Source organism: Cimex lectularius, unplaced genomic scaffold (assembly GCF_000648675.2).
Source record: "Cimex lectularius strain Harlan isolate CLEC.00 unplaced genomic scaffold, Clec_2.1 scaffold291, whole genome shotgun sequence".
NCBI lineage: Eukaryota > Metazoa > Arthropoda > Insecta > Hemiptera > Cimicidae > Cimex > Cimex lectularius.
Genome location: NW_019392878.1, coordinates 18,026 through 90,114, shown reverse-complemented (window position 1 = coordinate 90,114; position 72,089 = coordinate 18,026). Strand labels below are relative to the sequence as shown.

General features: G+C 33.4%; 3 protein-coding genes and 2 long non-coding RNA genes across 5 annotated transcripts in view; 1 reads left to right on the top strand and 4 right to left on the bottom strand.

The window, feature by feature from the left end:
• Positions 1–22,184: 22,184 nt before the first annotated feature.
• On the bottom strand, positions 22,185–26,676 carry LOC112127684. The gene is made up of 2 exons (XR_002910682.1): positions 26,123–26,676; positions 22,185–22,311 (listed from the first exon to the last, which is right to left on the bottom strand). It is a non-coding gene; the product is annotated as an uncharacterized LOC112127684 (long non-coding RNA).
• Positions 24,091–32,078, top strand: LOC106670094 (lipase 3-like). The gene is made up of 9 exons (XM_024229000.1): positions 24,091–24,410; positions 28,944–29,136; positions 29,199–29,313; positions 29,381–29,531; positions 29,617–29,721; positions 30,290–30,448; positions 30,506–30,590; positions 30,991–31,130; positions 31,189–32,078. Exons 1-9 carry the CDS (start codon positions 24,222–24,224, stop codon positions 31,339–31,341), a joined length of 1,290 nt encoding a protein of 429 aa, XP_024084768.1. The 5' UTR covers positions 24,091–24,221; the 3' UTR covers positions 31,342–32,078.
• Positions 32,079–34,566: 2,488 nt separating this feature from the next.
• Positions 34,567–38,448, bottom strand: LOC112127683. The gene is made up of 2 exons (XR_002910681.1): positions 38,247–38,448; positions 34,567–36,624 (listed from the first exon to the last, which is right to left on the bottom strand). It is a non-coding gene; the product is annotated as an uncharacterized LOC112127683 (long non-coding RNA).
• Positions 38,449–44,073: 5,625 nt separating this feature from the next.
• Positions 44,074–47,042, bottom strand: LOC106673594. The gene is made up of 3 exons (XM_024229001.1): positions 46,945–47,042; positions 46,418–46,536; positions 44,074–44,707 (listed from the first exon to the last, which is right to left on the bottom strand). Coding segments are annotated over exons 2-3 (636 nt in total). The 5' UTR covers positions 46,420–46,536; positions 46,945–47,042.
• An 11,487-nt stretch (positions 47,043–58,529) lies between these two features.
• The window catches only part of LOC106672614 (general transcription factor 3C polypeptide 2-like), an 18,857-nt gene continuing 5,297 nt past the window's right edge, over positions 58,530–72,089 (bottom strand). The window contains exons 7-19 of the mRNA XM_024228995.1: positions 66,857–66,989; positions 66,699–66,801; positions 66,397–66,581; positions 66,148–66,331; positions 65,884–66,078; positions 65,717–65,821; positions 65,528–65,658; positions 62,000–62,183; positions 61,849–61,939; positions 61,666–61,788; positions 61,456–61,605; positions 61,312–61,395; positions 58,530–58,757 (exon numbers count right to left, since the gene is read on the bottom strand). Of these exons, the coding sequence (XP_024084763.1) occupies positions 58,626–58,757; positions 61,312–61,395; positions 61,456–61,605; positions 61,666–61,788; positions 61,849–61,939; positions 62,000–62,183; positions 65,528–65,658; positions 65,717–65,821; positions 65,884–66,078; positions 66,148–66,331; positions 66,397–66,581; positions 66,699–66,801; positions 66,857–66,989 (1,800 nt within the window). The 3' untranslated portion in view covers positions 58,530–58,625. The remainder of the gene's footprint in view (positions 58,758–61,311; positions 61,396–61,455; positions 61,606–61,665; positions 61,789–61,848; positions 61,940–61,999; positions 62,184–65,527; positions 65,659–65,716; positions 65,822–65,883; positions 66,079–66,147; positions 66,332–66,396; positions 66,582–66,698; positions 66,802–66,856; positions 66,990–72,089) is intronic.

Here is a 72,089-nt window from a genome sequence, read left to right as displayed (position 1 = left end):
AATAAATGAATAGTATTATTACAAATTATGAAACCTTCTCTATCTATCTACGTGTCCTTTTCTATGTGTGTAAATGTTTTCTATGCAATACCCATGTATTATTTTGGCATTATTCTGCAGTACATTTGCTTATGTAAGTAATACATGCAATTTTTTGTTTATGATATACCTACAACGTGTATTCTCTAATACGATTGGTTAAATCCAAATAAATGAGAGAAGATTTAAAAAATTAAATTACATCCCTAAATTTATACTAATAAATAATTTAATTTCATCAAGCTTCTTAAAATTAACGGATCGTGAACATGCTAATAATATTTTCCTTGATTAAAGCGTCATCGAAGTAGGAAATATAATTCCTTAACACTTTAAATGATTTGTAAATGTAAAATTTGGAAAATATTGATGCAATAAGCTCTCGTTAAAGTCCCGAGAGGCTAAGTTAATAAGTTGAAATGAGAAGGCCAAAAGGAAGAGGAAATTCAATTATCATTGAACAAACGCTCGGTACCCTCGAGCCTCCGACTGACATTCTTGACAAGAATCGGATTACCTGATATGTCAACAAGATAAACAATCTGGTTTGGATCGTTTTAACCCGGGTCCGGATGAAGTATTAGCAATCCAATCGTATTAATTTGTAACAAAAACACTCTCCTCTCCCAAGACTTGCCTCTCTGGTAATTTCAATTATATTCAGGATAGATCCATTGAAAAACAAAAATAAAAAAAATTAATCTCGTTTTATCGTTCACTGTAATAATTAGCTCTTTAGAATATTTGCAGAAAAAAATCCAAACTGTTATTAATTTAAAAAATTATTATTAAGCAATCAATTATTTTTTATCAATAGTGTTTGATAGAAAATACAAGCGATTCTGCAACAAACATTTAATTATATTATATATTATTTTTCTTTCTTTTATAACAGGAATGCTACACAACTTTTAAAAAAGCCAAAATATAAATATTTATTACATTCACTAGTTTTCGTGACCAATTAATAACTTTCAATTAAGTAAGGTTTTTAGTTGAGATAAAAAAGTCACCGTCACGAGCGGGATCCGAACCCACGATCTTCGGCTAGATACGCCGCTGCTCTACCACTTGAGCTATCGTGACCACGATCCACTCGGACACCAACTTCCCATCTCAACCCCACCTTTTGATTTTCCCTCCTTTTGGCCATTTTTCAAATGTCGTGTAATCTATTTGATTTTTGGCGACAAATGAAATGGGCACGGAGAGCTTTAGTGAAGATATACTTCATTTAAACTTATTAAATTCACTAGTTTCGTGGTTCGCTTGACCAATTAATATCTTTCAATTAATTATGGTTTTTAGTTGAGATAAAAAAGCCAGTGTCACGAGCGGGAATATTTATTACACTAACAATGTAATTAGATATTTACTATATTAACAATCATTCACCTGGGTGAAAGCTCACACTTTTTTAACAAATTTGTTTCACAGTTGGCATAGGATTAGAGTAAATTTATAGCTCGCATACAATTAAAATAAGTACATTTATACATTTATCAGATATATAGAAGAAAGAAGCAAAAAATTATAGAAAGTGATGTGGTCATCTACGGATAAACTAACAAACTGTCTGCAATGAGAAGGTTATCTATAAATCAATGTATAAATAATTATAAATTAACAGATTATTCAGAACATGGTTAAACGATCGCTTACCTCCTTAGGTTCACTAATTTCCTTAGTATTTCTGTTACTGCCACCCCTCAATACCGTAAAACGTTTAGCATCGAATCTCTGATTGCAGTAATCTTCTACAAACCAGTTCAATCTAATTTTTAAAATAAAACCAATTATGAAAATTAAGAAGAAAATCTGGAGGTCTTTCATGGTATACAAATGGCCCCAAAAGGGAAATGGTAGTCTAAGTACTAAATAATAAGCATCACCTGGCCCTCAGCCACACCAGAAGCTTTTTTAAAGCCAAACTAGAATACGGGCACATGAAGTAAAAAGCAAACATTTAAATGATGCAACAATCAAAATAATTTCAAATAGACAGGCCGCTCTAAAGGCTCACTACGATATCAACTCAACACATCTCCAGAACTGCTTAAATACCCTAAAGACAGAGATCTACAAATGACTTAAAATGACGCAGAAAGAGGAAATCGTACTTGTAATAAAAAGAAAACATTTTTATATTGGTGTGAACTGTATGAACTAGGAACCACACAGTCTTACGACAAAGGGTTAGTCTTAGGTCATTACAAAAAGGTTTGTCAACATCTAGACTATCCTTACTTGATACCAGCAAATAAAGAACACCATGGCAATGAAGAGGCGGATAGCCTGGCCAAAGAAGGCTTTAATACTGCGTTTGTTGGGCTACAACCGGTATTACCTCACTCTATGAGCAATGCGAAAGAGAGATAAAAAACTGGGGTATGAAACAATTCCTTAAGGAGTGGAATCCATACCCCGGACACAGATAATCGAAAGAGTTTGTTAAGGAGATCAAACCAGCAGAATCTAAATGGCTATTTTCTAACTCAAGGAAGGGAATTAGGAGGCTGATGGTATCCTGACGGGCCGCTGTCCACTGAGAAGATACCTCTCCGTAATGGGTATTTTACCAGATCCCGTTTGCCGTTTTTGCGAAATAAAAGAAGAAACGGCAAGGCGCCGCCTCGCAGAGTGTGATAAGTATGCTAGGTCTTGATTTGAAACTTTTGAAGGAGAGGACATCACCAAATCACTCCCCGAGATTAAATGGTCCAAAATCTTGGGGTTTGTGAACAAGTCCAAGAGGTTTATGCAGGACACGTGAGCCGAACAAGTCCCGGACCTTTTAGGAATGGAGTACGAGTCTACGCAGGCATTTAACCCCTTGGGTCTTGGTCGCCCACCCTGCATAATATATATACGACAAATGGGTTCCACCTGTGGCTCCAAAAAGGTGGAAAAACGGGAAAAACTTTGAAAGAAAAATTGATGAAAGGTTAGGACAAAGAAGAGGGTTATAGCAGAGGTTATCGTGAGCAGTGATTTTACCCAGGTCTTAATAGTAGCATAGTAAGAACGAAACTGTTGGAACAGGATGTTTGAAGAGTTTGAGGTTAGGTCTAAAGCTACCAAAGAACAGATAAGAATGTAATATAGGTCAGGTTCTAAAACTAAGACTAAAATATTGGATCGGATGACCAATGTCGAATATATTTACAAGGGACGGAGAAAACAGAACATATCTTACGAAAAGGCTATAGTACCTGGAAAAATAGTCATGAGCTTTTACAAAATTCACCCCAGATCAACAAAAAAGAAGACACTTTTTGTACTAAAGCGGAGAAATCCCAAGACGGAGGAAAATCGACTTAATTAAATACTTCATCACCTTTTCTATAGAACAGTTAATCCAGTCGATTTCCTGTGTAGTCTCAAAATGCTAAATTATCAATTACCTTATATTTTAGATAAATTACCAGCTAGAGCTTCAGAAGCTTTAAAATAAATTTTAGAAATGTTGTAATAGAAATTTTTTTGTACATTATTGTTTTTTGATTTCCCTATTCTTTGTACGTTTGACATAGTATTGTGTGTTATTCGCCATATTTAGAGTCCTTCATCTCATTAAGAAGCAACATAGATAGCATAGTATCGTTTGCGTTTAGCACGGTTGCTTCGCAGTATTTTTCCATAATATGAAACTTCTTTGTGTCCAATGAGTTTACAAACTTGAGCTCCAAAAAAGAAGGTAAACTTGACGGGAATCTGTCTACCCTGTTAAATTTATATATTACCTTCATTTATACATGCGAGACCAAGAGGATCGAAACTTTAGTCGTAAATTTGATGGACATAGCAACTACTCCAATCTCACCAAGTTTCATTATAATGCATTTCCTTGGGCTTTGTGCACTGCTAAATTTAAGCGTGAGCACTTTTCAAATGAAATGACGTATTACTATTTTTTTTTACTCTTTTGTCAACTTGAATTAAATTAAGTAGTGATCAATTTGTAATTTTAATTTTTTAAATTCATTTAAAATGTTTAGTAAACTTGCGTGTAAATATATTCATAATATCTTTCAATTAGGTAAGGTTTTTAGGTGAGATAAAAAATTCAGCGTCACGAGCGGGATTCGAACCCACGACCTTCGGCTAGATACGCCGCTGCTCTACCACTTGAGCTATCGTGACCTAGATCCATTCGGACACTTTGGCAAAAAGGAGGGAAAATTCAAAAGGTGGAGTTGAGAAGGGATGTTAGTGTCCGAGTAGATCGAAGTCACGATAGCTCAAGTGGTAGAGCAGCGGCGTATCTAGCCGAAGATCGTGGGTTCGAATCCCGCTCGTGACGCTGACTTTTTATCTCAATTAAAAACTTTACTTAATTGAAAGATATTAATTGGTCAAGCGGACCACGAAAACTAGTGAATATATTCATAATTTTTATATGTTTAGTATGTATAACAGGGGTCTAAAGGTTCTAGCAAAAATGTCAATTTGGGAGGCTGAAGAAGACTTTCTTCCATACATCCTATGGACCGATGAATCTAAGTTCACCTCTAATGGCATACTAAACCGTTAGAATTTTCGAACGTGGGCAGAGAGAAATCCGAGAATTTCGTAGTTTTGTCATCATACGTTTGGTATGGACTTCGCGTAAATAAATTAATTGAGCCTTATTTCTACAAAAATAATTTAAATGGTGCTCAATTTTTTGAACGAGGTTTTACCAATACTATTAGATCATGTTCCTCCGCAACCATGACAAGGAATGATTATCCAGCTTGACGGATGCCCAACCCACTATTATTTGCGGTGAGACATTATTTGAATCGTCCAATCGGGAATGGTGGATAAGACCTCATGGCCCGATCTGTTGGCCTTCTCGGTCACCGATTCACTCTGCTTGACTATTTTTCTATGGGGCTATTTACAACAGTGTCTGCGGCAACTATAACCCAGCAACCTCAGTTTAAGAACTGCGCAAAGAATAGAAAATGCTTATTGACTCTATCGCTCTGAAGACCGGTGATGAGTGATTAAAAAGAGAAAATCTTTGCAGCTTTACTTTAAGACAAGCATTAATAAATTGAAAACATGGCCCTCAAAGAATCTGAGCAGGAGACGAGGGATCATCCTTACCCGACTGAGGATTGGCCACACGCGGTTGGCACATGGGCACTGCTTTTGGGCCAAAGCCCACGCACGTGCCCCTTATGCAGAGAAATGTTGCTCGATGTGTCCCACATAATAGCGGCGTGTCATGCCTTGGCTCCATACAGAGTGCGTGTAGGCATGCCGCCGGACTTAAGAAGAGTTTCTGAAAACGGTAGCAAGTTTCAGAGTCCCCTGTTCCGCTTTTTAGGGGAAATTGGGTTTTTTTTATTGTATATAGTACGTCTTATGTGTTATGTGTCTGAGTGCATGTATTTATTAGCGTGAATGGCGAGGGGTGAGGGTGAAATATAACGTCATCATCGCCCCTCGAACGTTGAAAGCGTAAGACTGTGTGTTCGGGGTCGATGGCGGAATATTTATAAAAGTACTCCATCGACCCCAATTTAGATTAGTCTGAGTATAGGTCGGTGGAGGAATATCAAGTACTCCACCGACCAAACGAAATGAGTGTACTGTATGGATGTATATATGTGTATGAATGTATTTATTTGTGTGAATGTAATGTTTGAAAGGGTAAAGGGGAACTGAAATGACCTAGATGTCGGAAGCCCCAGTCAAAAAAAAATTGCAAACCAAATGTATGTTGTTTTTTTTTCAAACTTTTTGTCATAACTTTGTCATATTTTGACCAATTTAAAATCCGATTGCACTATTGTTTCCAGTTTAAAAAATCCATTGATGAGTTTTGAGGATTTATAGGGTCGTATTTGAAATTTTGAAGTTGAACTGGGCCTGAGGTATGTTTATTTTATTTATTTTTTGTTTATTTTTTTTGCTTATTTTTCTCCAAAAAAGTTAATGTTTTGAAAATAGACTAAAAAACATTAAAGTCTTATATTTTTTTACTAACATTATTAGTTCTACAGAAAATCAGCCGGGCCATCTAAAAAGGATACCCTGTAAATAAACTGATTTCCGTCCTTCCATGCTCCATGGCTTTTAATAATCTATTGTTTATTATCTTATATTTATCCCAACTCAAAAGATCAGTAAATGACCTGGTGTAGTACGACAAAGTTGCCAGAGACGTCGGTGAGTATATGTAGCGGGCGAGTATTAAGCATAGCTTCGATCCTAGTCACTGTGATATCTATCAGGACTATAAACAATAAAACAGCTTTGTTTACCCCACAAATTTTGACATCGGGAAGGATGAGGGTTAATTATTTAACTGGAACGTAATGTGGCTGCGTTTGTCCTCTTTCAGTTTCATTTTCTACGTTTTGGAGCTCAATCTCCTGGGTATTGGAGGTGGAACCAGATTCAATAAACAGTCCTTCCCAAATTTAAAAAATAGGCATAATTTTAAATTGGCTTTAACTTCTTCATAAAACTTGAATTCTATTATAATATTGTTTCTTTCATTTTATTTTTTTTTAAACTAAAATTAATGAAAATCCTGTTTAATTGGGCTTCCTGTTAGTCGATATGATTTCATGGTGGAGAAAGTAGAAAAATATTTCGTTAAAAAAAAATTAAAAAAAATTTGCGCATATATTTTATTCTCTATTGATAGGTTGAAAAATTCCAAGATCTCCGTGGTTGAAAACCTTTATTCAATTTAGTAAATTACATGGCGTTTCGGGCTCCTGGCTCATCATCAGAACTAAACATAGAAAAATCTCATAGTATAATTCTCAATATGAAGGCTTACCCATCAGTAATTTCCAATTTTTTAAATAAAAGTATTTATACCTGGTCTATGCCAATGATACATACATATTATTTTTCCACCCCCTTTATTTGTTGAGGGGAATGTCGTCAAAATTGTTTTAAAACTGTAATAGAACCATATATTTTATTTTAGTCACCTCATTGGTATATCACATGGTAATGAGATTCTTTATATGTATATATATATATATATATATATATATACACAATATACCTTCAGATTGAGAATTATACCATGTATTTCTCTATGTTTAGTTCCTGCCAGGAGCCCGAAATGTCCATATAATTTACTAAATTGAATAAAGGTTTTCAACCACGGAGATCTCGGAATTTTTCAACCTATCAATAGAGAAGATATGAACCGTGGAGTTGGTAATATATCAAATATATTTTATTGCGATTAAAAGAACACTTTATGAATAAATGCGTCGGTGGGGGGGGGACAAGTAGTTCAACTCACTTTGTATAAAACGGGGCCTAGAATGCTCCCATGTGAGCACCGGTTTTGATCGTTTTGAAAACTCATTATCGAGCTCATTACCCAAATCAATCATAATAAAATATAAACAGATACTCATAGCATGGCAATGTTTAAAATAGATTGAAATGATAGATTTTTTATTACATTTTAATATAATCTTTGGAAAAGATGGTCCTAATCATAGACTGATATTAAGCAGCTACCCTGATTTTGATTATTAAATACTCATCATCAGTGTGAAGATTACCAACACGTCTCTTGGATGTGAATTATAGGATTGATTTGTAAATCCAATGCGAAGTTCCAATGAACCGTTCGTTTTTCATTGACACTACCTCAAATTATTACTATTATTTCTAATAATTTATATATTAGTTTTAGAATTAAAACAAAGAGAATAAAGTAAATATTTTACATTGTTTATATTCAAAATAATTTGTAAATAAAAATAGGCTTTGGTTATTATGACAGAATAACAATGGACAGAAATCGCGTAATTTTTCATTTTCTAATTTATTTGTTTTACATCGAGTTCCTTCTTACCTCCCATCGTACAAACGATGTGGCATTTATTTTCTCTAGTATTTTTGACGTTGATGAATGTACTTTCTGCCTCAGTGGCTTTCCGGCTTGAACCCGATGGAACAAATACATGACGAGGGATTGAAAAGCTCTGATTGGAAACACTGGGCGAGATACCATTTATTTTCCTCTTTTCTCCTCGTTAAATAATAGAAATAGAAAAAACGCGGTTGATCTATTTACAAAAACAATACAAAATGCAGCGTGGGAATCTTCATTGCCTCACACTCAAAAACAAAATCTTCCAAATTATCCTTTCTACATAAGGCAATTAATATCCGAAAAAAGAAGGGCTAGAAACCTTTGGCAACGTTCTAGATCAGTCATTGACAAACAAAATTACAACAAACTTTTGAATACATTAAAAAAAGAAATAAAACAATTTAAACAACAATCATACGAAACACATTTAAAAAGCTTGTCAACAGAGGATGGGAGCCTCTGGCGTAGTACTAAACGTATCCTGCGTCATAGCGTTGTCTCAACTCCTCTCAGGAATGATGATGGAACTTGGATCGTTTCTGATAAAGAAAAGTCCAAAACATTTGCGAAACATCTCTCTGAAGTATTCAAACCTCATAACATAATGAACACTGAACACGATAAATTTATAACAGATTCACTTGAGACACCTATGCCCCTAGATCTGCCACCTAAACCAATAACTCCAAAACAAGTATCACAAGAAATACGACAGCTTCCTAAAAAGAAATCACCTGGTCATGATTTGATAACAGCTGAAGTTCTACAAGAACTTCCCAAAAAAGCAGTCGTCTTTCTGACTTCTTTATTTAACGCAATTTTGAGGACTACACACTTCCCCATACAATGGAAACTTTCTTACATTAAAATGATCCCAAAGCACCATAAAAATTTAAGCTCCTCATCATCTTATCGTCCTATTAGTTTGTTACCCGTTCCTTCTAAATTATTCGAAAAATTAATTTACAAAAGAATTATCTCTATTGCTACTTCGAACAACATCTTACCAGACCATCAATTTGGCTTTCGAACCCATCATTCCACCACTCATCAACTTCACAGAGTGACAGATTTCATTACTTCGTGTCTCGAGCAGAAACTGTACGCGACTGGAGTGTTTCTAGATGTTTCTCAGGCCTTCGACAAAGTATGGCATGAGGGATTATTATATAAATTAAAATTATTTTTACCCCAGGCATATTATCTGATTATACAATCATACCTTAAAGAGAGATTTTTCGCAGTAAACCAGGGTACGGAGACTTCTGGGATGGAAGAAGTGCTTGCGGGTGTGCCACAAGGGTCAATACTCGCTCCGCTGTTGTACACAATTTTTACTTCTGATATGCCCACAAATGAAAATACACTTACCGCCACATACGCAGATGACACCGCCATATTAACAAGCCATCTCTCTTCTACACAAGCTTCACTCATGTTACAAAACCACATATCAGCAATTGAGAAATGGAGCAATCTTTGGAAAATAAAGTTTAATCCCTCAAAGTCACAACATATCACCTTTACACTCCGTCGTGAGACTTGCCCTAGCATATACTTATACAATGAACCTATTCCACAATCCGACAAAGTTAACTATTTAGGACTTACATTTGATAGAAGACTAACTTGGAATCCACACACACGATTAAAAAAACAGACACTGAACAAACGATTTAAAATTCTTTATTACCTACTCAACAGACAATCAAAATTACCATTAAAATCAAAACTTTCGACATACACATACCTACTCAAACCAATTTGGATGTATGGGTGCCAAGTATATGGATCGGCCAAGTATTCCAATATTCAAAGATTACAAAGTTTTCAATCCAAAATTTTAAGACTAATTGTTTCTGCCCCATTTTATGTAAACAATAATACACTTCACAGAGATCTTCAAATCCCAACAGTTTTTTCATCCATCAAAACATATTACAGACGTTTTCATAGTAAATTACAAAATCACACCAACACACAAATACAATTACTCCATTCCCCACAATTACCACGTAAACGTCTGAAAAGAATATGGATAAGAGACCTCTTAAATGATTAATATAATTTCATTAATCCAGAGCGGCTGCCAATGGGTAGCTTTCTCTATAACGCCCATAATGCCAAACACACAGTCTGAAATCCAATCTGCTGGTTGTATATCATGCATGTACAGTTGTAGATATAAATAAATGAAGTCAAAAAAAAAAAAAAAAAAAAAAAAAAATGGAAAAAATTACTTAATCAAAGCTTTGAAAACAATAAACCGACACATTTATCTTCCTATTTTGTAACATGTCGAATAAAAAACATCTCTAAGCAATAAATTTGCCAACAAAATTGACATTCGGTCAAAACCTTAGCATAAAATGCAATGGTATAATCAGAAAACCTTAACAAAGTTTCACCTGTACTTTCGATTTTTATTGTAGTGTTTTTAAAAGATGTTTGGTGAGTTATTTCGAGGTATGATGACCGGTGATGACCTCTAATTTTTTTTCAAATCTCTTTAATTTAATAATGCGCACAATAACAGTTTTTCGTCGTCCTCCATTCCACCAAAAGCTGAACCGCTTCTTCTCTAAACGGGCTTCGTATCATGGAGGGTTTTTGTGCTCGATGAAACAGATATTGAAGCCCAAGTCGAATTATTTCAATATAGCAAGTTAAATCTAGTTTTAAATCGTTAAGATACGGAAATACAGCTGGAACTTGTATGGTTTCTCTTACTGTTGGGGGATATCGCAGGAAAGTAATAAAAACCGGTTTCGCATTGTTAATTGTAGACTAACTGTTCGGCCCGATGTCACAAATATATTTTGGATAACCTTTTGTGGCCTCAAACTTTGCCTATTTCCTCTGAGCACTGATATTATCCTTTGATTATCATATTATCCATTAACATCGCTTAAAACGACCCAAAACTGTTGGAAATTAATTTCATTTTACAAAGCCTTTCCCGGCTTTTCGGAAAAGTTCTTTCATCGGGGTTTCAGTTTGGGAAGTGAGCCAATATGGTAGCGTTTTAATTTTACCAGTGGCCCTATCGGGTCGATCTCAACGGTCCTGGGTTATTGTAATGGCCAAAACTTTCAATTTCTTTCAAGAGTGGTTACGGATTCGTACCAACATAACGTCTGAATTTCATTTTCCACCTTGCCTTGCGGGAACATTGACAATAAACCGACGTCTAATAACTATACTGTCTCCCTTAACGTCGGCAGTATTGTTTCACTGGAAGATGGCTGTAAGTATAAGACTCCCGATATACTCGTTCGGTTAGATAATCGAACTTTCTTCATTCCAAGACCAATAGTATTGTTTCGTTTTCCAAATTCAATGGTTTGAAAAAATAAAAGAAAGCAAAAAATTAAAATTTATGCAGAACAGAAAGTAATAAAAATATTTAAGGAACGTCGTTGGCTCCAACGGTTAAGGCGTTGACACGACGCTCATCACTGTAAGGTACAGGTCCCCGGTTCGAATCCAGCGGCCCAACATTCGTCGAACCAAACATAGTTACAAATGGGCTTTTTTCATAAACATTGGTACCTCTAGTCAAATACCCTCCCAAAAAAATACTTAGACACATTCTATCTTTCTTAATCCTTAATTCCTCTTTTCTCTTTTTATCTTTCTCTCTTTACACTTCTCGCACAATCCCTGTCTCTTTAACTCTCTCACTTTTTCACTCTTCCTCTACCGTTTTCAACAACTCAATAACACTTTCTCTCTCTCTCTCTCTCTCTGTCTCTCTGTCTCTCTCTCTCTCTCTCTCTCTCTCTCACTCTCTCTCTCCCTCTCTCTCTCCCCATTTTACTTTCTGCCTCTCTTTCTTTCCTTTTGTTGGTCTATCTTTTCCATTCAAATTTACTTCTTTTTAGATTATACTCTAACATATTCAATCTTTCGATTTTCTCAATGTTTCAAACGCTTTTTCTTGTTTCACTCTTCCTCTACCATTTTTAACATCTTTATAACCCTTTCTCTTTAGCTCTTTTCTCTCTCTCTCTCTCTCTCTCTCTCTCTCTCTCTCTCTCCATTTTACTTTCTGCCTTTCTCTCTTTCCTTTTCTTTCTCTTTCTCTTCCCTTCAAATTTACTTCTTTTTAGATTATACTCGAACATATTCAATCTTTCGATTTTCTCAGTGTTTCAAACGCTTTTTCTTGTTTCTCTCTTCCTCTACCATTTTTAACATCTTTATAACCCTTTCTCTTTAGCTCTCTTCTCTCTCTCTCTCTCTCTCTCTCTCTCTCTCTCTCTCTCCATTTTACTTTCTGCCTTTCTCTCTTTCCTTTTCTTTCTCTTTCTCTTCCCTTCAAATTTACTTCTTTTTCGATTTCACTCGAACATATTTAGTCTTTCGATTTTCTCAATGTTTCAAATGCTTTTTTTTTCACTCTTCCTCTACCATTTTTAACATCTTTATAACCCTTTCTCTTTAGCTCTCTTCTCTCTCTCTCTCTCTCTCTCTCCCTCTCCCTCTCCCTCTCTCCCCTCACTCTCTCTCTCTCTCGTTGACTGTATCCTAAGCACTGTACACTAACTTATAAATATTAATATTTATAAAATTTTATTTATTAATGTTACATTTTTTATTTGTACGCCTATTTCCTGACTCTATTTTTTTATGTGCAACATTACATCCATCAAAGTTCTAATTATTTCTGGCCCATGTACGTCTAACCATATGCAATCTCTTCTTTATTGGTTTTTCGATCAAGAAATAAACTTACCATCTGGTGTATAATTTCTGTTAAATTAATTTTCAAATGTTTGTGTTTAATATATATTTTTATTAAATTTCAATTTTTATTTGTTTTACAAAATAGTTAGGCTTATTAATCTTGTTTGACCTTATTAATGATGATACAATTTAATAAGGGTAATTATTTTGTTCATGTAACTTACTAGGCAGAAAGTTTTAACATGCTAGGAAAAATCAGAAATTAAATAAAATTACGTGCAGCCTGTGGTCAATTTTTTTTTTAATTGTTCATTATTCCTTGGCGGTCTAGTTTCGCTGACAGTATGATCTTAAAAATTCAGCTATAATTTTGTTTAAATTATAAATTCAAGTGCAATTCAGTGTTACTCGATCAAATCGAAAGGGGTGGCTAAGTTGAAAAAATGGCAAATGTCCCTCGGATGACGCACGGGGACGGGTTATATATGGACAACGCCGGCTCTCGGCGGAGAAAAAGTTACTTATGAAAATCTGTATGAAAGACTCTGGTCGTTATTGATTCGGACTGTGCGAACCTTCCGGTTGCTCACAATAACCCGGCAGTCAATTGACCTAAAATACTCTCGCCGTCCACCTGCTGGAAATTGGAATTTATTTTGTGAAATGAGGGTCGTAAAAAATACCAACAGGAATGGCAAACGGGCTTACCTATTATTAAGAGAATTCATTTTAAAACAATGATATCGAATTGGGTTTTTATTGTTGTTATACCTTATAGCTTTATCTTTAGACTCTTCAATTTCTAAAACGAAGCATCTAACCTAATTTTAAATAATGAAATGTGATTACAATAAAACTGAAATATAACGAGCACTTCATAATATATAATTATTTATTTATTAATAAGTTGTTTGTAAGGTAAAATATTTATTTTTTTATTTAAAAAAATTACAGTAATGTTCCGTCGTATGCATCAGGTTAGCGAATTAAACTAATTACATTTTTTTCATACATGTGTCTCAAAGTATAATAATAATCTTTATTGCCATATTACTGAACATAAATACATTCTATTTTAATTTAAAAATTTATAGGTTGGTCCCAGAGATTTTTTTGTAACCTTTACCACTGGAGACGGACGAAGGAAAACTTTTTTTTTTGCTGTATTTATATTTTTATATTAATTTACATTAGCCAATTACACGTTTTGATTAAGTATATTTCACTCATTCGAGCATTATTGTATGTCAATTTTATTGAACACTCGGACTGGAAAAACAGTTCTTAAAAAATTCTAAATCAGTAACAACATTATGATTTAATTGAGTTTAAATATTTCAGAGTCACAATCACTAGAAACTATAAATTACTAGTGCTAGAAACAAATATTATTATCAATTTTTTACGAGGGTTCGCAACAGCAGAGGTTATATCAACCCTTGGGTGCCGGTGTTTTTGATAAAAAGCCCATTTGTAAGTATGTCGGGTTCGAATGCAGGGCCTCTGGATTCGAACCCGGGACCTTTACCTTACGCGTGACGCTTAAACCGTTGCGACCACCGACGCCACCATGTTTATTATTCTTAAGTAAATTCGTTATTAAAAATGAATTAACATTTGTTTGTTTTTGGATCGTATTTTCTATTTTGTTTTATCCTACTAACATGAATATACCCGTTAATTTCATTAAAATTAGTAGGATAAGAATAAATGATAAATATCCGTATTCCCTATATTTAATTACCTATTAACAACAAACTAAATTATCAGTTGTTTTTACAAAAAACCACCTATTTAACCTCTAAAAGAAAATGTTTATTATACATATGCTAGTGTATCCATTAATTTGCATATACATACGTTTTCATAATTGGCCATTAAAAATGATTCTAATTATGCTGTTATGATAAAAAATATCACAATGTAACTAGCAATTTTTAAAGAAAATGTCTCACCAAATTTTTAGGAAAGCCACTGTACATAACAACTCGCACGCAGTGGAAATGTTTGCCTGCTGACACATACCTTATTATTTAGTAGGTTTGTAAATTTAATATGTTGTAGCACACAACGACGTTAACTTTTTTTTCAAACTAAATTCGTAACATTGTCCATTTGTAAAACTAGGTTTTATAATTTAGCTTCATAATCATAATCGCTTACATCCTACTTAAAATAAAATAAGGTGATTCTTATTGTTATGAATAAAAAATATATAATTCACTAGTTTTCTTGGTCCGCTTGAACATTTAATATCTTTCAATTAATTAAGGTTTTAGTTGAGATAAAAAGTCAGCTTCACGAGCGGGATTCGAACCCACGATCTTCAGCTAGATACGCCGCTGCTCTACCACTTGAGCTATTCGTGGGTTCGACGAGTGTGACTTTTTTATCTCAACTAAAAACCTTAATTAATTGAAAAAAATATATAATTTTAACGAAACAATAAATTTGTGGCGTTTAATGACCGTTAGTCAATGATTATTCAGAGATCGTAGATGCGGTCTGGTGTGACGTAGGTTTAATAAAAACATTTTCTTTTTAGTGCCAACGTTTCGATCTTTATTGAGATCATCTTCGGGGCTCAAAGTGTTTGTTTTCCGTGTAGATGTCATTCTTGTGTGTCGTTGAGAGTGCCAGTGAGATATTGCTGTTGTTATAAAAAAAATTATTTAAAAGAAGTTTAAAAAAAGAAGAAAATTTAAAGACATTAATTTATTATACTTTGATTTTCACACAAAAATAAATTTGTCGTTTTCGGTGCCATTTATCAACCCCAGGATAGTTTTCTTTTCTATGAAATTAACATCTTTTTCTATAAAAGAAAGAACTGTAGATAGAAAAGTTTTCCTAGTAAGGAAGTTTTCCAACCCCCCCTTTCTTAGGTGACGTTTATATCAAACTACAACTTTTACGTTCCGAAAGTAAATAGTACTAATTCGACTTGAAGTTTCATCTGAAGTTAGAATAGTTTACTTTCCTTTTTAATAACTTTTAACCATTTGGTGCATTCCAACTGTCACTTACCCTATAACTGTTGAATAAATTTACCAACGGCAATTCAACTTTGAACTGAAACATGGCAATTCCAAGAAATTGAATTTTACAACTGCCACTTTAAAAATGTAAAACTCCATATATAGCATTTCTAAATCAACAAATGCTGAAAATCTCAGTAAGTTGAGGATTTAATTACCATTACAAATAGTTACATTTTATTTTATTTTTGTAAAACAGTATTTAGATACTGATGCTTGTTAATTAAAAGTGATCGGCATAAAGAAACTCGTTTTCTTACAAAATCTCAAAAAAAATTAAAATTAAAATTAAATCTTTATCCTAGTCAGATAATAAAATAATATGATTACATATCCGATGATTAATTAAATGTTGTTAAAGTGTAAAATTTCAACAATAATTCATAGAATGGTAGATATTAGGGGCGTCGGTGGGCGCAACCGTGTAGGCGTTGACATGGCGCTTATTACAGTAAGGTAAAGGTCCCGGGTTCGAATCCAGCGGCCCAACATTCGTCGAACCCGACATATTTGCAAATGGGCTTTTTTTTCAACAACACGGTACCTGAGGGTTTATATGACCTCTGCTGTTGCGGATAGTAGGTATTATTAATTTCACTATTTTTCGTGGTCCGCTTGACCAATTAATAACATTCAATTAATTAAGGTTTTAAGTTGAGATAAAAAAGTCAGTGTCACGAGCGGGATTCGAACCCAAGACCTTCGGCTAGATACGCCGTTGCTCTACCACTTGAGCTATCGTGACCTCGATCCACTCGGACACTAACTTCCCATCTCAACTACACCTTTTGAATTTTCCCTCCTTTTTGCCATTTTTCAAATGTCGTGTAATCTATTTGATTCTCGGCGACAAATGAAATGGCCCCGGAGAGCTTTAGTGAAGTATACTTCATTTTGCTTATTACATTTATTAGGTTTCATGGTCCGCTTAACCAAATAAATTCTTTTCAAATAATTAAGGTTAAGGTCGAAGTCACGATAGCTCAAGTGGTAGAGCAGCGGCGTATTTAGCCGAATGTCGTGGGTTCGAATCCCGCTTTGACACTCACCTTAATTAATTGAAAAAAATTTATTTCGTCAAGCGGACCACGTAACCTAATAAATGTAAATGAATAACGTAATAATTTTATTTTCATAATTTTATTATAGTTTCTCAACGCTGCATTTTTTCAATAAAGGTTTAAAAATGAAAGAATACAACACACTTGAATTCTAGTTATATTCCGTGTTATGTGTTCCGTTTTATTATTATAAATAGTCCGAATTATAAATAAGCAGGAAAGGCACTGTTCATGTTTCGAAAAACAAATTAGTAAAATGTGTATCACCGAGGACGAAATTCTGTTTGACGATGGACGTCGTTACAGATTAAATGAATAGGAATATTCATGATGCCGCCCGGGTGGCCAAAGGCTGTACAAACAACTGTATCCGATCTTTCTGAACCTTTCCAAAAAATCGTTACTTCTCAACATTCTGCGTTCTCTCAGCGGAACGGGTATTTGGTTAGATGTCAAATAAACCCGCCAACCAGGAGTTCCTTTATTGCGGATGTTTTGTCCTGATAATGCCGTTTAAGAGCAGTCGTATTGAAAATTTAATGGAAGAGAATTTTTTTTAAATATTTATAAGTTTATTTAAGTATAAGACTTAGACGGACAGAAATGTAAATGATTTTATGGACTTTTTTTATTTTTAGCTGTTTTAACAATTACAACCAATTTGTGGAATTTATAGTAAATTGCAATATTTTACGGGTTCGAATCATGCTCGTGGCACTAACTTTTTCATTTCGACCAAAACTTTACATAAAAAATTAATTCATTGAAAGAATTCATTCGGTCAATAGACGACTAAATATAATGGATTTAATCAATTACAATAATTTACGGGTTCGAATACCGCTCGTGACACAATTTTTTTCATTTCGACCAAAACCTTACATAAAAAAATTAATTAATTGAAAGAAGTAATTTGGTCAAAAGACCACTAAATATAATGGATTTAATCAATTACAATAATTTACGGCTTCGAATCCCGCTCGTGACACAATTTTTTTCATTTCGACCAAAACCTTACATAAAAAATTAATTAATTGAAAGAAGTAATTTGGTCAAAATACCACTAAATATAATGGATTTAATCAATTACAATAATTTACGGCTTCGAATCCCGCTCGTGAGACAATTTTTTTCATTTCGACCAAAACCGTACATAAAAAAACTAATTAATTGAAAGAAGTAATTTGGTCAATAGACCAGGAAATAATGTATTTAATCAATTACAATAATTTAAGAAACAATAAAAAAATACATATAGGTAATAGAAGGGATAGTTTAACTCCGCCCCGAGGATTATCGAGTACTCTGTTGGTGTGAATGTGGCCAAACTTCTATGTTTATGTCGGGTGATAATGTACATATATGTATATATGTACTGTATATTTTTGTCTAGCCTGTCGTTGGCAAACGAGAGTCTAATATTTAGGACATCGATATGGTATACATATAAAAGCAGAGGAACAGTTACCAGATCGAGACTCTCAGATGGTTGCAGTTTAAAACACGACCAGAAAAAGAAGGAAAACGCGCAGAGGGTCGGCGATGAACTGAATTTTTGTCGGCTCATAAACCTTCTAAGAGATGTATGGTGTTTAGTGACCGTCACTTGATGATTATTTGGAGGTCGTGAGATGCGATCTGGTGTGTCGTAGGTTTTAGAAAAAGATTTTCTTTATCGTGCCAACGTTTTGATCTTTATTGAGATCATCTTCAGGGCTCAAAGTGTTTGTTTTCCGTGTAGATGTGTCATTCTTGTCTCGTGTGTGCCAATGTGTCGTTTTGCCAACGTGAAAATCTTTTTCTAAAACCCACGTCACACCACCGCATCTCACGACCTCCAAATAATGTAAGAGATGTCACAATAACACGATGTTCCATGCTTTTTTGAACTCTGTACATGTTTAAATTTGAAATAAAACCTCTTGAATCTAAATGCACGAGATGCTAAAGATGTAAAACTCAGTACAGCAACATTGTTGTATCATGTACTCGTTTTCATTTAATTATTGTCTATGCTTTACTTATCAGTTGAAATAAGTACGATTCCCTCTTCTTTAAACGTGGTATATTAGTCAAAAGTATCCACGATTCCTGCAGTACCACTAACAGAGTTGTACTGGAATATTTTTTTTGCCAAGCTTTTAATTAGTATACAATTAGATCGTTTCAACTAATTGTAGGATATTTTGCTGTTTCAATGTTTTGCATGATTTAACATAAAAATCATTTAAATTATAATGCTATGTTACAATGTATTTTTAAACTTTATCGGTATGAACATTTAGACGGGAAGAGGTTAAGTTGCCAACTTACGACTCTCAGACTTTACCAACTTTAAACTGATTTCTCTTAAATTTTATTCTCAAAGAGGTTTTAAATTTTCCCCCGTCAATAAAATACTCAATCTGTGTTGAGATTTGACTTATTCAATTATATAGTTTTCGTTTGTAGACTGGATTTCGAGTCGTCCTTAAAGTTCACGAACTAGCTGATTGTCGCGGTCCAAAATTACAGCTGTGGAAGTGACAAAGTTGAATTGCTTCTGAGTTTCCCGTTGGAGAAGTCATCAGAAGTGTTCATTCTCCTTAAGGGCGAGACATCGTATTATTAGTGAAAATTGCTGAAAGTTATTAGGAATGATAGACATTGTTCGTTATTCTTACTTCCGCTATTTCCAGATACTACCTAAAAATTTCTTTCTACATTGCAAACGATTTTAGGAATATACGCTCAAGGTAGAATTTATTTCGTTATAAATGTTTGCCAAAAATCGATCCATAGCAAGAAAACGAAAATAAATCAAGCCATGTTCAACTATCAAAGTCTCTCTCTATCGATCTATTTTTCGCTTTATATTTCTCATTTTCTATAGATGAACCAATCTATCTATTGTGTCAATGTAACTATCAAGTTTTCTTTTTTTTCTCATTGGGTTTTTCTGCGTTTTTCTTGAAAACTACGTGCCCTACGAGCCTAATTCCTTTTCCAATCGACTCAGCACGTCGATTTACATCGAAAAAGACAATAAAAAATGTTTCGATTTGTTTGCGTTTTTCTTGAAGACTACGTGTCCTACGAGTCTAATTCCTTTTCCAGTCGACTCAGCACGTCGATTTACATCGAAAAAGACGATAAAAAATGTTTCGATTTTTTTGCGTTTTTCTTGAAAACTACGTGTCCTACGAGCCTAATTCCTTTTCCAGTCGACTCAGCACGTCGATTTACATCGAAAAAAACAATAAAAAATGTTTCGATTTTTTTGCGTTTTTCTTGAAGACTACGTGTCCTACGAGTCTAATTCCTTTTCCAGTCGACTCAGCACGTCGATTTACATCGAAAAAGACAATAAAAAATGTTTCGATTTTTTTGCGTTTTTCTTGAAAATACGTGTCCTACGAGTCTGATTCCTTTTCCAGTCGACTCAGCAGGCCGGGGAAAATACAGAAGAAACACTGTATAGATACTGCAAGAAGAGGAGGAGACTGCAGGACACATTTTATGTTTCTGTGATGGCCTATGTAGGTGTAGGTTCTTGCAACAAGGACAAGAAAAACCGCAAGCAAGATCCTACACCAAGGAACAGCTGGCAAAGCTTGTTAATAGCCTGAAGCTGGTCAGTGAGTTATAAGTAACAGAGGAGCACTATTTAGGTCGAGGTGAAGTAGGCCTTGTGGCCACCTCTCTTATCCCTATCCCTACTCTCATGACATTGCATTCACCTCGGTAGTACGCCAAATTGGTCTCTCTATTTTTCTTTTTCAACTAATACATAACCAACATTAAATATTCCAATAAACATTGTAATACCCGAAACTGTAGATGTCTGTCTTAGCTTACAGTCCTATTTAAATTCCTTACAAGATCGGCATCCGTCTAATCTGCAACTATATTAGTAAATTCAATGCCATTACCTTAAGTTCAAATAACAATCCTTTCTGTTTTACATAGTCTTTCCAACTGCCCCTAAAGGGGCTCTCTGAATTTAAGAGACTTTCATGTCATATTCAATAGCATATTAAATTTCCTGTCTCATATTTCTCACATTACATAAACTTCCAAGCTCTTAGCAGCATTCGTCGATTTTCTAGGAAAACAAATGAAATTATTAAAAAAATGATATGTTTACTTCATTTAAAATGTTGTACCTTTCTTAACTAAGGCATCATCTAGAATACTCTTCCATACTCTAGTCTGCCTAGCTAATGAAACATTGATCACGTCGAAATTGCCAAAAGAAATTCCTTAGGATTGCTGCATTCCAATTTGGTTCAGTTATGCCTCAGAAACTAGAAATATTTGTTCATTTCTTCTCATAAACGAAAGAAAGCACAATTTACAGAATAATTACCATACGAATTAAACAACCTACCCTTGTTTTATTACCAAAACTTCTTTCCTTCAGATGTACTTTCCCCTAGTTTTAGTTTAACTCATAAATCTTGCAATCAATTTGAAATTTTTTCTTTGTATATTAAAGAAATATTTCAAAAAATGGTTCTCCCCAAGTTTAAAAGAGTATATTTGTATTTGGTTCCAGAATTCATTGGTGGACACAAACGTTTTGATCGATTCATCACAATATCTCAAAAATTAGTGAACATATTTGTAGAATCTAATCAACAGAACAATTTTCAAAATATACATTTATGCTCTTGTCTAAGAAATAAAAGTAAATGATCTGCTGCTGAGGTAATCAAAAATAGCGATGTAGACAAAGGGAAAAACTTTTAAAAAAATGCATTATCAGAAGGGTACACCAACAAAAGGGTTGCATACACTCTAAATTGAAATTTCCAGACTAAACCAACTACATGAAAATCCGTATGATTTGACCAAAGTGTTCACAATCTTTTAAACTTGCAAATAGCTTATTTTAAATATCAGAATCCACAAATAAAGGATTTCCATTCCTTATTATCTTTATACAAAACAACATCATTAAATTCTTCCTTACATCTCTTTCATTTTTTTTCATAATACATTCTATTTTTACTTGTTAGTTATTAAAATATTTTTTATCAATTTTAATACTGCAATACCCGGCAAATGAGCCTGAACTACTAAATAACCCAGCATTGTTATTAATCAAACTTTTCTTGACAAGTTGTTTATTTACTTTCACTTTATTTACTCTTTGAATCAATTCCATAGTTAAACAACTCCTTAAACATTATTATTGCTTAATCTTATTATTGTGTGTGTTATCAACAAAAGCAAAATTTATATTTCATTTTTTCTAATTAACTTAACAAGTTGGCTATGGCAGTAGAGGAAAAACAATGACCCGTTGGTTTTGTTCTATTACCATAAATTACAATTTTAACTAGGTTTGTTTATCTTTTTTTGTTGTTTTTCTATTGTTTATCTGTTTATGTCTTATTGTTATATAATTTTATCTCTTCCATTCACCGTCGTTCACTACTCATTATATCAACATATCTACTACCAATGCCAACTGAAAAATGATTTTTTTTTCCACATTTGGCACATATAAATGAAAAAGAATAATTATTTTTTCACATCAGTTTTATTCATATTTTCACCCTTCTTGAAATTCTTCTTGTGTGATGTCCTTGCATATTTTATTTGATTTTATTTCCTTCCAGTCAAGGAGCTTTTATTTGAACAACATTTTCTGGAACATTCATGACATTAGCTTGCAATTTCCCATAAATAAACAAGTTCAAATTTGAATATATACAAGAAATAAAGTTTTATTTGATCTTACCGTTTCATAAAACCATTCATGCATTTACATATATATATATATATATATATATATATATATAAAACATTAGTTATCAAATTAGGACAATTCAAACAGCTAATCTATACAATGTCAAGGATAGAATTACACAATAGTTAAAATTTGCTCTATCAAGATTTACTTTCCAGTAAATCTGCTTTGTTGTGGCTTATCTCAAATTTGTGAGTGACAGGCAATGTGTACATAATTCCGAGGTAAAATCACAATTAATTAATATTAATTTTCGCTTCTAAATTCTTATTTATTATAACATTACATTTATAAATCATAATGTTTTAAAAAATTAATCCACAAAAGCTTTTATACTGCTGCAGCTTGACCTGACATCCCATAAAGAAAATGGAAAATTAATCTATAACAATATGTTCTATGACAGATGTATACAAGCAATAAAAAAGTAAAATTCATCGTGGATCATCAATTAAAGAGCAGGATCATCTGGAAAGAATAAATTACCACCAAATTCTTTTAATTTGAAGATCTTAACTAATTTAATCCTTATTTGCTTAGTGATCAAAATTGACCATATTAATTATTCCAATTAATTATTTTTTGATTCAGAAAATTCAAAGGGTTGTAGGTTGTCCAAGGGGATTGAAATAACAATAGCTCAAGTGGTACAGCAGCGGTGTATTGAGGCCGAAAATCGTGGGTTCGAATCCTGCTCATGGCACTAATTTTTCATCTCAACCAAAATCCTTAGATAAAAAGAATTATTAATTGGAATCTTAACTAATACTACTAAGACCACCTTAAATTTCAAATTGAATAATATTTTGTCTAATACTAGTGTTAACTCAATCCCTCAAACATAATTAACTACAAATTTAATTATAATGTAAATTTCACTTAAGAAATTATAATTATAGCTTCAACTTTTAAAACATAATTTTATTCCAAAATAATTAACTTAGGCTTAAAAAATAACCATGACTGTTGGCACAAAATTGGTCAGAGTTTAAAAATTAGCAAAAAAAAATTATGTGGGGTCTTAAAGTATGCTTTTGGAGAATAGTATTGACCTCCTACTTCTTTTTACTCTTTTTTAAGCTCCACTTTTCATTGTTTTCAAATGTATGAATTTGCAGTCCACTTCTCTGCCCAAAATTATAGGTACAGAAGTTCTACAAAAGCACTAGCTGACAGAAGGCGTTTTTTTTTATATACTATTTCTTTACAATATAATCAATGAGCGACTAAATTATGCTGTCCTCATTTCATGTATCACTTTAATGTCCCAACACATGCTACTAAGCATTCATCTATGTTTAGTGTAAACTTTTCTAAAATAGATTACTTATTTTATTCATTAATAAATATAATAACGAGAAAAGGAAATAAGATAAGTCCAATTATTTATTTTTTCATCTAAATTTTAATATATTTAAGCATAAATTAAAGGCAATAATTTTATAGATCGTTTTGAAATAAATATTATTGTATTACATAAAATATAATTCTTCTGTTATATAAAAAATATATTATTATGAAATAATCAATTTTATCAGCTACTTAAATTGGTTTTGGTTTGGTTTATTGGTTCAGCATTTGTGTTCATCTTGATAGATTAATAATTGGCAAAATAAATAACAAACATGGTTATTGAAATACATTTCCGAAGTCTATGAAAAAAATTAAAAAAATTGTTTAGGGGCCATTCAGGCCCCCTGAGGGGACTGTGATAAGGTGAAGTCGGTGGGGATGGTAGCCCGGCATCCTCGTTAATACAAATAAGCATCGCAGATAGTCAAATTTTCAGTTATTGTTAATTGTCAGGAATGAAACTACTTTTTGGTTTTGCCTTATTGCCACTGATCATGGCCATAAATGATATTATCCCTCGCCTCCCTCCAAATCCACTTGTTTCAGACCTTATTACACTGGTCGCGACAAATTTAATCTCAATTTTTGGCCCATCAATGATTGTTGACACTAACGCAAATGTTCCAGAAGATTTTGCCCTCACGGTAAGTACCAAACTTTTGAAATTATTTTAAACTATGGTTAATCTTTAATTAATATTTTTATGTAATCAGTGATACCATTTGACGTTGACTGCCTTCGTTTTCTTAATTTTGTTAATATAAGTTTTTATTATTTAAAATATTTATTATTAATATTGTTGGCGGCTCTTGATTTTTACTGTTTTCCAAAATTCATAAATATCTTGGTATTTCTTTTCTTCTGACTACTTAACCCTTAAATTTGCTTTTTAGAATAAAATATTTTTTAACTGTTTTAAGAGCGGAAAGAGAGAAAGAGAGAGACAGAGTGTGTGTGTGTGTGTGTGTGTGTGTGTGTGTGTGTGTGTGTGTGTGTGTGTGTGTTTGTGCGTGCGTGCGTGCGTGCGTGCGTGCGTGTGTGTGTGAGAGAGAGAGAGAGAGAGTGTGTGGGTGTGTGTGTGTGTGCGCGTGCGCGTGCGCGCGCGTGAGAGAGAGAGAGAGAGAGAGTGAGAGAGAGAGAGATATTAAGACTAATATCGTGATGCTTTTTGTGTTCTTTCAGCAATTCTTCTGGACTAGAAACAGTTAAGTTCATCAGACAAAAACGATTGTTTTACACACAAACTGTTTTAAAAGAGCAGATTTATTAATAGATTCATTATTTGATATTTTTTCGAAGGGTATCTTGGCCTATTCTTTTCTTAAATGATTGATTACTTTCTCGATTCGTTCTTCAGTACAACTAATTTCTTCTTTTATCTACTTCATTTTGTATATAAATGGGAAGACCGGCTGAGTCAAAGGATGGGACAACGACATACCATAGATGTTACATGTTTTAACTTTTATATATTTAATTAGCATGTAATACTTTTATTTATAAGATAAAACAATAAATAAAAAATAGAAAAAAATTAGGTATTGAGTGCGAAATATATATTTGTGGATTTTAAAGCAATGCTTGAGTTGGGCTTTTGACAACCCAAGTTCATTTTGAAAATAGGTCATCTCTCTCCTGAAAAATAAATTTTCCTGTGCACCAGAACGAGTTCTAATTGTCCAACGCATCGTGTTTATATTCCACAAGACCCTTTGCTAATAAAAGAAAAATATTCCTAACAATTCTACAAAATTTAAACTTTATAATTTTTTTTTGTTTCTCTTGTAAAATTTGAAAAATCGGTCGCGGTTGTCAGTTGGTTCAGACACGTATCTGCATTTCGCCATCTTCTATGTTTGTTTGAAGAATAAAATTTAGTTACGTCACTCTTTCGGTGGATTAAGTCGGCGTATTTTTTCATTGTTCTACTCGGCTCTTTTGATATTCTATTATTTTTTCTTTTAAGCTCTGAAGATGGTGAAAAGCTAAAACGCGTCTGAGCTAAAACTGCGAGGATAGGCGGACCAGGATGATACGTAAGTATCAAATAATAGGTTTTTCATCCCGCAGACCATAATAGCAATAATAATAATTATTTATTGTTTTTATTATTTATTAAAATAAATATAAGTTAGAGCTGGGTGCTTCAGCCGAAACGAAAAAATGTTTAAACAATAAAATAATTGACTTTAAAAATTCTACATGGAATTATTTTGCTTTTTTAACAAAAACCAACAAACAAAAAAGTGCAATAAAAATAAGTAAAGTTTTACACTTCTTCAGAGATCAAACGCGTAATTGACCAAAGACGATGATAAGTATAACGGATTGGACCAATAACATCAATATTATTTACCCTCATACGGTGAAATGTTGTCGTCACAACTGTCTCATTTGTTCTACGTGCATCTGTGCGAATTCCAATTTTTTTAAAACATTTTTCAGCACTCCAAAACCCCGGCTTTGCCTGTAAGACCCGGTGCCCACTGGAGCAATACAAGCAATACATAGTGATGCTATATGCAATTCAACACCTTATCGCTTACAACCTAAACAAGTCCACATGAACGCGATTGCGATGCGATAATTATCGGCGGCGTACCGGCTTGGGCGACACTTATCGCCTCTGGCGATAGATCGGCGCGACTTGTCAGTGAATCATGTCGACTCAAAAGGACGTCTCTGCTGCTATTTCTTTTGACAAATTTTTATCTTTTGACAACAAAACCCATGTTTATGGAGCTATTCGAAAAGTTATTAAAGAACGAATTTAACAAGCGTAGCATGAAACAAAATAGCAGAAAAGCTGAAGCTGAAAATATTGTTATTATATTAGTTTACCAATATTTTATCTTTTTTTTATTTCGGCTGACTTAAGTACCAGAAAGCAATAATGACATCCTCCTCTAAAGAACTCTTCATGATTACAACTGCTTAAAAAGTTACACTACTAAAATAATAGAGATCAACATAATAACAATGGGCTAGAGTTCGTCTGTCAAGACAGAAGTAAACATATTAAAATTAAGAGAAATATTATTTTTTACTAAAATGAAAATTAATTAAAATTAAATTCATCCACTAAAAACTGTCTATTTTAAAGCGGTAATGGTATATGAATAAAAGTCATCCCAATTGTCTCAAAAATGGCTAAACATTGACCATGTGACAAAGATCTCCAGTTGTAATAAAATAAATGAAATTCTCCATGGTAGGACATTTGTGTATAAAATGCTCAGTTTCATTGACATTGCAGTTGCATTGTGAACAAAGTTAATACATAATTTTGTCTCCTGGTTGATAATTGACTGTTGTTAATTTAAAAAATAAGCTAGCCTTATTTATAAAAATGGTTGATCATGATGTAACTGTTTGTAGTACAGGTGGAATCTTGCTGCTGATACATTGACTTATAATCTGTCCTTTCCCTCAACCTGAGCTTCTCCAAAAATGTTACAGAGAGGCCACTTATATTCGGCACTGAATCTGTTGAATCCATGGAAATTTTGGTTCCTGCACTCTTTTCATCCAGACCTTAACCCAACCAGTCTTCAACCTCACATTTTAATGAGTAATCAAATTACTAATTTCGTTTGAAATTAGCCAGCTTGTTATGATCGTTGAATGTTTTGGCAACAAAGGTGGAATGTTAATTTAAACTTAAAAGAAATAAATTGACATATTAGTTTCTAAATAGATTGCACAATTGGGCATATAATTGGGAAGGGATAATATTATGTTCATAGCTAATCGTTGAAATTTTTCTAGATCTATATATTCTTTATTTCTAAAATTATACAATTAAATTACCATCTTTAGTCTAAAATTATATTTATTGTTTTTAAATATGATAATTTTTGATCTAGTGGTATTAAATTTAAGTTTCCAGTAGTCACAATACATTTCTAAATCTTCTATCGTTTATCATTTCTTGTAACACCAAAGTAAAGTCTACCAGTTATACCACATCGTCAGCGTACATAACAGTTTAATGTAAAACGGTATCGTATCGCTTGTCATTTCGCTCCAGTGGGCAAAACAGTGTTGCACTGATAAAAATCGTATTGGGCGATAAAAGATCGTTTCATATTGCGTCACTATCATATCACTCCAATGGGCACAGTGCCTAAGGGATAGTCTTGAAAGGATTGATCCATATCAGTTTGTTAATTGTTCAGCAGTCTCTGTTAAATTCACAGTTTATTTTTCTTCCTTTCATACACCTCTTCTGCCATAGTTTTATATTGAAGATTTAAAGTTAAATAAAATGCCGTTATGTAACCATGATAATATTGAAATAAGCTAAATAAGACAACCTAAACAATTTATTAAAATATGAAATTGTTTTTGTTGTATTGACAAAATGAAACAAGTGATATTTTACATTATATATTATTTTTCGGAAATCGTGAGATGTGGTCTGGTATGACGTCACACCAGACTGCATCTCACGATTTCTGAATAATTATCGATTAATGGTCACTAATCACCACATCAATATATCTTATATTATACAGGGTGAATTGCTACTCGTGCTACAAACTTCTCCAGTAGATTCTTCACCCTAAAATGAACAAAAAAGTTCATATTGTCCATGGTCCGNTCGGACCATGGACAATATGAACTTTTTTGTTCATTTTAGGGTGAAGAATCTACTGGAGAAGTTTGTAGCACGAGTAGCAATTCACCCTGTATATTATTAAATTCACTAGTTTTGTGGTCCGCTTGACCAATTAATATCTTACAATAGAAAAATGGCAAAAAGGAGGGAAAATTCAAAAAGTGCGGTTGAGATGGGAGGTTGGTGTCCGAGTGGATCGAGGTCACGATAGCTCAAGTGGTAGAGCAGCGGTGTATCAAGCCGAAGATCGTGGGTTCGAATCCCGCTCGTGCCATTGACTTTTTTATCTCAACTGAAAACCTTAATTAATTATATTATATATTATATTATATTATATTGACTCATTAAAATTGACTATAGAATCCTTTTTTGATTATTTAAAAATAGGTTTTATATTTGTACTATTAACAATCTCATCAAAAAAAGATTAAGAAACCTTGGGTATTTAAAATGGAATATGCTCCCAAAACTCTTTTGATTTGGTTAATGAGTAACCTTTAACCAAATATATTAACTAATCTCCTTTAACAAACCTATTAATCTGTTTAAATTATAGGACACTCTAGTTAAACAGAATGGGTACGGCTATGAGTTTCATAAAGTCGTCACCGAAGATGGCTACATTCTTAGCCTACACAGAATCCTTCCACGCAATGATACAGAACGTGGTGACAGAGTGCCAGTTTTTATCCAACATGGGGTTTTGGTTTCTTCGGATTCATGGCTTATAGGGCCAAGGTCAAGTTTAGGTAAGGAAAATGTTGAAAAATAGCTGAAAATGAAGTTATTCAATAAAAAATTTTATATAAAGCTTTCTTACTCGCTGACCATGGTTATGAGGTCTGGCTTGGCGACCAGCGTGGGAGCGCTTACTCTAGGAGTCATGTATCATACACAGTTAAAGACTTTCAATATTGGAATTTCTCGTACATATATTCATTTTATTTACTTAATAATTAGTCTGTCAACTCATTAATTTTTTTTAAATTTTAGTTTTCATGAAAGTGGAATGTTTGACATACCAGCTTTTATAGACCAGGTGTTAAATGTAACTGGTAAACCACAATTGTTTTACATCGGCCATTCAATGGGAACAACGGTTTTACTTACAATGGCATCTATGCGACCCGACTATAATGCTAAGGTATTTTTAAAATAATTAGAATAAATGACTTTCTTAACACAATTTGCTGGGGAAAAAATAATTACCTGGATGTAAACATTAACAGATGAAAGCCGCTGTACTTCTTGCCCCTATTGATACAGCTCCTACAGTTTCAGAACTAAATCGGACCACTCTAACGCTAGGTATAAAGTACGTTGATGCCATAAAGGTATGAGGAACACCTACAAAATTAATATGAGTTTGAAAATTTACTTCATTATATTTTCTTTGAATTCTTGTGCTTTACCAAGGGATATTATTATGTGAAAAGATAAGAAAGGGATATAAATGATCTCTTTTAAAACAAGCATGGACAAACTTAAGTTTGTGAATGATTGAAGTTATAATTTTTTCAAACTTTAGAATTTAATAACTAATTAGTATGATTGTGATGTGGAAATTATAGATGCAAGTGAATAACTTACGAACTATTTTAGTATTTTACTAACTGCTTTCAAAGATTATTTTCAAATTCAGGGCTGTTTAACACAAATGTCTTTGATGGCATTGAAGAAAGTTATCTTCTACTGATTTTCTGGTAGGAGAGAAAGTTGGCTTCAATGATTTGGTGTTGTAAGTCCACCATTGTAAAGGTGATACTTTAGTCTTGTTATTAAATATAAGTGCTATTGACATTCTCTCTTAACAGAATACAGTAAAACAGTTTTTATTAAATAAAGTGTTTTGACACCCTTTACTATATCTACAGTCAACAAATCTTTTTTTTTACTTTCTAGGAATCCTATGACATAGAGCATAAGTATGAATTTTTACCAAGAAATGGAGAACTTATTAACTTCATTAGAAAATACTGTGTACCTGGTTCTCCTATACTTCACTTATGTTTTGATGTAATTGGAATAGTATGTGGTGAACATAGAGCAAATTTGGATAGAGTAAGTAAAAAAATGGATTAACATTTTAAGATTTTAATTTTTGTGAATTTTATCTAGGATACAATAGGCAAATCTGGAAGTTACGTGCCAGCAGGCACTTCTATAAAAACTATGGACCACCTTACACAACTCTATAAATCAGGTATAGATAAAAAGCTTTTCTCTGTTAAATTTATCATTTTTCCTAAAAAATTAACCTTTTTTGTTATTTGAAATGAACTCTTGACTGCATCCTCCTCAAAATAAACTTTATGTGCTTACGTTTCCTAAGTTTTTTGATGATCTGATATTTTAAAGTTTCAAAAGAAAGGGTTAATATGAACTTAAAAAATCATCAGTCAATTTGAAATTATGAATGGTTAATTTGAAGGTGGAAATTTTTTTTTTAATTAAAAGGGTTAATTTCATGGAAAAAGGTAGAGGTGGTTTTCTCCAACGGGAAAAAGTAGGATGTCCCTTCGTATGTTTTGAAAATAAGGAATTTATTCATGGTATGAACTGTTTTTGTTGAACGATACGAATTAAATGTTTTTCAATTTAAGGGTTCAGGCTTTTCAACTATGGAAAGCGAAAAAACTTGGAACTTTATGGTACCGATATGCCTCCATTTTATCCTTTGGAGAGGGTAACAACTCCAATTGCACTTTACTATGGCGATAATGACGCTTTAATGAACGGAAGGGTAAATTTATATTTATTTGTTGTGCTATGATTTCCTATTTAATTCAATTCTCTTTCAGTCTGCTGATAAACTGGCAAGCATGCTGCCAAATCTGATAATGAATAAGATGGTAGCAGATCCAAAATTTACCCATGCTGACTATATATTGGGCATAAATGCGAAAGAAATGGTGTATGATGATGTGATTAATATGCTGGAATCATTACAATAGGTTTACTGTACCAAAAAAATTGCTAATTGTCTTCCAGTGTAACATCAAATCTTAGCGTTACCAATATATTCATAATAGGAATAGTAATTATAACTAACCTCCTCAATATAAACTTTACATGCTTACATTTCAAATTCAATTGCTTAAGTGATTTATCATGGCTAAGGCTCAGTGACAATTAAAAGACTGTTACCATATAGGAGGTAATTCATTCTAACTCTAGTAATGAGAACACGGAAAAATTGTCTTCTACAAATATGCCATACAAGAAGGATATCCAATTGGACAGGCAGACTACCATTAAAGACCTTGAAATCACTTAATATTTAACATCAATTATATTTAACATGCTTTGCACCTCAATAAGGCAAATCAATTTTAGCTTTCTTACATAAAACTACAAAAAAGTTTAAGGTTACAGAAACAATGATTACATGTTTCAGGTTATGGTCTGTCCCATTTTAGAATGCTTTTCCAAATCAGAAAATACTAAGTGATTGAATAGAAAATGTACAGCGACAATTTATTGGCATTCTCTGGTTTAAAATTACTGGAACATATTTCGTTAGACCATATTTGGTTAGGTTGGTGTTATTTTCAAAAACTAATTATAATACAAATTATTTAATATTTACTCCAATTCCTCGACTCACAGGAATGAGTAATTATTGTGACACATTTCACATTTTCTTAAATCGATGTAAAAATTTTTTTAAATATTGATCATGGCAAGTGCATTTGATTTGTTTAAATATTAATGTTGCTTTTCTTAAAATTTTATCATTCCATCTCACTTCCTTTATATTTGTTTATATATTCCTGTTGTTTATTTATATAATTAAATTTTTATCATTGCTTCTCACTTCTTTTATATTTTTACACACATGTGTATTATGAACAATATTTACAATATTTTGTGTTTATTATGTTGAATACATACATATTTTTAATTGTTGTTGTATGCATATTATTATTTATGTTTCATTTATTCATTATTACTAATGTATAGTCTAAACTCTTATAGAACTTGTAACTGCGTAAATTTACTCATAAAATAAATAGATAAATAAACTAATGAATTAAAAAATATCACAATACAAGTACTACAAATGAAATTAAGAATCACATCCGACGCCAAGTTGTAAGCAAAGCAGCATTTGTAGACATTGAAATGTACATAATTATAACGAGAATTAAAAGAAAAAGAATTTAGTTTATTTATTTCTTTGATCAAGAGGTGCTGGGCCGTCCTCAAGGATGGTGTCCCTTTGCAAGCCTGAATCATTCCTTCCATTTCTGCAGGTAGCTCCATTGCGTAGTTGACCTCTTCTGTTATTTCAATAGGTACTTGTGCTTCTGCAGATAGCTCCATTGTGTAGTTGGCCTCTTCGGTTATTTCAATATGTACTTGTGCTTCTGCAGGTAACTCCGTTGTGTAGTTGGCCTTTTCGGTGATTTCAATACATACTTGTGCTTCTACAGTTGGCTCCATTTTGTAGATTGCCGCTTATCGATCTTGAATGCTGTCTCCGATGTTCTTTACATACCTGAATCCTGCAGCAGCCTACATGTTGCAGTTGATTTATTCGCCAACCTGATTCAGTCCATCTACTATTGCATCTGGATCCATTTTGCAGATTGCCTCTTTATGGTGGTGAATATTTCCTTCGTCCAGGCTGAATTTTGCAGATTGCCACTTCACCGTTTTGTAACCCTCCTCCACCCGGCTCCATTTTTTATACTGCCACTTCCACAATTTCAATCTCTCCTCCTTCCTGTTCCATTTTGCAGATTGCCTCTTGACAGTGTTGAATATTTCCTCCGCCCTGCTCCCATGTGTAAATCGCAGCTTATCCATCTTGATTCTTGTCTCCGCTGTTCTTTACCTACGTGAACCATTTTGCTTGTTGTGCCTTCATCAGTAAGAATCGCTCCATATGCTTTTGCAGCTTGCTCCATTTTCAGATTGCCTCTTGACGGTGTTGAATATTTCCTCCACCATGCGGATTGCTTCTTCACCATTTTGTAACGCTCCTCCACCCGGGTCCATTTTTTATACTGCCACTTCCACAATTTCAATTCCTCCTCCTCCCTGTTCCATTTTGCAAATTGCCCCTTGACGGTGTTGAACATTTCCTCCACCCGGCTCTATTGTGTAAATTGCTGCTTAGATAGAGATAGATGTAATAATTCAGGGTGTGGTATACTGCGCCCTTTAAGAGCTATTGTATCCCCTGTGCTCTGCCTAAAGCACATCGGTGAGTCCTATTTCATCAAGAAACTTGATCAATAGGCCCGGTTTCAGTGGTTGTAGTTCTTCTATGGTCACATTGTACATCCCAAAACACTTCCTCCTGCGGGCTANCTGCCACTTCCATAATTTCAACCCCTCCTCCTTCATGTTCCATTTTGCAGATTGCCTCTTGACAGTGTTGAATATTTCATCCACCCTGCTGCATTGTGTAAATTGCTGCTTATCCATCTTGAATCCCGTCTCCACTGTCCTTTACTTACGTGAATCCAGTTTGCTTGTTGTGCCTTCATCGGTATGAATCGCTCCAGGTGCTTCTGCAGCTTTCTCCATTTTCAGATTGCCTCTTGACGGTGTTGAATATTTCCTCCAGCCTGCACCATTGTGTAATTTGCTGCTTATCCATCTTGAATCCTGTCTCCACTGTTCTTTACATACGTGAATCCAGTTTGCTTGTTGTGCCTTCATCAGTATGAATCGCTCCATGTGCGTCTGCAACGCGCTCCATTTTCAGAATGCCTCCTGACGGTGTAGAATATTTTCTCCACCCGGCTATATTTTCCAGATTGCTTCTTCGCCATTTTGTAACCCACCTCCAACCGGCTCCATTTTTTATACTGCCACTTCGATAATTTCAATGCCTCCTCCTCCCTCTTCCATTTTCCAGATTTCCTCTTAACGGTGTTGAATATTTCTTCCACTCGGCTGTATTTTGCAGATTGCTTCTTCACCATTTTGTAACACACCTCCACCCGGCTCTATTTTTTATACTGCCACTTCCACAATTTCAATCCCTCCTCCTCCCTATTCCATTTTCCAGATTTAGTCTTAACGGAGTTGAATATTTCTTCCACCCGGCTGTATTTTGCAGATTGCTTCTTCACCATTTTGTAACACACCTCCACCGGGCTCCATTTTTTTTACTGCCACTTCCACAATTTCAATCCCTCCTCCTCCCTGTTCCATTTTGCAAATTTCCTCTTGACAGTGTAGAATATTTCCTCCACTCAGCTTCATTCTGTAGATAGCTGTTTATGCATCTTGAATCCTATCTCCGCTGATGTTTACTTACATGATTCCATTTTTTTTGATGTGCCTTCTTCATTATGCATCGCTCCATGTGCTTCTACAGCTTGATCCATTTTCAGATTGCCTCTTGACTTTGTTAAATATTTCTTCCACCCGGCTGTATTTTGCATATTGCTTCTTCGCCATTTTGTAACCCACCTCCACCCGGCTCGATTTTTTATACTGCCACTTCCACAATTTCAATCCCTCCTCCTCCCCGTTCCATTTTGCAGATTGCCTTTTGACGGTGTTCAATATTTCTTCCACCCGGCTTCATTCTGTAGTTTCCTGTTTATGCATCTTCTATCCAGCCTCACCTGTTGTTTACGTACCTGAATCTATTTTTTTTGTTTTGCCTTCATCAGTATGAATCGCTCCATGTGCTTCTACAGCTTCATCCATTTTAACATTTCCTCTTGACGGTGTTGAATATTTCTTCCACCCGGCTGTATTTTGCAGATTGCTTCTTCACCATTATGTAATCCACCTCCACCCGGCTCCATTTTTTTACTGCCACTTCCACAATTTCAATCCCTCCTCCTCCCTGTTCCATTTTGCAGATTTCCTCTTGACGGTGTTGAATATTTCCTCCACCCGGCTTCATTCTGTAGTTTGCTGTTTATGCATCTTGTATCCATCCTCCGCTGTTGTTTACGTTCCTGAATCTATTTTCATTGTTTTGCCTTCATCAGTATGAATCGCTCCATGTGCTTCTACAGCTTGATCCATTTTAACATTTCCTCTTGACGGTGTTGAATATTTCTTCCACCCGGCTGTATTTTGCAGATTGCTTCTTCACCATTTTGTAACCCACCTCCACCCGGCTGCATTTTTTTACTGCCACTTCCACAATTTCAATCCCTCCTCCTCCCTGTTCCATTTTCCAAATTTCCTCTTGACGGTGTTGAATATTTCCTCCACCCGGCTTCATTCTGTAGATAGCTGTTTATGCATCTTGAATCCTGTCTCCGCTGTTGTTTACTAACGTGAATCCATTTTGCTTGTTGTGCCTTCATCAGTTTGAATCGCTCCATGTGCTTCTGCAGCTTGCTCCATTTTGCTGATTGTCTCTTGACAGTGTTGAATATTTCGTACACCCGGTTCCATTGTGTAGATTGCTACTTATCCATCTTGAATCCTGTCTCCGCTGTTCTTACCTTACCTGAATCCTGCAGCAGCCTACATGTTGCAGTTGTTTCATTCGCCAACTTGTATCTGTTCATCTATTTTTGCATCCGGCATGTGTGCTTCTGCAGCTCACTCCATTTTGCAGATTGTCTCTTGACAGTGTTGAATATTTCCTCCACCCAGTTCCATTGTGTAGATTGCTGCTTATCCATCTTGAATCCTGTCTCCGCTGTTCTTTACTTACCTGAATCCTGCAGCAGCCTGCATGTTGCAGTTGTTTTTTTCACTAACCTGAATCAGTCCCTATATATTTGCATCCGGCTCCATTTTGCAGATTGCCTCTTGATGGTGTTCAATATTTTCTTCACCCGGCTGAATTTTTCGAATTGCTTTTTCACCGTTTTGTAACCCTCCTTCTCCTTGTTCCATTTTGTAGATTGTCCCCTCGCTGCTTCTCTAGCTGGGTGTATTTTTTAGATTGCCTCTTCAATGATTTGATTAGCTCATTTTAATTCTGCAACTGCCTCATTTTGCTAGTTGTGCGTTCGTCGGTATGATTCGTTCCATGTGCTTCTGCAATTCGCTCCTCTTTGCAGATTTTCTCTTGAGAGTGTTGAATATTTCCTCCACCCAGCTCCATTTTGCAGAATGCATCATTGCCGGTTTGTATACTTCCTCCACCCAGCTCTATTTTGCAGATTGCTGCTTCTCCATCTTAAAACCCTTCTCCTCCTTGCTTCATTGTCATGAATCCTCACTTGAACTTCTTCCTCTGGCTACATTTTGCAGAAAACATAATAATGAAATATGAATATTTCTGTGAATAATCCCTGCACCTGAAACAATAGGAAAATTAACAAATTTTGCAATACCAATTACAGAAAGTGGCATTGAAAAGCTAACCAATGAGGTAGGGAAACGTATTTTTATTGATACACCAGTTGAAAAATCATATCCTCTAAAACTCCCGGCAAATGTTAAAACACTACTATACTCTACACTTACGATATTAATGATAGACAGAATTAGAACAACAGCCAGAGGGGGATTAACAATTAAATCGAGTAGAAGATAAAGAAAATCTATTAAATTTTGAGCGTTCCACAAATAGTGGACTCAAAATAAGGTCCTCGCCTCAAAGATGCCCCTTACTCATTATCATGAAATCATTATCATGAAATCATTATCATATTATCAATTATTATTATCATCATTATCAAAAGAAATTGGGCTAGCCGATTTGAAAGAACAAATATTTAACAGAAATGAATTAAGAGCTAACTGGAATGAGAACTCACTGAGACTACTCTTCTTGATACCACTTGGAAGAGCAAAGGCTAATGATCGCCTAGGCCAAACTGTACCCAGAACCATGGAAAGTGGCCATTAAGCACAAAATACTTAACCTCGACTACCAATCATGCACTGTAAAAGAATATCTCAAAGTAACCCAGTGCTATTGATGCCAGAAATATGGTCATGTCTCTACAGCATGCTCAGCTGATAGACCAGCAAGTGCATTGTGCTCAGAAGAACATGACACAAGAAAATGTAAAAGCACAAGTATAAAATGTATCAATTGCCAGAGAATCAGAAGTGATCCTTATCATCAATCATTAACAAAAGTGTCTTAGCCATAGAAGAGCAGTAATTAGACGAAAAAGCAGCATAAATTATGACTCTTAACCTTAAGAGAGGACAGTTCAATTTGCATGGATCATAAAGTGAATGTGATGAGACAAGAATGTTAATTCTACAAAATGGTACAGACATCCTCTTAGCCCAAGAACCATGCAAGAATAAACTCATTAAAGCAATGGGTCTCAGCACTCGAGCCATGTTCATCACCTAATGCAAAGGCAGTTATCTATGTTAGCAACCACACGATAAAGGCAATCCAACTCCCGTAAACAACAGCATGAAAACATGTCCATAAAAAAGCACACCAAAAGCAACTGCCAAAAGGCCATCTCAAATTATAGTTGATTCAAGTTGATAAGTGGAGCTACATGGGGCACAACATACAAGAGCAATGGTTACATACAAATCTGTATTTGAATCATCATATTGCTGCCCAGCATGGATGAAATTATTGTAGAGAATAAAGTGGCAAGAAATAATTAAAGCCCAGCAAAGTGATCTACAAATAGCGCCACCTACAAGACGACCTTAACCAAGCTATTCGAGTGTTTACCAGTCAGATTCCTTTAGACTTGAAAATTAGAACAAACAACTTAATATGAGAAAAAAGAAAAGGAGTATCACCAACAATTGAAAATTTAATTAAAATGGAAACAGCATTTACATGGGCATACCAGCATTGGCAGCTTCGATGGGACACAACAACCAAAGAACAAAAAAATGAAACACCTGCACATCAACCATTATACATCCCAATTACTATCAGGGCATGGTAAATTTGCTCAAAAATTGCATGTATTCAACCTGGTAAACTCACCTCTTTGTGAATGTGGTCACAAGGAATCAGCAGAACAGTCATGAGTTGCGTAAAATATGCTGAAGCACGAGAAGTTTGATTGCATAAAATAAGAGAAACATTAGAACTGTTAGAACACTAGAAATGTTAAAAAGAACATTAAAAACAAAAAGACAAAGACGTTTGAAGTAACTGAAAAATTTGTTAAGCAAGTGATGTAACAAAAAATTGGCAACTAAACAACTAAATAAATATCCATAGCAACACTTATTTGTAAAGCTAAAATATATGATTATTTATTTTATTTATATATTTATCTTTGTACATAGTAAAGTGTTTTTGATTAATGCTATATTTTGTTATTTTTCTTAAGTAATACAATAAATTAAGGTAATAAAAATAAATGTTCATAATTGGGGAGTCAGAAGAGAATTAGACAGGCCCACTATTCAAGAAACAGTTGGAATTCCAATCAACTAGAGCAAATAATTTGAAAAAGTATTTAGGAAAACGAATACACATGGTGTAATAGAAATAAAAGTGAACATTCATCATGTCGTGTGTGTTAACAATTACTCGCCCTTGCAACATGTCTAATAAAGACTGCCAGCCAAAGACAAATTTGAGATTGATGCCGGCTAAACATTGTTTTCAACCAAGTAGAATAATGAGAATTTGGAATGAGACTTGTGTGAGATAATAATACTTTAGGTCGGGGTTCAGAAGGTGCTCCATTTAGTATTTGTAAAGAGCTCTACAATCTACTCAAATATTTTCACATTTATTTATGCATTCATTTATGTCATTAAATAATAAAAATTGAATTTTATTAGGACATAAGCACATGTGCTGCTTACTCTCCTGTTATTATTTCCTATTTCTTAAATGGCTGGCACAAGATTCTGTCCAAGTGTTGATGGTATAAATCAATTGTCTGCTTTATGGAGACCAATGACATAAAAAACTAATATTAACTGACTGGCTAAGTGTGGAAATTTTTAAATGATTGTAGTACTCATCCACAAGAATAGAAAACATACCCCACCTTATAATTAGAAGCAAAGTATAATAATAATAATAATAATAGGCTTTTAATAGGGAACAACCTTCTAACTTGTCCTCGATGTATGCGAAGTGGAGAACGCATCATTTTGACAGTAAAACATATTTTGGTCGACTGTCCCACGTTACAACCCTTTAGGCAAAGGCGCAACCTTTCGAGTGATTTACAGGTGTCCCAAGTGTTTTTTTCGAAGAGCACTTTTCAGCTTTCTCAAATTTACTGGAATTTATAATGAGATTTAGGCCTTTTCCCAAATTGTTATACCATTCAACGTTTGCCTGCTAATGTTTGAATGAAAGTTGCAAGATGTCTTTTTTTAGAAGTTTTTGAGGCTGCCGGAACGGAAAAATGAAATGGAAGAAAATACAAATTGCGGCGTAATGAACTGCAAAGCCTAAAATCGCAATTTAAATAAGAAAAATAGCTCCCTCAAAAAAAAAAAAAAAGTGTTATTGTGTTTTGTTTCTTATTATTGTTATTAGAATTAGTTTATGTATCATATTTGAATGGAAGAATAAAAGGACAAGGATGAGCCTATACTCATGCTGAGACTGTGCTAGTCTGACTCCATTATTATTATTATTATTATTATTAGCCATACAAGCCTATGGGAAATGTTTAAATTATGGAACAAAAATTCACAATTCTAATCAAAAAAGAAACAGAAATAAATTTTATATGTAATTTAAAATGGGATTTTTGCATACATTTGGCTTTCCAAATTAAGAATTTTAAAAAGAAAAAAGAAAAATTAAAGCTTGGATGGCAATAGGATAAATTAGTTTACGAATGAATGTTTGGAGTCAGAGCTTTATAGCACTCAGAAGAGATATAGCTAACCTAAGATAGAAGGTTTGGATGTTAGGGCGTGAAATGACCTTAACCGTTAAAACGCCCTAAAAAATTAATAATAATAATAAATTGCCTTTATTTATATTATTTGACAATATGTAGTTTAATCTGGATATATATGTTTAAGCTGGCTTTTCCCATGGTCACAAGACCATCAGGGGAGGGCGCACATGTATATATAAATAGTATAAGCAATAAATGTTTTAACAAAGCAATAGAATGTAGTATTAATTAACAGCTTATCTTAACACTAGTTTAATGATATAATTCATGCAAAAAAATAAATAAAATGAATAAAAATAAAATAAATTAATTAATTAAACAAATTTAAACAATAGTAACATAGAACAGTTATACATAATATAATAAATACATAAGTAATAAATAAATGTCATTGTTCATTATATTAAAATTGCTCTTAATAAATTGTTCTTTAATATTAAGCTCTTTAATATTATTTGATCATAATTAAATTCTTGTATTAACCTCTCTCTATACTTCCATGCCATTCTACAATACTTGATTGGTTTGGTCCAGTCTTTTTCTCCTCGTAAGTATACAAGCAACTCTTTTTTAGTTAGAAAGCACTTTCCAAATATCAGCAATATAAATTCAGAGAGAACTGAGCAGTGGGCAATGAAATGTGTAAAATAATCTTCGTTTTTATTGCATAAAGAACATAGCTTATTTTTCTGGCCAAATTTGTACATATTTAGATTTAATAATTCACATCTTATTTTCATAAACCAGCTTATTTCAAGGTTGTTGTTTGTGCGCAGGTAAGCATTACAATTTAGGATGGTTTTAAATTGGGGGTGATATAAGAAATTACTTGCTTTCTCTATGTACGAGTTTTTTATATTGGCTTCAACCTTTTTCATTATTACAATTAATTAAGGCTTTTAATTGAGATGTAAAAAAGTTAATGGCACGAGCGGGATTCGAACCCACGATCTTCGGCTAGATACGCCGCTGCTCTACCCCTTGAGCTATCGTGACCTCGATCCACTCGGACATCAACGTCCTATCTCAACCCCACCTTGTGAGTTTTTCCTCCTTTTTGCCATTTTTCAATTTTTTCAACTTTTTCATTATATCATTGATTGTTTGTTTTGAGTTGAGTAATGCTTGGGTAGAAATACCATGTGCCTTTTCAATCTCGCTATATTCCCTAAAGCAGAGTAGATTTTTTTCTCATGATACTGTTGTTAGGTAGTGTGGGTATCTGTCAGGGGTCAACTTGAGGCACCTAATTGTACAACTGATGTGTAGTTTTAGTGTATATAGGAAAATAAGTGTAGTTTCTAATTCTAGGTAGAGCATATAGTTAGGCGTGTATGAGGGTAGGTTTAGAATTCTTTTGAGGTAAGATCTTTGCACTTTTTCCATAATATCTTGGTACTTATATCCCCATACCTGGGCCCCAAAACACAAGGTGGACCTGCATATAGCATTAAATACAATCATGTTAGATGCAATAGGGATTTTATTGTTTAGGACTATATTTCTGAATGAGTTTATTACAAATTTTGATTTTGCCTTTTTGTCTTAAAAATGTTTCCTTAGAGAAGACCCAGATGTCAGAATCACCCCCAGGTATTTGTAGGAATTCACTACCTCAATTTTGTTTGCACCATACCATTTCTCGTTTTTCCCTGATTGGCCACCATTCCTGAAAACCATAATTTTTGATTTTGCCAGGTTTACTGATAGGTTCCACAGGTTGCAATATTTTTTTAATTGGTTTATCATTCTTTGTAAGGTATGTTTATCCGAAGCTAATAATACAATATCATCTGCATATGCTAATAGCGTTATGCATTTATGAAAGATGTTGATTCCGCCCTCCAAGCTATCTTCAAGATTATAAACATGGCAAATAGCAGGGGACTTAAAACGCAACCTTGTTTCAAGCCTGTTTCTGTTGTGAAGCTGTTTGAGAGTCCATTTTTACCCCAAACCCGTGCAGAGGTATCAGCATATAGGCCTCTGAAGATTCTGACAATTTTAGACGAAACGTCCATTAACCTAAGTTTATGGAAGATCCTAACCTAAGTCTATCTATTCGATCAAAAAATGCAAAGACTTTGCCACGTTTGGTGCTTCTTTAATGTTTATTATGCTTGTTAAATTGAAAATATTGTCTACGAGTAATATTTCCAGAACCCCGCTTGGAATTCTTTGAGTATCCCATTTTGCTCTGTCCAGTCCATCAGTCTATCCATGAGCATGCTGCAGAAGATTTTCCCAATGGTATTTCCGAAAGTCAGACCTCTATAATTAGTGATATTGGTCATGTTTCCTTTTTTGTAAATTGGGAAGATAACTGAGTTTTTAAAGCTATCAGGCACCTGGTCTGAAGAATATATCGGGTTAAATAAATCTAGAAGTTTTGAAAGTAGTGGTTTAGGGGCATTTTTATAAAATTCGTAGCTAATTCGGGCAATACCTGGGGCTTTATTAACTTTCAAGCATTGTAATACTCTATGCAAGTCCCCCTCAGTAAAGGGAGCGTCTAATCTTTCATTTTCGACCATTGGTTCAGCAAGGAGAAGCAAAGTATAAAGAAAAATTCTTTGTTGATAAGCATTAAATTTACACTAAATGGTTTTTGAGAAAACTAATGGTGAATACGGTACTGCAACACTAGTAATATTGTATAAAGTAAAAAATAAATTTTATCTTACCAAAAACTGGAGCGTTACAATGATGGAGCGTTTTAAATTAGTAAACAATAGAGAGGATATTTAGCACAACAATATAAACTCAAAAATAAGTCAAATTTCCATAGCAACATTAATTGAACTTGAATTTTTTTCTTCAAAAACAGTTGATTGAATTAAGAAGGAAAATAATAAAAATTAATTGGAAAATTAGTAAATGATTTACTAGGAGTTTCCCAGAATTTTTATTAGATTTTATCCTACTATAACATGTTTTATGAAACGATTTATACCAATTGCAATGAAGATGAATTTTTGTATAAAATGAACAGAAACAAAACTCTGTAGGACCTTGTAATTATATGTTTCAGGGTATGGTTGTCCCATTTTAGAATATTTTCAGTTGTTTGGTCATAAAATCATAAAATGCTAAGTGATTCAATAGAAAACGTACAGTGACAATTTATTCGCATTCTCTGGTATAAAATTACTGGAACATAATTGGATAGACCGTACGAACTTATTAGGATCCGTAAAACTGCAAGCACTAACACACACTAATACCCGCTTACAAACTCTTAAATTATATGAACGTCTGTCCACAGTCAATTTGCGAAATTTCCATGTTCCACAGTGTAATAACAGACAAAATATATTATTTTCAAAAGCTAATTATAATACAAATTATTTAATACTTAGTCCAATTCCTCGACTCATGGGAATGAGTAATTAACTTCTTTAAATTGTCTCGCTTTTTACATTTCCTTAAATCGATTTAAATTGTTTTTTAATATTGATCATGGGCAATTGCATTTGATTTGTTTAACTATTAATGTTGTTTTCATTAAACTTTTATCATTCCTTGACAATTCCTTTATATTTGTTTATATATTCCTGTTGTTTATTTGTATAATTAAATTTTTATCATTGCTTCTCACTTCTTTTATATTTTATACACATGTGTATTGTGAACAATATTTACAATATTTTGTTTTTATATTGTTGTGTTCATATTTTTAATTATTGTTGTATGCATATTATTATTTACGTTTCATTTATTCATTATTACTAATGTGTAGTCTAAACTCTTATAGAACTTGTAAAATAAATAGATAGTTAAATGAACTAATTAAATAAAAATCCACCATTCAAGTACAACAAATGAAATTAAGAATCATGTCCTATGCCAAGTTGTATGCAAAGCAGCATTTGTAGACATTGAAATGTACATAATTATAACGAGAATTAAAAGAAAAAGAATTTAGTTTATTTATTTACTTTCATCGAGAGTTGATGAGCCGTCCTCAGGGATCACTCCTTCCATTTCTGCAGGTAGCTCCGTTGTTTGGTTGCCTTCTTCGGTTATTTCGTTAAGTACTTCTGTTTCTGCAGGTAGCTCGGTTGTTTGGTTGCCCTCTTCGGTTATTTCGTTAAGTACTTCTGTTTCTGCAGGTAGCTCGGTTGTTTGGTTGCCCTCTTCGGTTATTAAAATAGGCCCTTGTTCTTTTGTAGGTAGCTTCATTATGTCTTTGGCCTCTTCGGTTATTAAAATAGGCCCTTGTGCTTCTGCAGGTGTTTCTGTTGTGCAGATGGCCTCTTCCCTGGTCTTAATCGCTTCTTCTGGTACAGCAGTTGGCTCCGTTTCATATATAGGCTCTTTGCCGGTTTGGATCACCCCTTTAACTTCTGCAGCTGGCTCGATCTTGGGAGTCATGCTTTTCCATTCATCATCATCTATTTTTCTAAACTTTAACAGTGATAGCGTTGCTGGTGTCGCTCTCCTCGGTCTTCTTCTTGCTTCCATTTCAGATAACCTTCTTGCAAGCCTTTCCCATTTATTTCTGATGAACATAATCACTGGTGCGAAACAACAACATTTCATTTTTCGCTTTTTATCCATCGACCTGAAATTAAATTATGTAACAATCCATTTAAAATTTGAAGCAATCTGTTACTAATAATATGTTTTGCCAATGAGTAATACAGGGTGAATTGCTACTCGTGCTACAAACTTCTCCAGTAGATTCTTCACCCTAAAATGAACAAAAAAGTTCATATTGTCCATGGTCCGATTCTCAACCATTTCAGAGTAATTTCGCTTTTTATCGATTTTGAAAGATATCACGTCCTGGCGTCGGAAAATCGTGATATCTTTTAATCTAAACATTTCTCTTAAAATCTATAAGCACCGTTGAAATCCCCGTTAATTTTTAGAGAGAATCAAAATCATAATTCCATTGAAATTTTTTAATTTAATTTAATGCCCATTTAGTATGTAATGCTTAAGAAGTTTACAAACAGCTAGAAGGTCAAGGAAGAAAGACCCAAACGTTTTGCCACCTTCATCTTCTTATTGAAAAATTAACGGGGATTTCAACGGTGCTTATAGATTTTAAGAGAAATGTTTAGATTAAAAGATATCACGATTTTCCGACGCCAGGACGTGATATCTTTCAAAATCGATAAAAAGCGAAATTACTCTGAAATGGTTGAGAATCGGACCATGGTCAATATGAACTTTTTTGTTCATTTTAGGGTCAAGAATCTACTGGTGAAGTTTGTAGCACGAGTAGCAAGTCACTCTCAAACATTAGCAATCCTTGAACCACCATTTTTTCTCTTTTTGTCATCAACATCTTGGTCTCACAACCACTAAATAAGAAAATGACGAGTGCGTTGGAAGCGTTATTAAATCAGGTAGTTTTCCTCAAATTTGCTGCCTTCTGAGACTAAAATTAGAAACTCTGGATTACTTTATACACTTTCCGATTTACACAATTTTCCACTCTTTTTGTAGTTCTGGCTGAAATAAAACACAAAAAATTAGCCCAAACATTTTGCCACCGTCATCTTCTTATTGAAAAATTAACGGGAATTTCAACGGTGCTATTAGATTTTCAGAGAAATGTTTAGATTAAAAGATATCACGATTTTCCGACGCCAGGACGTGATATCTTTCAAAATCGATAAAAAGCGAAATTACTCTGAAATGGTTGAGAATCGGACCATGGACAATATGAACTTTTTTGTTCATTTTAGGGTGAAGAATCTACTGGAGAAGTTTGTAGCACGAGTAGCAATTCACCCTGTATATTGTCACAATTTTGCCAAAATTCAACAAAATTTTGTAAAAATACGTAAAATTATTTTGTTCAATTTGGGCATTTCATTTACATTAAAAGGTAGATAGACAGACTTTGCTTGCCCATTTCCCTATGGTGAAATATTTCAAATCATCAAAACCCACTTCACATTCACATCAGCATCTCTTTCTTAATATCTCTAATATAAAAATAAACTTTAACAGCATCCACCCGAATCGTAGGTGTTATGTGAATCATGTGAAGGTACAAAAACCCTTCTTTAGTGTAAACCTCTGAAAAGTGCAAGCAAGCAGCTCAACACGATTCTTGGTACTACTTGGTAGCACAACCAGAAACTCACTACTACAATCCAACCTTTTGGAGTAGGCACAAGGACCTAACCTCAAAGAATTAACCTTTGTACCCATTATAACTATCACTTATCTCCATTTAATAAATAAGTATGTAATTTAAGTAAATGTACTCGTATCACTGAAAGCTATGCAAATGAAAACCCATAAATACACTGACATGATGTTCGGTTGGTTTTCCAGTTTCACTTGTTGGGCTGGAGACAGCCGAGAGTCTTGCCTCTTCCCAACTGTGTACAGGTTGGATTAATGCAGGCTCTTCTTCCCTGGGTGGAGAAGCTGAAATCATACATACATAAAAAATAAATGAAGAAAATATAATAATGAAATAGGAATCGTTTTGTGACTAATCCCTGCTTTCATAGTGACAAGGGAGAAACTCAGCTACTACACCCATATGAGGACCAAATAACTAGAAAAGGCGAAACAATATTAAAAACATAGCTGTTATGAAGCCTCATCTGCTTGAGGATATCATTTATTTGCAAGCCTAATGTGCTTATATAAGTAAAACTTGGTCTCATGGACAGTCAGAAGTCAATGAAAATATTTGAGGGATTGAATAGAGAAGAAAGGAAAGTGAGTTGTAATGAAGAACAGAAGCCAAAAAGATAACAAACATCAGTAGTAACCACAGTAGTTTGGAGCATTTAACAACTTATAAAGTTCAAAAGGCAGTATACATACCTGAACCCACACAACCTCCGATAGGATAAAGTTCCTCTCTTGACTCAGAAGATGATTTTTTGATGTTCAAAGTTCCAAAAACCAGATCAATGAGCAATCTGTGAAATAATTGATTGATTAATGCTATAGTTTGCTATTTTTCTTAAGTAATACAGTTAATGTAGGTGATAAAAATTAATGTTCATAATTGGGGAGTCAGAAAAGGATTGCACAGACCTACTATTCAAGAAGCAGTTATAAAAGTGAACGTTCATTATGTTGTGTGTGTTACCAGTTACTCGACCTTGCAACACAGCAATTGTCAGTCAAATTTGAGATATGCGATGCTGGCTAAATATTGTTTTTGACCAAGTAAAATAATGAGAAGTTGGAATGAGACTTGTGTCAAATGGAGAAGATAATAATACTGGCCAGGGTTCAGATGTACTATGGGAGGTGCTCAATTTGATATTTGCAAGAAGCTTTACAATCAACTCAAATATTTTCACATTTATTTATGCGAATTTATTTCATTAGATAATAAAAATTTTATTTTATTAACTCAAGTACTCCTTACTCTCTCCAGTATTATTTCCTATTTGTTAAATGGCTGGCTTCTGTTTGAGTATTGTTGGTGTAAATAAATTGTTTGCTTTATGGAGATGTTTTTACGTTCTAAAAAAGCAAATGACGTTCCAAACTAATATTAATTGACTGGCTAAGTATGGAAATTTTTAAATGATTGTAGTACCCATCCATAAGAATAGAAAACATACCCCACCTTATAATTAGAAGAAAAATATAAAGAAAAATTCTTTGTTGATAAGCATTAAATTTACACTAAATGGTTTTTGAGGAAACTAATGGTAAATATGGTACTACAATACTAGTAATGTTTTAGAAAGTAAAAAAAATGTTTCATCTTACCAAAAATATTCTTATGAGTTAGAAAGCAAGGGAAACGATATACAATACAACAAACAACACAAAAGCACAAAAAAAAATAGTCAAATTTCCATAGCAACATTAACCGATTTTGAATTTTTTCTTCAAAAACTGCTGATTGAATTAAGAAAGAAAATAGCAAAAATTAATTGGAAAATTAGTAGATAATGTACTAGGGTTTTTTTTCCAGAATTTTTATTAGATTTTATCTTATATTATTATTTTATAAAACAATTTGTTACCAATTGCAGAAAGATGAAATAATTTTTTGTTTAAAATGTGCAGAACTATTCTCCCTTTGTTCCAGGCCACATGGCACCACAACAAGAACTGATCGTGCTCCCATCAATACACTTTGTTACATTATTAATTTAATATGAAACAAATATAAAAACCATCTATTAATCATATGCACATTTTCACTTCATTATAAATATAGCCAAAAAAAGGACATCCCGCTCAACCATGGCAACAGGACCACAACTAGGATCACCAGAGAGTGTACTAAAGTTGGAACTGGTGAAATGGCTTGAGAAAGAAAAACTGAAGCACCATATAAAAGCACTAGGTGTGATGCAACCTGAAAGATTTATAATTCTTTCAAAAAGGAAGCCAAAGGAGATCTCTTTGAGCAGACTGGATTTGAGAGAAATTATACGCCCATATACTGCCACTGCCCTTTCAAATACCACTCTTATTAAATACCACCTAAAGAAGATGGGCAAAGCAAAAATAGAAATATGCCAAGAAAAAGAAGCCACGAGGAAATCTAGGAAAAAGTGCACTTTGTATGGTAGTAGAGAGATTTAAAAAAGTACATATAACTAATCCTTCAGAGTTACTACCATTTGTCTCATAGTACATGACGTTTTCTTTCAATGAAAAACAATAATTATTTTATCATATCAGTTTTATTCAAATTTTTACTCTTTTTGAAATATTCTTGTCTGATATCCTTGCTTATTTATTTATTTTATTTGTTTCCCGCAGCCAAGGAGCTTTTATTTGATCAACATTTTCTTGGACATTCATAGCCTGCAATTTCCCGTAAATACACAAAAATAAACAACTTCGAAATTGAATATTTACAAGAAATAAAACTTTATTAGGTCTTAGTGTCTCATTCCATTTATGCATTTTAATAAATTAATAAAATTTATATGTGTGGTGATTAGTGACCGTTAATCGAAAAAGGTGGGGTTGAGATGGGAAGTTAGTTGCCGAGTGGATCGAAGTCACAATAGCTCAAGTGGTAGAGCAGCGGCGTATCTAGCCAAAGATCGTGGGTTCGAATCCCGCTCGTGACACTGGCTTTTTTATCTCAACTAAAAACCTTAATTAATTGAAATATATTAATTGGTCAGGCGGACCACTAAAACTAGTGAATTCGTTACTTAAAATATAAATTTTATTTATTTAGAAATCGTGAGATGCGGTCTGGTGTGATGTAGGTTTCAGAAAAACATTTTCTTTATCGTGCCAACACTTCGATCTTTATTGAGATCATCTTCAGGGCCTGGGATTTACAAACATTGTTTACATATAACAATTACATTTTGGATGTGGAAAAGTGAATTTATACAATGCAAAATATATTTTATATATTCAATCAAAGTATTTCTACTCACTCAAAGTGTTTGTCTTCTGTGTAATTGTGCCATTCTTGCGTGTCGTGTCGAGAGTGCCAGTGAGATTTTGCTATTTTGTGTTTATATACGTTGGATTTTGAAGGGGTGGGGAAGGATGTCGGTATAGAAAAGACATTTTTGTATAAGGCGTCGGCTTCTTTGAGGTGAAAAGAGCCGACGAAGGGAAAAAATGTGTTGGTAATGGTTCGGCCAGATTATCCTTTCAGGATTATATAGAAAGGGATAAATAGGAAAAGGAAAGCTAAATTGTTGGGAAATTAGACTATGTGAAAAATATTTGATGTGTGGAATGTAATGTGATGATATAGGTATGTTATCTGTATTGAATTTGATTAATGATATTGGCGTAGCTGCGACTGAGTTTACATGTATCTGTTCTGTAATTGATGCTGTGTTTATCTCTGTTGATATAAACCATTTCTAAGAAATTACGTTTATGTTTGTTTTGTTCTGTGTGTAATACTTTTGGATTTTTGAAGTCGAAATTGTGTTGGTGTTCAACATGGTGGGTAGCGAGTGCTGTAGGATTTTGCTTAGGTTTTTTGCAATCATAGATATGTTGCTTTACTCTCTTGTCCAGATATTGGGATGTAAGACCGATGTAAGTTGCCGGACAGTTTAAACAGTTGATCTTGTAGATTACGTCAGATTTATTTGTTATTGGTGTGGGATCTTTAATTTTGGAAAAAAGTGTTTGAATTGTTTTATAATTTTTGAAAGCTATGTTGAAGTTATCGGACAAGAGAAATGTGTTTAGTTTGTGTGATAGGCCTTGGATAAATGGTATGGAAATGTATGCTGGTTTGTTTGTATTTGATAGACTTAATGTAGTATTATTAGTAATAGTGGATGGTGTTAGCGTTGAGTTGTAATTGTTGATTATTCTGTTAATTATGTGTTTAGTGAAGAGATTGTTATGGAGGATCTGTTTGTATATCTTTATCCACAAAAACATAAAGATATACAAACAGATCCTCCATAACAATCTCTACCCTAAACACATAATTAACAGAATAAAAATATATTTTGCATTGTATAAATTCACTTTTCCACATCCGAAATGTAATTGTTATATGTAAACAATGTTTGTAAATCCCAGGCCCTGAAGATGATCTCAATAAAGATCGAAACGTTGGCACGATAAAGAAAATGCTTTTCCGAAACCTATATCACACCAGACCGCATGTCACGATTTCTAAATAAATAAAATTTATATTTTAAAGTAAAGAATTCACTAGTTTTAGTGGTCCGCCTGACCAATTAATATATTTCAATTAATTAAGGTTTTTAGTTGAGATAAAAAAGTCAGTGTCACGAGCGGGATTTGAACCCACGATCTTTGGCTAGATACGCCGCTGCTCTACCACTTGAGACTTCGAACCACTCGGCAACTAACTTCCCATCTCAACCCCACCTTTTTTTAATTTTCCCTCCTTTTTGCCATTTTTCTAATTGCCATTTATCTCAACTAAAAACCTTAATTAATCGAAATATATCAGTTGGTCAAGCGGACCACTAAAACTAGTGAATTTAATAAGTAAAAATGAAGTATACCTTCACTAAAGCACTCCGTGGCCATTTCATTTGTCGCCGAGAATCGAATAGATTACACGAAATTTGAAAAATCGCAAAAAGGAGGGAAAATTCAAAAGGTGGGGTTGAGATGGGAAGTGTCCGAGGGGAACAACAAATAAAAATCTTTGGCAATGAGATAATTTTTCGCCTTACAATTGTTTGTTACAATTGTAACAAAAAGTTTAATTTAAAAGTTTTTAAAATTGTATTTAAAAGTTTAATTGTTGGATTTTGAAACGCAACCAGTTGGCGCATACAGCTGAATTCGCTAACACTCCCTTCCCTTCTTCACAACACCAACCCAAACTTTTATCCTTGCTTCCAGTTAGAATATATTTTTATTATTCCCTATTAGAAATCTCATTTTATATTGCCAATAAAGTATGTATGTAATACGTATATTTGTATTGCCAAATAAAGTTGTTTTATTTTTTAATGGGCAAAGGGCAAAAACTGTATGCATATTTTTCATACTAATGTTCAGGGTTTTTTACAACAAAATTATTCTTAATTATTTATCAAATGGTATAGATAAATTAATTATTGTCAAATAGTTGGTTTTTTGTATAATTGTAATTTTACAAGAGTTGAAATATTTTAAAAGCTTTCCAAATTGAATTGCCTGAAATAGTAATAGTAAAATATATCATCTCTTATATAAAACGTATCTAAGGAAAGAGATTTTTACTACGATGTTATGAGTTATTTGTAAAATGTTTGTAATTAAAAAAAATGATACTGGCAATTCATGTTTTGATGTTACTTTTGTATATCATTGTTTTTTGTTTTTTTTTCTCTGCTTGTTATTATATACAAACATGCAACAGGAGGTGTAAAGCTATTTAAAGAGTTCCAATTTATTTATTCTTCATGCATGCAACTACAAACGTGATAATTAATTCAGAGCTTTCATTTAATTAACAAAAGGCAGATAACAGTTGAGAGAGAAAATAACCAGCCACTCCACAAACAGCTATTACCAATAATTTGTAATAATTTTAATTAACTAATTTCGTGGTCCGCTTGACCAATTAATATCTTTCAATTAACAAAGGTTTTTAGTAGTGATAAAAAAGTCAGTGTTACGGGTGGGATTCGAACCCATGATCTTCGGCTAGATACGCCGCTGCTCTGCCACTTGAGCTATCGTGACCTCGATCCACTCGGACATCAACTTCCTATCTCAACCCCACCTTGTGAGTTTTTCCTCCTTTTTGCCATTTTTCAAATGTCGTGTAATCGGATTGGATTCTCGACAACAAATGAAATGGCCGCGGAGAGCTTTCGTGAAGTGTACTTCATTTAATTCTTTAAATTCACTATCCCACTCGTGCCATTAGCTTTTTTTCATTTCAACTAAAAACCTTAATTAATTGTAATAATTTTAATCTTTCTACTGAGTTATCAGAAGTATTAAAACATTTTGAGGATTTTAACAAATCGGTTTTATTTATGTCAACTTTATAATGGTCACATTAGAAATTTAACAACATCAAAATGGATGAAATCATACAATCAACATGAAATTGATGACAATAAGAGCAACGGGTACAAGTTATGTATGATATGATCATTACTGCATCAATAAGAAGTTAGGACATCGACATGGTGACTCATCACTATATGTTGATGAATCTCAATGAACCTGAATTCAAACCCAAAGTATTTCTCCAAATTGGCTTTTGCATTGTAAAAACTGCACTCCAACAAACAATTAGAAAAGTAAAGACTATATATGAACAAGACCTGATTCTCTCAAAAATTACCAATTAGAAAAAAATTAAGCAGGTTTTTGTAGCATGAGCTCTTTCAAACATTGAAATAATTACAGTTTGTTTTAATGTTTATATTTATTAATTATGCTTTTAATCTGAGGTCTTGGTTAAGATGAAAAAAACACAAGCAAGAATCAAACCCATTAGATTTGCTCAATATGCTGCTGATATCCCACTTGTGACACTAATTTTTTAATCTCAACCAAGCCTTTAGATACAAAGTATAATTAATTGAATTAATTTATATGGTCAATAATGACAGCTAAACTTGTACAGATTAATATAATTAAATTAAGTAATTACTTTGCTAACAGCTCCCTGTGGCCACTTTATAAGTCGCCAAGAATCGAAAACTAATTACATGACAATTGAATATATGGTAAAAAGAGGAAAAAATTCGAAAGGTTGTAGGTTGAGTTGAGGAGTTGGTGTCCAGGTGGAGCAGGGGTATATTGAGTCATGGGTTCGAATCCCATTCACGACATTAACTTTTTCATCTCAACCGAGCCCTTGGATAAAAAGTATCATTAATTTTTCTCATTGTTCAAGGCGCATTCATTATGCTAAACCGTCACGACATGTAGGTCTTGCAAAAGTATCGCATTGCCATGAAGTAAACGAAATATTTGTTAAAAATAAGAATATTTACTGCTAGGATGAATTTATTTAAAGATCTATTACTACAATCTAGCTTTGGCATTTTTCAGTCAAATTAATTATTTTTTTAACCAATTTTATAATCGTCTCTTCAATTTAATAATCGTCTCAGCCATTTTAATAAATTTACAGTCGGGGGAAAAACTAAATACGAGCTAGTAGTTGCAAAAACTTTATTTAAATTTAAACATAATCTTAATTAATATCCCTTCCATATTCCTATCCTATCATGAAATTTGACATTCCTGAGATCGGTTGCACAACTAGAATAAAAACTGAATTGTACAAAAAAAAAAAAAATCTGTGATCTGTGACCTGGGCATTGCACACAATATTTTGTCATATATTGCTCTGATTGAGGATCAGTACCAAGATGGTGTTAAACTACCGAGACAATTATTAAATTGAATGAGACGATTATTAAATTGGTTGAAAACATGATTAATTTGACTGCAAAATGTCAACACTATACTCACTAAATTCTAATGGCGAGAGGTTTTCAGACAATTATTCCACTGTATTTATTTCTTGTTTTCTTGAAATTATTAACTGTTTATGTATAAGTCATGCTTTGATAATATCTAACAATAAGTTAAATACACTGATGTTCCTTAGAGTAAAAAATGCCTATAATTATGTTGACAAAATATTTAATTATTTAAAAAAATGATTCATACTTTTGACAGCAAAAGAAGGGAAATTTGATTAGAAACCATATTTGAAATATTAAAAAATAATAATAATAATGAAATCACTATGTGGAATCTCAGTGAACCTGAATTCGAATCCAAAGTATTTCTCTAAATAGGCTTTAGCAATGTAAGCAAATGTAAAAATATTGGCCTCCAACAAACAATTGGAAAAGTACTATTAAGAACAAGACATGATTCTCTATAAAATACTCAATTGGAAAAACAAATTAAGCCGGTTTTTGCAGCATAAGTTTTCAAACATTGAAATAATTACAGTTTGTTTCCTTTTTTTAATAGGGGGATCCACAAGGATCTGTTAGTGAATAAAATACTTCTTTTACTGTGTGGTGATTAGTGACTGTTAGTCTATGATTATTCGGAAATCGTGAGATGCGGTCTGGTGTGACGTAGGTTTCAGAAAAACATTTTCTTTATCGTGCCAACGTTTCGATCTTTATTAAGATCATCTTCAGGGCCTGGGATTTATAAACATTGTTTACATTTAACAAATACATTTAGGATGTGAAAAGTGAATTTATACAATGCAAAATCTATTTTTTATATTCAAACAAAGTATTTCTACTCACTCAAAGTGTTTGTTTTCTGTGTAATTGTGCCATTCTTTCGTGTCGTGTTGAGAGTAAAACAGCAATATCTCACTGGCACTCTCAACATGACACACAAGAATGGCACACTTACACAGAAAACAACACTTTGAGTGAGTAGAAATACTTTGATTGAATATAAAAAAATATTTTTTTGAATTGTATAAATTCACTTTTTTCCACATCCTACATGTATTTGTTAAATTTAAACAATGTAAATCCCAGGCCCTGAAGATGATCTCAATAAAGATCGAAACGTTGGCACGATAAAGAAAATGTTTTTCTGAAACCTACATCACACCAGACCGCATCTCACGATTTCCGAATAATCATAGACTAACGGTCACTAATCACCACATGTTTTAGAAATGGTTTACATCAACAGGGATAAACAGCACCAATTAGAATAGACACATTGAAACTCAGTCGCAGCCCTTCTAATATCATAAATCAAATTCAATATCAATAACATACATATAACAAAACAAAACAAATCATACAACATATAAAACAATCATTACACAACACGCATCTAACAATACTACATAGTCTAAATCTCTGACAATTCATCTGTCCTTCCCCTAATAATCTCACCTATATTAATTCTGAATGACTAACCAGCCCCGATCAACAAATCATTACCATTTTTCCATTGTCAGACCCTTTCACCTCAAAGAAGCCGACTCATAGAAAAATGAATTTCTATCCCTACTTCTTTCCCCACTCCTTCAAAATCAAACATAAACAAAAAAAAATATATCTCACTAACACTCTCAACATGACACACAATAGTGACACATCTACACAGGAAAGGAGTGCACTTTGAGTGGGTACAAATACTTTGATTAAACCTAAAATTTCTGTATTGTGTACATCAATGTATAAATTCAGTCATAACTTGTGTTTATTTGTATAAATGTTTATAAATCACAGGCCCTGAAAATGCTCTCAATAAAGATCAAAACGTTGGGACAATAAAGAAAATGTTTTAATAAACCTACATCACACCAGGCCACATCTCACGATCTCTAAATAATCATTAATTAAACGGCCACTAAATATTGCACATTTCTACAAAAGAAATAAATTTTCGGAAGATTATTTCTGTATCATTTTCAAACCTGCTATTTATCTAACATTTTATAAAAGCTATACGCCTCCTGATTTGCAATGTAAACAGAAATCAATGAGAGGAAAGCAAATAGAAATAAAAGTGGTAGTTTTTATCATCTAGCCAACTTTGAAAATAAGGGATTGAATTCTGGTATATTTTCCATGGAGCAAGTGGGAAGTTTAATTATCTGAACACATTAGCAATTGCAGTGCTTGTTATAGGAGCCATCATCAGGGATATCATCAAGCAGTACCTCAAAATCGATACTTGTTTTAAAAAATAAAGACTTTTTTATGAAAGTTTGTATTCTGACATTAATCAACAAATTTAAATAAGATGGATTAGACTTAAAAATTCCATGCTTGTTGCATTTGATCGACTATGATTGTCCCAAGGCATTTAACTTTCTTTTCTTTTTTTTTCTTTACTGAGTAGGGATTAGTCATCGAGTGCAACCAAGGGGATGACAGGTGACTCCCAGGAGCCACAGACTTAGCCACAACGGAACAGCAGGGATTACCTTCTGTATAAAACTATTTTTTCTTTACTAAAACGTTTACGATGTTCGTAACAGAGATGCAAATAAAAACCATTCACATCGAGATAACTAGGGAAAAATCTATGTCTCCCTGATCTCCAGAGTTGAAGCCAAAGGAACTCACAACTTAAGTGAAATAATAAGTTGCAGGGTCTTCTCAGTCTTAAACTTGGAGAACGAATACTCTTCAGGGTTTAGTGTTAGCAAATAGGGCAGCAGGAAAGTAATCATATGAGAAAATGATTCCACAACCTCTTTAACATCAGTAGTTTTATGGATCCTGAGATTGTCCTTAATTAGAAATGTGTTGTGTAATGAAAGCCCATCATACACAGCTCACGTAAAATATCGTTATCATTTTTCAAATATTTTTTTTTTTTATGAATTAATTTTACATTTTCAAAATTTAAATAAAGGTTTCGCAACTTCTAGCTTGTATTTATTTTCTCCCTGATTATAATACCCCAAAAGGGATAATCATTAAATTAGTTGAGGAGATTGTTAAATTGAATAAAACAATTTTTAAATTGGTTGAGACAATTATTAAATTGAATGAGACAATTATTAAATTGGTTGAGACAATTATTAAAATGAATGAGACAATTATAAAATTGGTTGAAAAAATTATTAATTTGTCTGAAAAACAGTATATATTGATATAACTGTGGCAATTTGGAATTTATCTGAGAAAATGCCCATTTCTATTCTATAGACCTGTTAAATAAATGAACTAGAGGCTTGGCCAAAACTTAACACATTTTTTAGAAGTGTATAACAAATAACGTGGCGCTGGCCCGAAGAGAGAGGGAGGGAGCAAAGAAATAAGGAGAGAGGGAAAGACAACGGGAAAGAGTTATGACCGGTACTGGCGTGAATCATTTTTTTGGAAAGCAGATTATTTACTCTTCTTCAGACATCCTTGGGTTCCAAGATCATACAAGAGGACTACGTATCACACATCAGAGAGTAATATGGAAAATAGCGTTTCCTCGACTTCGAAAACCATTTTTTTTTCTCTACAGGATCAGCAGTAAGAGGCAAGATTATCCTTCAACATTAATTTGTCATCTTTCCCAAATTTAATTATCTTAAGATATTCAAAAAGGATAGTGATATTTCGTGTGCACTCATTAATTACCTTTCTTTTGTATTTTAAGTTTTTTTGTTTTGTTAAAAAAAAAAGAATTCAGAGAATCTTTGTCATTATTATTGACAACTCCTCAAGTAGAATGAAGTTTTTTTGTTGTTTTTTTTTTATATTAAAATATATAACTCCCGGAAGTAATAGTACCCCCTTAATAGATATTTATTTTTTGGACAGAAGGGAAGATTCATTAAAAAATTCTCTGAATTCTTTTTTTTTAAACAAAACAAAACAAAAAAACTTAACATACAAAATACAAAAGAAAGGTACTTAGTGTGTGCACACGAAATATTATGTATATGTACTATATTACTATCCTTTTTGAATATCTTAAGTTAATTAAATTTGGGAAAGTTGACAAATCAATGTTGAAGGATAATCTCGCCTCATTAGTGCTGATCCTGTAGAGAAAAAAAAATGGTTTTCAAAGTCGTGGAAACACTATTTTCGATATTAGTCTCTGATGTGTGATACGTAGTCCTCTTGTATGATCCTGGAACTAAAGGATGTCTGAAGAAGAGTAAATAATCTGCTTTCCAAAAAAATTATGTCTTCACGCCGGTACCGGTCACTCTCTCCCGTTGTCTTTCCCTCTCTCCTTATTTCTTCGCTCCCTCCCTCTCTCTTCAGGCCAGCACCATGCTGTATTTGTTATAAGTGAAACTGTAATCCCATCTATTCCGGGTGCTGAATTTCTTTTTAATTTATTCATACATGTTATTATTTCAGTTTCTGAAATTTGCAACATAAATTGAATGACGAAGGAATTGGGAAGGTATGGACTTGGAATAGTACTGCCAAAACAATTTATTCAGTATATATCATTTTTGAAATCTAATTTAAACATTTTTGAAAATTGCTCAATTGAAAATTTGTAAAAAAAATTAATATTTTTTTTAAATATAAATTATAAAGATATTGTATAAAATTGTTAAAAACTTTTTATCACATTATACAAATTAAAAATTGTAGATCTAACATTTAAAATGCACCTCTTTGTCTTTTGTATTAACTATGCAGTAGCTTCTCCATACTTTTTTCATCAACAGGTAATAGCTTCAACTTCGGGACAATGACGAATCCGCTTTGATATCCGACGGCCAAATTTAAAAATGCGTCTGGGTTGGTATTCCAGCAAACCTGTCGATTCAAAATTATTAAATGGTTATGAAGGCAAACCAAGATTAATATTCGGTTTAAAATAAATGTGTAGCGTTCACCAGAAATTCAATTTTATACCTGTAGTGTATTGAAGCATTTAGTCATTATTACAATTACAACAGGTAGTGGAACAATATGTTCATTACAGGGTGACCCGTGGCTTTGGGAGATGATCCAAAATGTCAAATGACACTAAAAAGTCTGACTCTCAATTATATTAGAAATATTTCATTTTTCAGTTTTTTTCAAAAGTTCTTGTCTAAACTTTAAGTAAGATTTTCCTAGTTATGTAATTACTGGCAGATATGGTACTTACAGAAAAGTTGCCCCTATTAATGAGCTTAAAATAAATGTACTTATTTTCTCAAAGATCAGTAATCACCAATATAAAATTAACGTTTATTTGCTAAAATTTTGATTTTGCTGCAAATGGTTCAAAAAATTATTAAGATTTTGACTTTTTTTCAAAGATTGGTGCAAATTTAAACATCAGAAAGTACTGAAAGCTTTTAAAAATTAAATGTCTACCTGCTAAAAATTAAGTGTTACATAGTTTCCTGACCAATTTTACTGCTCTTGAGAGTTCATCTTGCTTCTCTACTCTCATAAAAGCACAGAATTACTGAATCTTTTCTATGAGCTCATCCTTAGTTGTGACAGAGAAAGAATAGACTGCATTTTTACGAGTTCCCAATATGCAGTTCATCAAAAATCCTAGATTGTCGTTTTTTCTTATGTACAAATAGTCTTTTTTGTTTTTTGTATTACTTTCATCTTACTTAAACTTTAGACAAGTAGTTTGGAAAATTGTAAAAGTGTACGTTTTAACTGTTTTTGAACTTTATTTACTTAAGGTTGCAATAAAAATAATAATAAAATTTAAAAAATTAATCTTACAAGATTTTGAATGCTCCTTCCATAGATGTAATAAAATTTACAATAGTATTAATAATTTGAGGTACAGGGGCTTTGTGGGAAAAAGTTGTTTAAGGTTGAAGTAACCTGAAAAGTGAAATACGCTGAATATACATAATTGAGAATCAGACTATGGACAATTTGGCATGTAAGATAACCTCCTGAAGTATTGCTGTCCGTTCATGGGACAAACCAGTTCATTAAATTTGTTTGCAACTACCACCAAAAAAACGCTACAGACTTATTTTAAGGCCTATGACACACATAGCGGTTTTGACTTAAGCGTTTACTGAGAGGAAAACCGATTTGGTGGGTCGTTTCTTTCTTGAGAGAGGGCGAGATGGTGCGGTGCACATCGCTTGGCGGTTTTGAAACCGAGTCGGTGGGTTGACAAGATGACCCCCAGAGTTGGATTTAAAAGTGTATTTCTGGGAAAAGGTTGTGTAGTATTGCATGAACCATCCCACATATCTGTTTTGTGTCCGACCAGGCATAAACCCATCTGTTTTCGATTTTGTTTTATCTTGCATTTTTTTTTTTTTTAATTTATTTATTTTCTGCATGAACCACTATCGCATTACATGGAATATAGAATTTATTTATTTTTACATCATATTATATCTTATTTATAAATTTTTTTTTGCATCAAACAATTACACAACCATGTTACAAAGAATATTTTTTAAACAGTTCAAATTATATTTTCACAGACACATCATTTAAAAATTTTATTATCAAGTTATACACACTGGGATTCTTGAATTGAGCTCAACTTTCCGTAATTGGGTGTTCTACTCCTTCTTTCTCCAGATCATGGTAAAATTTATTTTTGGCGGTGAAACATTATGTGTGTTAGGTCCTCCTTTACTCTCCATGTGTCACAATTAGGCCAATCTTGTGAAGATACACTGCGTAGATGCCATGGTTTGTTCTTAACCAATGGTGGTTATGCCTTTTTTTTTGCCATGTTGCCAACCACAGTTTTATTTTCACAAGTGGAAATAATGTTTTATAGGCCATTCCCTTATCTGAGACAGAATATTCAATTTGCCATTCTATTTGACTTCTTGTTTACAATATTTGAAAAAGGTCCTTAGAGGGCAGAATCACAGGGCAGTGAAACAAGTCACTCCAATTTTTTGCAGATATTCCATGTTGAGCCTATGTCCAATGAATCACCATCAGCCTTGCCATTATATTGAGAGTCAATCCGATCCTATCCTTATACCTTTTGAAATTTTCTCCCGATATTTTATATTATATTTTTCCACAATTACAAGGACAAATTACTGAAGTGCTCTTTTTTCTTTTTCTACAATCGGGTGAAATCGTATTCAACCATTTTTCATATATTTTATCCACTGGTAATATAACAGGGAGAGAAGAAGCACTTGTTTTTCAACTCTTCAATAAACAATAATAAAATATAGCGCGCTAGAATAATTGACAACACAGGAAAATGAAACGAACGAGAATGGTCTGCTCCTTTGAAGTAACCGACACACTACTGCTAGTGAAACTGCAGTGTCTGTCAGCTACAAAAAATCCGCCTCGTTAAACGCTTCGGTCAAAACCACAACATGTGTCACAGCCCTAAGACCCAGATAATATGACTTACTTTGTTCGCAGTGTGAACAGGATAAACGCCGTACATATTAGAAGCATTTCCTTTTAGTTTGTTTTTGAAATCAACTTCCAAATCCTATAATTTGAAAGATAACATTAAAAATCCGTATTCAAATATTATTTTGCGTATATTTACCATTTTAAAATCGATTCCATATTTTTGAGCCACTTCATCATAAGAGTTGCAGTCTTTTATGTTAGAACGGTAAGATTGTACCTCTCCTTTTTTAGGCTTCGGCACATAATCCTCGGTTTCAAAATCAAATAAATGTGGTTCAATTAAAACCTAAGATGTAAATAGTTAACGTAAATTTTAGAAATTTAAAAATTAAAGAAAAAGACTAACCTTGATGTACTTTTTACGATCTTCGACATGGTTCATTAACTGTTTTTGCCCAAATATCAAATTGACTTGACCATTGTCATAAGCCATGAGTATACTGTTCAACCAGTCGTTGCAAGCTACACTCTACAATTTCAATAATAATAATAAACATACTTTAAAAATATACTTCATTTTTTGCTTTACCAAAGCCGAAGAATCTACATTTGAAACAAAGGAGCACGGCTCATAAATAAAACTCCTTAGAGAGGTTAACGACAATGTAGTATCTCCAGCTCTAAAAAAAATACATAGTTTAAGTTTTTATTTATTATTATATCAATACATTTTAACTTACGAGTATACACTGTCAATTGAAGCAGCACATGTCATCCAATGGTGTAACCAAGCGATGTCGGTCGCAAAATACCTTCGAGTAGCATTTTGTGGCGAAGTTGTGTCGTGCAAATCCCAAAATTTAAACCATTTATCATGTCCACTACTAACTACATAGTGATCATTAGTCGGACTAAAGCATAGCCCTAAAAAAAATAATACTATTATTATGCGAGTTTTTCATTATTTCGCTGGGATAAGGGGGTAATTCGGACAAAACACTGGAAAAACGGATTACTAATTATTTAAGATTAGCTAAGGATGTGAATTATCAGAAATAAAGTTGATATGTAAATAATAAATTTTGAGTAAATATACATTTTATTCCTTTATCCACTACCTTCCCATAATATTTTTTGTAAATTTTTTAACAGTTAGAAATTAGAAATATACAATTAGTTGATTTTTTCATAATATATTGGTAGGCATAGGGGTAAAGAACAGATATTGCAGGTTTGCCTAACCTGACCTTCTGCGTATACAAACGTGATACCCAAAAATGTAAAAAAGTTCATTTTTTAGCAACATTTTAATTCAACAAACATTTAAAAAACCTAAATAGATTTCAAACTGTAACAAAATATTATTTCAGGAGTGTCTTTACAAAATAGAGCCGCAACTAATTAGTTGATTTTTTTTCATATTTTTGCTACCATTGGCCTATTTTTGTAACCTTTGAATGATTTGTGTGGTGATTAGTGACCGTTAGTCGATGATTATTCAGAAATCGTGAGATGCGGTCTGGTGTGATGTAGGTTTTAGGAAAACATTTTCTTTATCGTGCCAACGTTTCGATCTTTATTGAGATCATCTTCAGGGCCTGGGATTTACAAACACTGTTTACATATAACAATTACATTTTGGATGTGGAAAAGTGAATTTATACAATGCAAAATATAACGTAGAAACATATGGAAGAATTTTAAAAAATTTTGATTTTTGTTCGAGTTTTTTTTTTGGTTTTTTGGGAAAGACAAATAAAAAAAGAAAATCTATTTGATTCAGATTCACATCATTATTATATTAAAAGAAAAATTCTTCATATTATTCATGTAGAGCCCCATAGCAAACCATTAATGCAAGCATGTGCAGAAAAACTAAACAACAGAATTCTCCTCACACGAAAAAATGCACATTATTTTTACCGCTAAAAACTTTCTACGACACTAAACAAACATAGATAATGCATGATTTTATGTATTTACAGCGCAAAAATTTTAGAATAAATTGTAAGAAATATTTTATAACATTTGGAAAGATAGTATATGAGATTGGACATGAACATATTCAAAACTAACTCATTGAACTATTACAATAATTATTCAGAAATCATGAGATGCGGTCTGGTGTGATGTAGGTTTCAGAAAAACATTTTCTTTATTGTGCCAACGTTATTGAGATCATCTTCAGGTCTTGGGATTTACAAACATTGCTTAAATTTAACAAATACATGTAGGAAAACGTGAACTTGTGCAATACAAAAAAAAATATATTTTATGTTCAATCACAGTATTTCTACTCACTCAAAGTGTTTGTCTTCTGTGTAATTGTGCCATTCTTGCGTGTCATATTGAGAGGGCCAGTGAGATTTTGCTGTTTTATGTTTATATACGTTGGATTTTGAAGGGGTGGGGAAGGAAGTCGGTATAGAAAAGACATTTTTGTATAAGGCGTCGGCTTCTTTGAGGTGAAAAGAGCCGACGAAGGGAAAAAATATGTTCGGCCAGATTATTCTTTCAGGATTACATAGAAAGGGATAAATAGGAAAAGGAAAACTAAATTGTTGGGAAATTAGACTATGTGAAAAATATTTGCTGTGTGGAATGTAATGTGATGATATATGTATGTTATCTGTATTGAATTTGATTAATGATATTGGTGTAGCTGCGACTGAGTTTACATGTATCTGTTCTGTAATTAATGCTGTGTTTATCTCTGTTGATATAAGCCATTTCTAAGAAATTACGTTTATGTCTGTTTTGTTCTGTGTGTAATATTTTTGAATTGTTGAAGTCGAAATTGTGTTTGTGTTCAAAATGGTGGGTAGCGAGTGCTGTACGATTTTGCTTGGATTTTTTGCAATCATAGATATGTTGCTTTACTCTCTTATCCAGATATTGGGATGTAAGACCAATGTAAGTTGCCGGACAGTTTAAACAGTTGATCTTGTAGATTACGTCAGATTTATTTGTTATTGGTCTGGGATCTTCAATTTTGGAATTTAGTGTTTGCTTGTTTTATAGTTTTTGAAAGTTATTTTAAAGTTATCGTATGAGAGAAATGTATTTAGTTTATGTGATAGACCGTGGCACTGGCACTCTCAACACAACAAGCAAGAATGGCACAATTACACAGAAAACAAACACTTTGAGTGAGTAGAAATACTTTGTTTGAATATAAAATATATTTTGCATTGTATAAATTCACTTATCCACATCCTAAATGTATTTGTTAAATGTAAACATTGTTTGTAAATCCCAGGCCCTGAAGATGATCTCAATAAAAGATCGAAACGTTGGCACGATAAAGAAAATGTTTTTCTGAAACCTACATTACACCAGACCGCATCTCACGATTTGTGAATAAATAAAATTTATATTTTAAAGTAAAGAATTCACTAGTTTTAGTGGTCCGCCTGACCAATTAATATATTTCAATTAAATAAGGTTTTTAGTTGAGATAAAAAAGTCAGTGTCACGAGCGGGATTCAAACCCACGATCTTTGGCTAGATACGCCGCTGCTCTACCACTTGAGCTATTGTGACTTCGATCCACTCGGCAACTAACTTCCCATCTCAACCCCACCTTTTTCGATTAACGGTCACTAATCACCACACATATAAATTTTATTTATTTATTAAAATGCATAAATGGTTTTATGAGACACTAAGACCTAATAAAGCTTTATTTCGTGTAAATATTCAGATTCGAAGTTGTTTATTTTTGTGTATTTATGGAAATTGCAGTCTATGAATGTCCAAGAAAATGTTGATCAAATAAAAGCTCCTTGGCTGAGGGAAACAACACCTGAATAATCATCGATTAACGGTCACTAATCACCACACATTTATGTACTACCTTCCCATAATATTTTTTATAAATTTATTAACAGTTAGAAAAAATTTTAATTGAACAAACATTTAAAACCCTAAATAGATCTCAAACTGTAACAAAATATTTTGCTTATTTCAGCAGTGTCTTTGCAAATTAGAGCCGTAACAAACTAGTTGATTTTTTCATATTTTTGCTACCATCGACCTATTTTTGTAACCTTGGAATGATTATTAAATTAATGATATAAATATTCAATTTTCCACTCCATTTCAAAGTATGGCTTCATTTTATTACTATTATGAAAGCAATCATTATTAATACTTTGAAACGCAGTAGGGCCTTGTTTAAAGGGATCACCGAGGTGCACCTGAGGGAGGGATGCTACATCACAACCATGGAAATTTCAGGTTCGCTGCAGGGATTTTTTTAAACATACCTGAGATGATTGCATGATGTGCTTGGAAGGTTTTGAAAGGGAGGAGCGTTCTGCCTTTCCTGAGTAAAAATGAAGTACTCGAGATGTCCCAGAAAGCAAGCAAACCGTTCACATAACCAGCTCCGACAATTCTAAAAATAAAAAATAAATTAATTTTTGCACTTTTAAAAAAATCATTACTCACTGCACCGATGTGGTTTCACTGGCGACCATGCGATTTTGGTACATTGGACTTGCTCTTGAGAACTGAATACTAGTCTTACGATCGGCTTTGGCTTGCATATAGGCAAAATGCTAAATAAGATAAATATATTATTTAAAAAATATTGTGTAAGTTGATAATTTTAATAGACTACCTGCTGTCTTGTTCTTCCAATTTACAAGGCAGAGGAATCGAATAAATAGGCACAGAACCATTAGATGTTGCCAATGCTAGTAGACCCATTCTGAGGTCATCTTGACATCCCGATGGACACCATTCTAACCCCCAGCAGACACCCTCATCATGGCAAACGATATACTCCAGCCTAGCGCCACAGAGGGAGTAAGATCTAAAAGAAAAATCATGTAATTTTTGTTTTTTGATAAATTACTTAATTAAAAAAAAAAAGAAACATTACAATGAATTATTGGTTTTTCCTACGGACCAAATTTGAATATTGCCAGAACCTTTATAAACAGATTTAACTGCAAGATTATCCTCCATTGCTAGATGGGTGGAAACGGCTAGGAACTGTCTGTGAAGTCCCGGTGCCCAAGCCAGGTCGAGTATAGGGCCACCGCAATAAAGTAATAACACATTGTCTACAATACGACAACTAAATTACAAACTCGATCACAAGTGTGGATGCTTTGCCGTATTAAATCACCTTTAAAAAGTTTCGTTTCGAACAGGTACATGTTAAACCACTCGTTACTATTGCAAGCAACTCTCATGGAATACTCTTCAGTCTGTAAATACTCACGACACTCTTCTTCCGTCTTACAATTCCACTCTTCCAGTTCTATGTCATACTCTGGGAAAAGCTTCTTGGTTGAAAGATTTAACGAGCGGCTAAAATTATACACATTTTTACAACTAGAATATAAGAGTCGATGACGGGTTTTTGTCTATGAGTCTGTGAACTCATTTTGAACCAGCGCAGAGACACTTAAGCTATTAATTACTCACTGTTCTCTTGTCAGCTTCAGGGCAGGAACGAAGAATCTCAGTGGGATTTTTGGCCTTGCAAGCAAATTCTCTTCAATTTTGAGAAAAGGTACGTACGATAAGCCTGAAAAATCAACGTGGTCAGAGTACTTAAATTTATTCACTTTTATACAGCATACCGGTTTCAGATGGAGCGTTGGAGTTGGTGCTAAGCAGCAGAGGAAGTGTGCTGTCACCATGGTCATTTCGACAATGATTGAGCATCTCTTCTTCACTTGGCATCATCAAGAAACAATGAGGACATACAATAGGCTAAAAAAAAGAAACAAAACAAATTTAAAAAATAATACAATGAACCACAGTGGTATTAAAAATAAGCTCATTGTTGTGGTTTTAATAAGAACACCAAGACTACACTAGAGGCAATGGTACTGAAATGGTCAGCACATTATACTCTCGGCTCGTAGACCCCATAATTTTGGGTTCAATGCCCACCATCGCCCCTGGCATTTTTTCACACCCCCTTCACCCAAATCATAAATATATTACATACAATAATCTGTTCTGGCTAATTTAAAAATAAAAAAAATTATAAAAATACAAAGAACTTGAATAACTGTAAACCTGCAAACTTATTTGTTAGGAATGTTTTTATTTTGATCCTCAATTGACCACCTTTCATTACTTTTTCTTTTCTGTGCCAAATTTGTCATTGATGAGTGACTAGAAAAATTTAAGGACTGTTCTGGGACTGGGAACGCTTGAAGAAATCTGTGAATAATCAAAACGTTGACAGTCAAGTCTACTCAATACAATTTTATCTATTTTTATCATAAAATAAGCCTGTAGTGTTTCTTGGTGATAAATTACAGGTCCTTATAATCAAATTACTATATTGGAGAGATAAAAAAAAACTACTGCAAAATGTTCCTGCCGCCTCATCAATTTCAACCGGTAGTTAACTTCAGGGCTTTTTATATATTTAAAAAAAATTATTTTACTTTTTACTATTTGTATTTCTGTTATGTTTCAGTAAAATATCAGGTTGTAAAATGTAGCAGTTGTAAAGTCTGTAGCATTTTTTGATGGTGAAAACAAAAATCTGAATGGGCAATCAGGCGAACACTGAGTGGTGTAGCACATCCCAGCCCCAAAAATCTCTGGCAATTCTGCGAAGACGCATGGAAGCAAGCATTATTGTAGGAAAACAATCCTCTTGCAATTGATCATGGTCATTTTTGGCCAATTGCTAACTTTATTGCTTCAATTAATGCTGTACACATTAGAATTAACGGTAATTGATTTGGAGGAAGCTCATAATAAAGCATAGCAGTTCCACCAGATGCACAATGTTTTGACCCATTTTAAAGACATCAGAGAAAAGCAATTTTAAAGATGTCTACAAATTGACATAATTAAGTTTTTAATAGCTTGTTTCAATATTTGAGCAGAGCCTAAGTCCCAACACTGTCAAGGACTGTAACAATTCATTTTTCATCCCCTGTTAACAATGTTTTTTTAAAATGGGTTGTTTACATTGTGTTTTAGAATCGAATTGCAGTTAAAGATACTGTCCAACAAATTCTCAGTCAACATGTGAAGAATCGCTATATCGCTCTGATAAATGACCCAGGTGCTCTCAGATATGTTGAAACGAGATATATGTTGTCTTGGCGATGTCTGGTGTCATTGAGTGTGGGCTAAAAACTTGAATTTGGTCGCCAATGAAGGACGGCCATAACATGTTACAAATTAAAATTTCTGCTTCTGAACCAAGTAAACCACTTAAAGGCAGTGCGTCATCAACATACACATCACAAATTTCACTTACAGTTGAGGAACAGAGGTTTTCCTTTGGTACCAAACCATTGTATGATAAACCATTAAAATGATGAAAATGAAAATTTTTCCTACAGTTTACATTACCTTGTAAATATACAATATCTCAAACAATAATGCTGAATAAAAACATCTCAACTAATCCCTTTTCAGATTGTGCAAACTATGATAAATAAACACTGCTTCAAAACAGAACGGGGATAAATTGAATTGTCGATAAGGCTAGAGACTTATTTTACAAGCCAGTATATTATAAACATTAATGGTTTGTTCACATCCCATCATTTTTGGTCTCCCTATCCTAGCCGTTTTGGTCTGTCAGATGGTTTTTCAAATTTCTGTCATAATTGGTTGTGATTTTTTTTTTTTTTTTTTTGATACCCTGCAAACCTGAAGAAAAATCTTACAATTCAACATGGATTTTTTTATAATTTTTATTTATTTTTTCCCTAAAGATTTATCAACCTGCAGTAAAGTCTTGAATTATTCGAACAAAGCTAGATTCAATTAAAAACCAATAAGTTCTAACAAAAATTACAAAATAATCCACCAGTGACGATGGCGACAAGCCTAAACATATCTAACAGACCAAAATAGTAAGATTAGACAGACTGAAAATGGTTGTAAATAGTCAATCTACAGGTTCACTATAAATATTTTATGAACTATTTCACAACCATAAACAAAATAATTTCCTCATTAATTGAGCTTCTCAGAAAACTGAAATATTATTCAACCCTTAAAAATCATTATACACCATGTTTATTATCAGTTTTAAAATCAAATAACAGAATAATAAAATTTAAACAAAGAATTGTTTATGAGCCAAATGAAACCAGCGGCCTTTTGAGACCATGGGTGGGAAGAATCCGCTGGAATCGTAGTGTATGTAGTTGTGGGTTTTCTATATAAGTCTATTTCTATTAGGTTGTTTATTAGGGACAATTTTAGGCCTAAAAAGTTCAAACAACCATCTTTGTTAATTTCTAATGTAAAATTTATATTGTGATGTAGAGAATTAATTAGTAGGAGGAATTCTTTGAGATCCTTTAATGTTCCCGACCATATGCATAAAATATCGTCTACCTAGCGTTTCCAAAAATGAACAGATTTAATTAATTTGTTGTTCAATTGGAAAAGGTTTTTTTTTAGAAATTATCCATGAATATTTCGGCACAAAGTGGGGATAATGGAGACCCCATTGGTAACCCTTTCATTTCGTAAAATTTATTATTAAATTTACAATAATTAGATAGTAGGCATATATTTAAGAGGACTATTATATCATTTTTTACAAATTCGTTAATAGAATTCTCGGTCAATTTTTGTTTTATGAGTTTAGTACATCCTTCAACGGGGATATTTGTGAATAAATTAGTAATGTCAAATGACACTAAAACACAGTTCTTGGGTATATTGATGTTATTTAATTATTTTATCAATTCTAAAGAATTGTTAATACCGAACGTAGGTTTGAAATTGGTGTGGGTTTTAATTCAATTCAGTCAATTGTACTGGCAAGTTTATGGCATGGGGAATTATAAAAGGACACTACTGGTCTTATAGGTTTGTTTTCCTTGTGAATTTTGACTGTACCGTATAACATTGGGGTTGCGGGTTCATTGGTATTAGTTTTTTAACTGCATAGTGGTCATCTGAGAATAAAAAATCACTAATTTTTATGGTTGTTTAAACTCTAGTTTTTAATTTTAAGGTGGAATCTTTTTTATTTCTTTACACTCGTTATTATTTAGGAATTCCTCAACTTTAGAAACATAATTTTGATGTTCAAGGATAACTATACTATTTCCTTTATCGGCTTTTAAAATAAGGTTGTTGTTACTTTTTTACTTTTTATCAATAGACCTAAGTGTACATGGGATATTTAATTTTTTTATGTTGATTTACCAAGTTTTGTTTAATTATTTCAGTACATTTATATTTTATATTTGTATTTATGTTACAACAATCTACCGATGGACCAAGGGATAGTAGTTTTTTTTGTATCCAATTCTGTTTTAGGGACAAATTTTAAGCCTTTGTTTAATAAATCGTTTTCTTCTTTATTTAGTACCTACCAACAATCCTGACACTATTATGACCACACCGCAATCTTATCCTGTAACTCGAATCCTGTCCAAGCTACCTCCAACATCCAAGAACACCTTGAGCTTATCGAAGACTGGTGTAAAAAATGGAGGACAAGACTGAACGAAGAAAAATGCACTCAGTGTACTTTTACGCTGAAAAAGCAGTCTTGCCCTCCATTGTACATCAACAACAAAGAGATACCAGTTTTCACTCAAGTCAACTTGGGACTATAACTCGACAGCAGACTGATATGGAATCCCCACACAAGACTTAAAAAAAAAAAAACTTAATAGAAGACTTGGACTACTACGAAGACTTTTAAGACCGAAATCGACTTTGACAATTAAGACAAAACTAACGCTGTACAAGGCTTTACTAAGACCAATTTGGACATATGGAGTAGAACTGTGGGGCACTGCCAAGCCTTCCAATATCCAGCGCATCCAGTCCTTCCGATCGAAAGTCCTTAGACAAATTGTCAAAGCACCTTATTATGTCACTAACCTCACTATCCACAAAGACCTCAACATTCCTTTTGCCAACGAACTAAGTCCAGACTCCAAACCTTCCATGCCAACCTTTCGAACCATCCTAACCATACTGCTCGAGCCCTATCCACTCATTCCCATCCTGACAACCCACCACGTCGCCTCAACCGACGATGGCCTCAGGACCTCCTTGACCCTTAATCATACACACTGAGTGCCAGCAATGGCTGGCTCCTCAAAGCATGTGTTCTACCGGTGCAGTGCTGGCATTAGTGCTAGTGCTGTGCTGTGTGATTTATCATTCACGTGTACATATTTGTATAGTATACAATTCTGTATAGGTAACAAATAAATTAAAAAAAAAAAATTAGTACCATGTTTGTTAGATTAAACCTTGGGTAAAATTGAACTGGAGTTTTTGGGTCTTTATGGGTATTTTTATTTTTAAGCGTACCGTATTTTAAGTTTTCAGTTTTTTTATCTAATATATTTTGTTTTTTATCAATGATAAATTTAATTTTTGATCGCGTATCATAATCGAATTCGTCCCATTCTACTGGAGACAATAATGATGCAAGCTAATGTGTACAATATATTGATAAAAACAATTAATTAAGGTTTTTAGTTGAGATGAAAAAAAGTCAATGGCACGAGCGGGATTCGAACCCACGATCTTCGGCTAGATACGCCGCTGCTCTAACACTTGAGCTATCGTGACCTCGATCCACTCGGACATCAACTTCCTATCTCAACCCCACCTTATGAATTTTCCCTCCTTTTTGCCATTTTTCAAATGTCGTGTAATCGGATTGGATTCTCAACGACCAATGAAATGGCCTCGGAGAGCTTTAGTGAAGTATAGTTCATTTAATCCATTAAATTCACTAATTTCGTGGTCCGCTTGACCAATTAATACATTACAATTAATTAAGGTTTTTAGTTGAGATGAAAAAAATGGCAAAAAGGAGGGAAAACTCATAAGGTGGGGTTGAGA

Excerpts from the sequence above, each read along its gene's own strand:
- LOC106670094 (XM_024229000.1), top strand. The coding sequence starts at position 24,222 with ATGAAACTACTTTTTGGTTTTGCCTTATTGCCACTGATCATGGCCATA. Across the intron at positions 24,411-28,943 it reads CAGAAGATTTTGCCCTCACG|GACACTCTAGTTAAACAGAA; the intron begins GTAAGTACCAAA and ends TTTAAATTATAG. Across the intron at positions 29,314-29,380 it reads TTTCAATATTGGAATTTCTC|TTTTCATGAAAGTGGAATGT; the intron begins GTACATATATTC and ends TTTAAATTTTAG.